The following is a 72,089-nucleotide window of genomic DNA, read 5'->3' as shown; positions in this document are numbered from 1 at the left end:
AGGCTACGTCCAAGAAGCTAGGAAGTCCAGAGATTCAGTCTGGAGCTAAGCAGACCTGCAGGACTGTTCGTGGGAAGAATGGCTGCCATAGGTGTGGAGAGAGGAGAAAGAAACCCTCACACAAAGCACCCCATGTATGGGGAACCCACTCAGGGGAAAAGAATCCCATAACATTGACTTTGAAAACCAGAGGAGTCTTATTTTGTGAGTTCTTATAATCAATTGGGATTAAGACCTGGAACTCTAAAAATGAATAGTCTCATCTCTAGGAGAGCCTGGGGGGCTATAGAAAACTCAGACAGCACAACAAATAACATGACTGAAATACACCATAGAAGCATCAGCTTAAAAAACACCTGGGGTATACAAGAAGCAGATCTATTACTAATTTCAGAGCATATGCAGGAGGGCAGGGATCTTCAAAGGAACAAAGGAGCTGGCCAGTAGCATTTCCCTCCCCTGCTCCCCGGCTTAGAGACAAGGACAGGTGCCCAAACCAGTGCTACAGCAATGCTCTCCACCTAACTTGCTAACACCATGCATCATCCCCGTGTTCCCTGTAGTCATGGCTCCTCCAACCAGGCCCCTATTTCAGGTCTTTTCCCACCTGAACAAAACTTGTTAACACTGTGTACTCTGCCCTATGTTCTCCTGGGAACCTGCTACAGAGTCCATCCAAAGCTGTGCTACAAGCCTGGCAGTATGCAAGAAGCCCCAACAGGGGCCAAGACCAGTCTAAAGGATTTCTGCCCTGGGGGAGAGGAGAAGATAACCACACACAGGAGTCCAGTTGTGGTCCCAGCAGAGGGTTGGGGGTCGATACGCAGTCTGACTGCAGGTCTTAACCACCAATGAAAGCTTCTATGGGAGAACACAGGGAGAATGCCTTGCTATTCTATGATATTCCGTCTCTGGAAATGTCTGGTCTGACTCAACTCAAGCCCAAGGAGGCCCCAAATGGGACCAAACCCTTCCCCAACAGACAATGCCCATTGCAGATGACTGGACTCAAGGTAAAAGTAGATCAGCCACAACAGCAAGGCTCATACAACACACACAGGAGGCACCCTTGAAATGCCTGGATCCACTGAACAAGGGACATTGTGTAGCAGGGCACTACAGGAACTCTTCTTCATAAAGCTGCTATTTTCAAGAGCAGGAGATGTAGCTGACTTTCCTAACACATAGAAACAGACACAGAGTTAGACAGGAAACAGTGGCTTTGAATGACACACTGGACTAGATGGATTTAATAGATATATTCAGAACATTCCACCCTATTAGAGCAGAATACACATTCAAGTGCACATGGAACATTATCCAGAATAGGCTACAAAACAAGTCTCAACAAATTGAAAAAAGATTGAAGTCATACCAGCCATCTTTTCTGATCACAATGCTCTGAAACTAGAAATCAACCACAAGAAAAATCTGAAAAGAACACAAACACATGAAAGTTTAATTTCGTGCTACTAAATAATGAATGGGTCAACTAAGAAATCAAAGAAGAAATTAAAAAAATACATAGAAACAAACGAAATTGAAAACCCAACACTGTAAAATCTTTGGGATGCAGCAAAACCTCTTTAAGATGGAAGTTTGTAACAATACAGGCTTACTTCAAGAAGCAAGAAAAATCTCAAATAAACAACCAAGCTTTACACCTAAAGGAGCTAGACAAAGGAGAACAGACTAAACACAAAACCAGCAGAAGGAAGGAAATAATAAAGATTAGAGCAGAAATAAATGATATAGGGACACCTTGGTGGCTTAGTTCGTTGGGCATCCAACTCTTCTTGGGTCATGATCTCAGGGTTGTAGGATCAAGCACCGCATTGGGCTCTAGGCACTCAGCACAGAGTCTGGGATTCACTCTCCCTCTCTCTCTGCCCCTCCCCTGCTCACACTCTCTCTGTCTCTAAATAAAATATATTTTTTAAAGAAATAAATGATATAGAAAACTAAAAGAAATGGATAAATTCCTAGAAACATATAAACTCACAAAATTGAATCAGGAAGAAATAGAAAACTTGAACAGATTGATTAAAAGTAATGAAATTGAACAGGTAAACAAAAAACTGCCAACAAACTAATGTCCAGGACCAGATGGCTTTATAGGTAATTCTACAAAGCATCTAAAGAGGAGTTGATACTTATTTTTTTTCTCAAACTGTTGCAAAAAATGGAAGCAGAAGGATGCTTCCTGATTCAACCTATGAAGTCTGCATTATACTGATATCAAAACCAGATAAAGACACTAGGAAAAAAGAGAACTATAGGCCATTATCTCTAATGAACATAGATGCAGAAATCCTCAGTAAAATATTAGCAAACTGGATCCAACAATATACTAAAATATATATATTCACACCAATCAAGTGGGAGTTATTCCTGGGATGCAAGGTTGTTTAATATTTGCAAATTAATCAATGTGATACATTACATAAGCAAGAGAAAGGTTAAAACCAATATGATCATTTCAATATGTGCAGAAAAACCATTTGACAAAGTACAAAATCCATTTTTGTTCAAAATCCTCAACAAAATAGGTTTAGAGGGAACATATCTCAACAAAATAAAGGCCGTACATGAAAAATCCACATCTGGAATCATCTTCAGTGGTGAAAAACTGAGAGCTTTTCCCCTGAGGTCAGGAAAAAGACAAGGATGCCCACTGTCACCATTTTTATTCAACATAGTACTGGAAATCCCAGTCACAGCAATCAGACAACAAAAAGAAATAAAAGGCATCTTATATGCTGGCTAATTGAACTTAATAATAAAAGTATATAAATTAATTAATTTAAAAAAAGGAAGAAAAAGCATCCAAATCGGTAAGGAAGAAGTAAAACTTTCACTGTTTGCAGATGACATGATACCCTATATAGAAAACCCTAAAGACTTCACAATTGAAACCAATAGAACTGTAATGAATTCAGCAATATTGCAGGACAAAATCAATGCAAAGAAATCTGGTGTCTTTCCAAATACACCAATAATTAAGTAGTATAAAATACCTAGGAATAAACTTAACCAAGGAGATGAAAGATGTGTACTCTGAAAACCATAAAACATTGATGAAAGAAATTAAAGAAGACACAAACAATGGAAAGACATTCCATGCTCAAGGACTGGAAGAACAAACATTGTTAAAATGCCTAAACTATCCAAAGCAATCCACAGATTTAATGTAATCCATATCAAAATAGCAACAAGATTTTTTTTACAGAACTTGAGCAAATAATCCTAAAATTTGTATGGAACCACAAAAGACATTCAATAGCCAAAACAATCCTGAAAAAGAAGAACAAAACTGGAGGTATCACAATCCCAGATTTCAAGATATGTTACAAAGCTGTAGTAATCAAAACAGTATGGTACTGGCACAATAATAGACACATAGCTCAATGGGACAGAATAAAAAAACCCAGAAATAAATTCTTGAGTTCATACTCAATTAATCTTTGACAAAGGAGGAAAGAAGATGCAATGGGAAAAAGTCTCTTAAACAAAGAATGCTGGTTAAACTGAACTTCTACATGCAAATGAATAAAACTGGACTGCTTTCTTACTCCATGCAGAAAAAGAAACTCAAAATGGATTAAGGTCATAATGTGAGACCTGAAACCATAAAAATCCTAGAAGAGAGAACAGGCAGGAATTCTCTGACGTTGCCCATAGCATCATTGTTCTAGATATGTCTTCCGAGGCAAGGTAAACAAAGGAAAGGTAAACTATTGGGATTATGTCACATTCCGCTCTCTACTGGCCTGTGATGAGAGGAAGGTTTAACGAGGTCATCCTTCTTGGAGATGCTTCTGGCATTCAGACACTCAAAGCCCTCAAAGCAGCATGGGAGCTATAGTCAGTCCTGGGAGGAAGTGCAAATGGAACAAACACAGTGTCATGTCCTGGGGCACAGTTTTACTTGTCACTGTGGCACGGATGTCTAGGGTGGAGGCATGTGTCGATATCCCAGAGACACTGTACTTGGGGTCACTGTGACTCTGGCTGGTGAAGGAAATGCATCAGTGACACAGATTCTGGGATTTGGGGTTTCAGTGTTGTTTGGGCCCAGAGGCAGGGTGTAGCAGTCTGGGGATATAGTTGTCAAAGCTTCAACTCTGGCCTAGGTGGCAGCCTGGGAATACTCAAAAATTTTTCATATAAATTAACAGCAATAACTTATTCAATTTATACCATTTTAGCCTACAAACGTTTTCATAACAATACTCCACATTCAGATAATGAGGGAAACCTAATTCTAAAAATGTGCTAAAGCCAGCTAGCGCTGGTTTCTGAACACCAATTATGCATAGCTTTTTCAACACTGTGTTCATGATTTCACATTGGTGACTTGAAATAAACCACTCATGGTGACTTTGCACCACAAAAATCAATAAATGCAAAAATAATAATAATAGTAATGATAATAATAATAATAATGTTTTCATCCCCCTCCAATGTGCCCAATTACCAGCACAAAGTTGTATCTCTATATAGTATAGACCAACCATACAATGGTATAATGATGGCTTTAAATAATCTTACCTTTTAAAGAAATAGAGAAACACACACACACACACACACTCTTAAATTTACTCACATATTTACCATTTCTATTGACCTTTATTCCTTCTTGTGGACCTATGTTACCATCTAGTGTTACGTACTTTTATGTTGAAAACCATTTTTGAAGAACAGTTCTGCTAAGAAGATATTCAGCTAGATTTTGTGTGTGTTGTTAGGTCCTTATGCACCTTTTTTTTTTTTTTGAAAGACTGTTCTGCTGAAGATATATATATAGACATATTTATATAGAATATATATATAAAGACATATTTATATAGAATAGTTTCACTGGCCTAAAAATCCTCTGTGCCTCACCTGTTAATTCTTCCCTTCCTGTGAAACCCTGGCAACTACTGATCTTTTTACTGTTTCCATAGTTTTATTTTTTCTGGGATGTTGTATAGTTGGAATCACACAACATCTCATGTCTTATCCATTACATTTAACAAATATTTTAACATTTTACAACATGCATCTTAATCGACTTGAATCATACTGTTTAGGAGTGTTAACTGTATTCATATTTTTGTCCAACGGATCTCGAGAACTTTTACTTTTTAAAACTGAAACTTCATACTTATTGAACATAATTCCCCTCCTCCACTTTCCCCTCAACCCTTATCAATCATTATTTTACTTTCTTTTAGTTTGACTACTTAGATACTTCATATAATGTAATAATACACTCTTTTATGTGTGACTGTTCTGTTTTCACTTAGCATAATCTCCTGGGGTTTCATCCACGTTATAGCATGTGACAAGATTCAAGGCTGAATGATACTACATTTTTATGTGTACACCATGTTTTCTGATCCATTCATCCATTAATGGACATTTGAGCTGCTTCTACCACTGGCTCCTGTGAATAATGCTGCAATGAGCATGGGTGCACAGATACGTCTTTAAGATCTTGCTTTCAGTTCTCTTAAATATTTTCCTATATGCGGGATTGTGGATTCATATAGTAATTTTATTTTTAATTTTTTGAAGAAGCTGTAAAATGTTTTTCATAATGGCTGACCAATTAACATTACCAACAAGAGTGTGCAACACTGTCTACTTCCTCATGGGCACTTTTTTTTTTGGACAATATCCATCCTAAGGAATATGAGGTGATATCTCATGATGGTTTTGATGATCATTTCTTTGATAATTAGTGATATTGAGCATCTTTTCATATACTTTGTGATCACTTGTATATTTTCCAATGTCTATTCAATTTCCTCGCCTATTTTTAATTGGATTATTTGGTTTATGTTGTGTTATTAGTGACATAGAATTCCTTATATATTTTGGACATGAATCTCTGTTTTGATATGTAATTTGCAAGCATTTTTTCCCCACTCTATCTTTTCATTCTGTTGATCTGTCCCTTCGACGCACAAAAATGTTTTAGTTTTATATAGCCCATTTGTCTACAATGGCGTTTTCCTTGTGGTCTGTGCTTCTAGGGTCATATGCAAGAATCATTGCCAAATACAGTTTTATTTACTTTCCCCCCACGTTTTCTTCAAGGAATTTTATACTCTTACACCTTATGTTTAAGTCTTTAGTCCATTTAGAGTTAACTTTAGTATATGATATAAATGTGGGCATTCAACTTCAATCTTTTGCATGTGGATAGTCAGTTTCCTACCACCTTTTGTGAAAGATGCTGCCCTTTCCCTATTGAATGGTCCTGGCACCCTCATCAAAAATGATTAGACCGAATATACACGGGTTTTTGTCTGGATGCCTTTTGAAGTTATTGTTCCATGGGGGATTTAGGGCCTGGGGCTTCCTATTCCTTCATCTTGTTGAAGTTACACCCCCTTGAGTCTGAAACAGTGTGCAGGGCAGATACGGATTCTGTGATAAATAAAGTGGTCTAAGGCTGCTGGATGTGGAAGATGTATCACCCATATCCTGATTTTCACATTGACTTAAGTCACCTCATAATCCACCCTTTTCCCTCTAGATTATTTCTTTGTCTGTGTTTACAAGTGTTTTTTAATCATTTCACTATGATGCTTTGAGATGTGGATTTCTATGTGCTCATTCTGTTAGTTTGTTGAGATTGGGGTCCATACATATTTTTTAACAATATTTAAGAAGTTGTTCATTCATTGTGATTTAAGATTGTTTTCTGTCCTTTTCTATCTCTCTTGTCTTCTCAGATTATATTTAGACCTATGCTGGTTTTCCTGATACTATTAAAGGTCTCTGAGCCCTGTTAATTTTTCTCTCTTTTTTCTCTCTCATTCTGTGGGATGAGTAAATTCTGTTGCTCCAACCTCCATTTCATCATTTTTTTTCTACTGCATCTCAGATTTTCTCTGGAGTCCACTTAGCGCATTTTTCATTTCAGGTATGTTTTCATAAACTAAGAATTTCTCTTTGGTCTATTCATATAGTTTTATTTCTCTATTGATATTCCCTAGTTGTTATTTGGTGCCATATTTTCATTTAATAATTTGATCATAGTTGTCTTTATAATTTACATTTATTCATAAATATTACTTTAGAATACTTTTTTTCTAATAAATGTAACATCTTTTCCCAGTAAAAGTTTCTATTAACCTTGTTTTCCCTTAGTATGTAGACAGTTTCCACTTTATATGAATGTTTTAAATTTTTGGGGTGGGCATTTTGAAAATATAGTTTAGAAAACATGCAGTGTATTTCATTTTTCTTAGATTTTCTCATTTTTGGAACTTGCATAATTTTTACAACAGAATCTTCTCTGAATTGCCTGCTGATATGTCTGCTCAGTTTTCCCAAATTCTTATTATTTATTTTTATTTTCTAGCCTATCTTTCTAAGGATTGCCCTTGTGATTTTGTAGCTTAGATGTCAACCATTAATTTTTTTTAAAGGCTATATTCAAATACTGCAAATCAGTAGGGCTTCCATCCACACTCTGCCGTGTAATTTGTGTATGTGTGGCCGTGTGTGTATGAGGGGAGTGCTCATAACTTTGGTATCAGTTCTCAACTCTCCTTCAGCTTTCACTTTTAACTGGATTTATTGGACTCTCCTCTACATGTGGGCACATTTTTTTTTCCATCAGTGAGGGGTGGCTAGATAGCTAATGTCATCTCTTCTGTTGTACTTTCACTTTCAATATCTTCCCCTTATATGTATGGGAGGCCTCCACCTCAAATTAGAGAAAGTATGAGTCTTCCTCATTCATTATCAAGCGTGTTCCCCACTTTGAGCCGAAAAACCAATGGGCTATTTACCTTTTCCCCGCTGTTAATCAGGGCTGCCCCTGTGGCAATAGCATCCGTGATTTTCACAGCCTTTCCCAAATTGTAAATACTACAATTCCTCTTGATCACTGAGCTAGGGCAGGCAAGTGGGGAGGCATGGAAGCGGCAAGAAGATTACAAATGTGCTTCTTACGTGAATTTCTAGGAGGTTTTTTTTTTCAAAAATAAATATTTCATAAATTATTAACCCTTTTCAATTAACCCTTGGTCAATTATCAGAAACTTAAAATTGTTAGCTTGGTCAGATGGTCCTCTGCACTTAGTTTTACTGAGATATTTTCCTAATGTGTCCAGGGTGTCGCATTATATTGTCATTTGAAAGATTGCATGGGGAAACTGTGTGGCTCGCTTAGCTAAGCATCGGACCCTTGATTTTGGCTCAGGTCATGATCTCAGATGGAGATCGAACCCCGCCAGGCTCTGTGCTGAGTGTGGAACCTGTTTGAGATTTTCTCTCCCTCTGCCTCTGCTCCCCTTCCTGCTCTCTCTCTCCTGTTCTCTCTATAATAATTACAATAATGATGATGATGATGATGTAAGAAGGAAGAAACTTCATTTGTTGCTAAAAAATTCAAATGAGCTTAAGAACTTTTATTTGACTTCTAATAAAATCTGTTTTCTCATAGTTTATGTTGAACTTCTTCATTCATTCTTCATGGATTAGAGTCTCCCAGAGAAGCAATAATTCATGGGTGTTGCCCAAAGGCCTAACTTTCTTTTCCAAACGGTAAGTTTCTCCAGAACTCTTATATTTTATGCCTCAAAAGAATTACTCACAGAAAGAAAAAAAGCATCATGTGAATAACTATATAAACACAGTGATTGAAGTGTTTCCATAGAAAAATGATATAAAAATATTCATATTTAGATATATAATCATTAGTAAATGAATTGCTTCTTCATTAAAATATTAAATTATATATTACCAAGATTGATTAGATATTATTTCCTATATTTCAGGTTGTCAGTAACTTCAGAGATGGACAACAATTGTACATTTTTACATGTTCGCACAAACAAATTTTCTCTTGCATCCTGCTTAGAAAGAAAAACACATATTTGTAAGCACCAGGCACTTCAGCTTACTTAAATTTGGTATAATGCTATCTCACCATCTATAAAGAGCGTATTTCTCTTTTCTTCAAGCCATACAATTATTTACTCAGTTATTTTTTTAAAGATATTTTTTTGAGAGCAATTTTAGATTCACAACAAAATTAAGAGGAAGTACTGCAATTTGCTTGATTGCCCCTGTCTGCACATGTGACGGCCTCTCCCGTTATCAGCATCATTCACTAGAATGGTCCATTTCTTACAAGGATGAACCTGCAGTGATGCATCATAATCACCCAAAGTCCAAAGCGTACCTGAGGTTTCACTCTTGGTGTACAGAACTATTTTTCAACCTTTATTTATATTAATGTAAAAATATATGTACTTAGGAACATATTATACATTTCTTAAGCTTTTGTGTGTACTAAAATAAATTATATATAAATCATAATATCGAGTGCTGTTATTGTCAAGTCCTCAATAAGGTGAACAAACCCACTCATATTTCCAAATTAATTGATTTGTCCCAGCCCTTAAAGGGGCTGCAAATGAGGGTTGAGCAACTCAGGGTGGCAAGGTTATCAGTCAGGGTTGAGGAAGGAGACAGAAACCAGGGGAAGTTTGATGAAAGTATTATTATTTGTAAGGGAAAGCCTTCTGAGAGGGGATGAAAGAAAAATACAAGAATACCTTAGGATGAAAGGAGAGTACCCGAAGGAGGGATCACTAGGAAGCCAGGTCTACCCTCTGAAGATGGGACTTAGGTGTCATTGAAGACAGTGTGGCTACACAGCTTCATGGCAGACATGCTCACGGAATTGGTGGGGACAGAGCAGCTCCACAGTCCACAGGCTGAACTTGGTGAGGATGGATCTCAGGCTGTGACTGGCAGCCAGGAAGAATTCCCTACCAGAGTGTAAGCAGGTAGAGGCTGGAGGATGGGAAACTTTGACTGGTACAGGCCACAGAAACTTCCTGGAGGCTGAATACACGGGACTTCCTGCGTGCATGAAGCTGGCAACCAAGCCATAGAGGCCAAACACCCTGAAAACACCATGAAACCAGGAAGAAGAGCCCTTTCCGCTACAGTGTCTCTCCATTGCGTTTTACCAACAAAACTCAACCTCATGTGAGCTGACAAGGGAGAAAAGTTGATAGGATCTGCTCTATTGTCTGAGAACCGGGGAGTGAACAATCGATTTGGAGCTGAGAGTACTGAATTGTTAACAGGCCCTCAGACTTACCATGCAACAACCACAGGGTTGCTCTGTAAGAGCCATTAGGATCTGCCTCAACTCCTCAGAGAATGGAACCAAAGTGTAGCTTCAGAATCTGTTTTAGCGCAGCCCTATCAAAGATTAGGTGCATTTTTTGGTAGAGCTTGTTTTTTCATTTAGGAATAACCAGTTTCTTCTGGTACTCTTTTTTTGTCTATTGATTTCCTCGTTTTCAGATATTTTGGGAGAGATCTTGTTTGTTAAATTCTCTCTGTCCTCACTTCTGTCATTCTTTATTACCAAGTTTAGAAATATATTTTGATGTGAAAAATAAAATGTTAAATAATAACGAAAATAAGAATTTAAAATGTACAGGTATTTGTGTGGGTCAAACAGTTAGTTATTACCAGAATTCAGGACAGACTTTAGTAATTTGATAATGATTGAGAGATTTTTTTTTCTACCCTAATTCAGTTACCAGAGGGAGAGAGATTAAACATGATTATTACTTACTTGCAAAATAAATTCATATTTCATATACATTTATCTCTTTGAACCTAGATATATTCTTTATATTTATTTCCCATGTTAACACATAGAAGATAGATGCATATTCAAAATTAATTTCATATAATATGTAAATGGTGGTTGTAACAAATTGCTAAGATTGTGTTACAAACAACTCAAGATTGCAATGGCATTTAAAAATACGGGTTTGTTTCTCACTCACCCATTTGCGGTTTGGCTGTGTTTCAGTTGATGGAGGTTTGGGTTGTATGAGCTTGGCTATAAACCACAGATGCAGTTCAAATCTTTTTTTATATATTTTATTCTTAGAACAGTGGGCTATCTGGTACATGACCTATTTAAGAGGAGATTTGTGGCTCTCCAAGGGGCCAGCAGATATGTGCTTCTTAATGCGTGCAGTCTGAACTCATAAGGTGTCACTTTTCCACTTACCATATATTGTGAAAACAAATGATAGAGCCAAACCTCTCAATAATTATCTGCAAAGCACACTGTTTTCAAATTGGTCAGTTGGAAGAAATATAGGGTCACTGAACAATGACCTACTCTACCATAATAGCTACAGGAATATTTTTCTCATTATATTTCCCGAGATAGATATCTTTATAAAAATAAACATTGTAAAGATTTTTTTAAAAAGTACTTTCCTAACTTCCCATCTAGATGTTTGTTTCCTCTGAGCCAAAAACTGTTATCAAATAGTTTTGTCTAGCGGTGAACATCATCATTCAGATGTTCAGCAGGGTCCTTGATGAATGTACACCAGGGAGCGCAGTGTGGTATAAACCGTAAGGACATCGACAGGGAAACCGGGTCACGTCCATGTAAATTCTGAATGCACACCGTTCGCCTGGTGACTCAGCTACATCACTGCCCTGGCTCAATTTCTTCTTTTATAAAATACAGAGCAAATCGTATCTTATTCATGGAGTTACTTGAAGATTATTTGAAAAGCACCTCTTGGCACATAAATATTCACTAAATCTCAGTCATTTTTACTTAAAAACTTCATGCTTCATTTCCATCATCTGTGACATGATAACCATATACGTAGCCCCTCATAGGGCTGATCTGAGTGATAAATAATATACGCCTAAAGATCCTTAAAATAAAGCCTAACCACGTTAAGTTCCTGCTGCGTGATCTCTTCGTATTTTGTGTTTCTAAATATCAAATAAAGGCTGATTTCCACAAAAACACAAGCTCTAAAACTGTCTTCTTCCTTTCACCCATCCAAATCTCTATTGTTACAATATATTTAGCTGGGCATCAGAAATAGAATCTGACTTAACCACTTGGCTCATATATATATCAAAGATATTTGCGTGTTAAAACAGGTCTTTGAGAAATTCAATACACATCATGTATGGAAATCAAACAAGAGTAATTTTTTTCTGGACAGGCATTTCCATTTTTTTAAAAGATTTTATTTATTCATTTGAGAAAGAGTGAGAGAGAGAGAGCATGAGCAGGGGGGAGAGGCAGAAGTAGCAGGAGAAGCAGGAAGCAGGTTTCCTGCTGAGCAGGGGAGCCCTATGAGGGGCAGGATCCAAGGACCCTGAGATCATGACTTGAGCAGAAGATGGGCAGATAGACGACTGAGCCACCCAGGTGCCTCTGCATTTCCAGTTTTGAAATTAAGTTGCAATTACTGTTCTTTCTCTTATTGGTCAAGAACCCCAGGCTCCTCACCCAGTGTGTTATTTTGGACATATGTAAATGCTGTATCTTTTGGAATTAAAGAAATTTGAAAGGAATTGTTTAGGTGTGACAAGATATCCTGTTCAGTTCCTAAATTTGGGGAACCTACAGGGTCCAAGGGAAGAAGACAGTGAAATGCCCTTTTCCTTCCAGTGTGGGAACATCCCATCTACACATGTGTCTCTCTTACCATTAAGAATGGAGAAAAGTTAGAGAGAAGGTGCTTAATACCTTCTGATGTGGAACACCTCCCAATTTTCTCCGAGTATTTTTTACATATCTAAACACGAGCATAAAAAAGTGCCTACTGAGAGGATCATATGGTTCTTGACTCTTTTCTTGTTGATATGATCTACCACACTGATCGATTTACGACTGTTGAACCACCCTTGCATCCCAGGGATGAATCCCACTTGGTCTTGATGGATAATCCTTTTAATGTACTGTTGGGTCCTATTAGCTAGGATCTTGTTGAGAATTTTGGTGTATTTATTCATCAGGGATATCGGTCTGTAATTCTCCTTTTTGATGGGGTCTTTGCCTGGTGTGAGGATCAAGGTAATACTGGCCTCATAGAATGAGTTTGGTAGTTTTCCTTCTGTTTCTATTTTTTGAAACAGCTTCAGGAGAATAGGTATTATTTCTTCTTTGAATGTTTGGCAGAAAACCCCAGGGAATCCGTCAGGTCCTGGACTCTTGTTTTTCGGGAGGTTTTTGATAACTGCTTCAATCTCTTCATAATTAATCGGTCTGTTTAAAAAATCAGTTTCTTCCTGTTTCAGTCTTGGTAGTTTATAGGTTTCCAGGAAGGCATCCATTTCTTCCAGGTTGTTTAATTTATTGGCATCAAGCTGTTGATAAAAGTTTCTAATGATCCTTCCTATTTCATTGGTGTTGGTTGTGACCTCTCCCTTTTCATTCATAATTTTATTAATTTGGGTCCTTTCTCTATTCTTGTGAATAAGTCTTGCCAGTGGCTTATAGATGCAGAAAAAGCATTTGGCAAAATACAGCATCCTTTCCTGATTAAAACCCTTCAGAGTGTAGGGATTGAGGGCCCATTCCTCAATTTCATAAAAACCATCTATGAAAAGCCTACAGCAAATATCATTCTCAATGGAGAAAAGCTGGAAGCCTTTCCCTTGAGATCAGGAACATGACAAGGATGCCCACTCTCGCCACTATTATTCAACATAGTCCTAGAAGTCCTTGCAACAGTAATCAGACAACAAAAAGGGATAAAATGTATCCAAACCGGCAAAGAAGTCAAACTGTCTCTCTTCATAGATGACATGATACTCGAAATAGAAAACCCAAAAGACTCCACCCCCAAACTACTAGAAGTTATAGAGCAATTCAGTAATGTGGCAGGATACAAAATCAATGCTCAGAAATCAGTTGCATTTCTATACATGAACAATGAAGATTGAAGAAAGAGAAATTAGGGAATCCATTCCGTTTACAATAGCACCAAAAATCATACATTATCTCGGAATTAACTTAACCAGAGTATTAAGGATCTATATTCTAGAAACTTCAAATCACTCTTGAAAGACATTGACGAAGACACAAAAAGATGAAAAAACATTCCATGCTCATGGATCAGAAGAATAAACATAGTTAAAATGTCTATGCTACCCAGAACAATCTACACTTTCAATGCCATCCCAATCAAAATACCAATGACACTTTTCAAAGAACTGGAACAAACAGCCCTTAAATCGCCAAGGAATTGTTGAAAAAGAAAAACAAAGCTGGGGGCATCACATTGTTGGATTTCAAGCTATACTACAAAGCTGTGATCACCAAGACAGCATTGTACTGGCACAAAAACAGACACATAGACCAATGGAACACAATAGAGACTCCAGAAATGGACCCTCGGCTTTTTGGGCAACGAATCTCTGACAAAGCAGGAAAAAACATCCAGTGGAAAAAAGACAGTCTCTTCAATAAATGGTGCTGGGAAAATTGGACAGCTACATGAAAAGAATAAGACTTGACCACTCTCTCACACCATACACAAAGATAAACTCCAAATGGATGAAAGACCTCAATGTGAGACAGGAATCCATCAAAATCCTAGAGGAGAACACAGGCTGCAACCTCTTTGACATCAGCCACAGCAAGTTTTTTCATGACACATCTCCAAAGGCAAGAGAAACAGAAGAAAAAATGAACTTGCAGGACTTCATCAAGATAAAAACCTTCTTCGCAGCCAAGGAAACAGTCAAAAAAACTAAGAGGCAGCCCATGGAATGGGAGAAGATATTTGCAAATGACACCACAGATAAAAGACTGGTATCCAAGATCTACAAAGAACTTCTCAAACTCAATACACAAGAAACAAATAAACAAATCATAAAATGGGCAGAAGATATGAACAGACAGTTTTCCAATGTAGACATACAAATGGCTAACAGACACATGAAAAAATGTTCAAAATCATTAGCCATCAGGGAAATTCAAATCAAAACCACACTGAGATACCACCTTACGCCAGTAAGAATGGCAAAAATTGACAAGGCAAGAAACAACAATTGTTGGAGAGGATGTGGAGAAAGGGGATCCCTCCTACATTGTTGGTGGGAATGCAAGTTGGTATAGCCACTCTGGAAAACAGTGTGGAGGTCCCTTAAAAAGTTAAAAATTGAGCTACCTTATGATCCAGCAATTGCACTACTGGGTATTTACCCCAAAGATATAGACGTAGTGAAGAGAAGGGCCATATGCACCCCAATGTTCATAGCAGCATTGTCCACAATAGCTAAATTGTGGCAGGAGCCGAGATGCCCTTCAACAGATGACTGGATCAACTAGATGTGGTCCATATATACAATGGAATATTACTCAGCCATCAAAAAGAACGATTTCTCAGCATTTGCTGCATCATGGACGGCACTGGAGGAGATAATGCTAAGCGAGATAAGTCAAGCAGCGAAAGACAATTATCATATGGTTTCACTCATTTATGGAACATAAGAACTAGGAAGATCGGTAGGAGAAGAAAGGGAAGAAGAAAGCGGGAGGTAAACAGAAGGGGGAATGAAACATGAGAGACTATGGACTCTGGGAAACAAACCGAGGGCTTCAGAGGAGAGGGGGTGGGGGAATGGGATAGGCTGGTGATGGGTATTAAGGAGGGCACGTATTGCATGGTGCACTGGCTGTTATATGCAAGTAATGAATCATGGAGCTTTACATCAAAAACTAGGGATGTACTGTATGGTGACTAACATAATATAATAAAAAAATTATTAAAAAAATAAATAAAAATTAAAAAGTGCCTAAACTTTTAAAGGTACCCATAAGAAGCCATGGGTTTATTTGGTAGAGTGAGCATGTGTTACGGGATACACTATATATACAATGGAATATTACTCAGCCATTAGAAAGGATGAATACCTGCCATTTGCATCGACATGGATGGAACTGGAGGGGATATGCTAAGTGAAATAAGTCAAGCACAGATAGACAATTATCATATGTTTTCACTCATATGTGGAACATAAGGAATAGAGCAGAGGACCACTGGGGAAAGGAGGGAAAACTGAATGGAAAGATATCAGAGAGGTTGACAAACCATGAAAGACTCTGGACTCTGGGAAACAAACTGAGGGTTAGAGAAGGGAGGTGGATGGGGAGATGGGTATTAAGGAGGGCAGGTGTGGTGATGAGCAGTGGGTATTATACCCAACTAATGAATCTTTGAACACTACATCAATAACTGATGATGTATTATATATTGGCTAATTGAACATAGTGAAAAAAAAAAAAGGATGCACCAAAATCAGTGGAAATACAATATATATTGTATGTATATTAGGGAGCTGCTACAAGAGTGAATTGAGAATAGAAAAGGTCACAGAGAAGTAAGGAATATAAAGATCAAAATGGTCATTTTCTCTGTGTCTAAATCTGACATATACATTAGATGTTGAACGTAAAGAGTTTGTTATTCCGGGGGTGCCTGGGTGGCGCAGTCGTTAAGCGTCTGCCTTCGGCTCAGGGCGTGATCCCGGCGTTATGGGATCGAGCCCCACATCGGGCTCCTCCGCTGGAAGCTTGCTTCTTCCTCTCCCACTCCCCCTGCTTGTGTTCTCTCTCGCTGTCTGTCTGTCTCTGTCAAATAAATAAATAAAAATCTTAAAAAAAAAAAAAAGAGTTTGTTATTCCAAAATTAAACAGTACTCATTTCAGTACTAAGTTCAGAGGAAAATTATGACCTTTTAAAACTGACTATTGTTAGAGCAGAGCAGAAAGTGTATTCTCTGCAGGCCGCCAGTTGAGGGAGAATGCAGGAAGGACTGATCTCTGTCTGCCTAATCTCCTGTCCCAAATTTATTAATCTGAAACTTTTGTTTTCTGGTAATTAATGAGATAAAGTTGGAGATAAAGCCATAAAAAGTGTGGCTCTGCCCTACATTTTATGCTGATTTTCCCTTAATTACAGCCATTGTTTCTTTGTGGCTCCTCCTAAGGCAACAGGTAAAACTTTAGCTTGCGTAGCCCTAAATGCTCTCGTTGGATAAAAGTAATCCAGTCTGAGAGGGGAATAAAAATAATTTTTTAAAGGGAAAACAATGTGATAACATCAAAGTTATGACGCATGTGTAATAAAGATCTTAGAAGGAGAGGGAAACATTTGGCAGAAAAATATTAAAGAAGTGATGGCTGAAACTATTTCAAATTCCTTGAAAAATGCCAGGTTAAACTCAGGGAACCCAGCAAAAACTAAGTAAGGTAAATATAATCTAAAACACTAGTAGGTATATTGTGGTCATACTTCTGAAAGAGATAAAAAGAAAATCTTGAGAGCAAGGACAGAATAACAACACTTCATATGTCCAGAAATTCATTATAAGTAATGAAATTTACAAGATAATAGAATATCAATCATAACAAAGAAATCTGCCAACCCAGAACTCGATATCATTAATAGTCTTCCAGAATGAAGGTAGATTAAGACATGTTCAAATAGCTGCTGGGGACATCTGTCATCAACAGGCCTGCAGAGCATGAGGTGCTGCAGGAAGGGAATTCTTCAGGCTTAAGAATAATAGTACCAGATGGAAAACTAGGTATTTGGGAAGGGGAGAAGGGCATGAAAAGTTATAAATATCTGGTAAATATGGGAAAATCTTCTGTTAATTTCTTTGCAGTATGCATGACTATTAAAAGCAAAGTTTGCAACAGTGTATTCTGATGTTTACAATGCATGCGGGATGTAATACACACGACAGCTACACTATAATGGGTAGGGGAGGTGATCGATAACCTGTTTGGTACAAGATTTCTTAAACTTTTCAAAATTAATTCCAATTAGACTATGAAAACTTAAGAGTATGTACTGTAATCTTTAGAACAACCACTAAAACTGTAATGTAAACAGAAATAGCCTAGAAGACAAATATTAATTGAAATAGAATTTAATAAATATTCAAATAGTCCCAAAGAAGGCAGGCACAGAGGGCACAAACACAAAACAAATTGACAGTTAAGTAATGTGAAAGACTAAAAATAATTAAGAGTTCTTCTACCCCAAATTCTTACTCTGTTTATTCTTCACCGTTAAGTATGTGTTATACAGACTAAGTTAGTATACCTTTGGCAGATTCCTTTCCTTGAAATGGATGCAGTATTTTCCAGACTAAAAAAAAAAAAAAAAAAAAATGGGTTTTAAAAAATCTTATGTTTCTTATTTTTATAACTCCAAATATGTATTAGCACATAAAAAATAAAAACTCTAGTTATCCATCCACATAATCATCACCATTAGCTTCTTCATAATAAGAAGAAATTCCCCACCTGTACAGTTTATCACAGGCAAAATTATTTCCCAGAGTTCAGGGATCATTTTTGCCAAAGATAAAACTGCAGATATTTTGAACCCAGGACACATAAGATTTGGTAGCCATGATATAAAATTGTTAAGTAGGCAAAAAAAAAAAAAAAAAAAGAAAGCGAGAGAGAGAAGAAGAAGAAGAGTGAGGAAGAAGAAGAAGAAGAAGAAGAAGAAGAAGAAGAAGAAGAAGAAAAGAAAAAAAGGGGGAAAAAGACAACAAATCAATATTCTTGAATATTGATTTTAAAGTATTAATAGAAGGAATGAAAGTACAAGGAATAAATATGGACACGCCAAAAAAAGAAGTTAGTATCTGAGGATAGGGTGATGGGAAAAACCCAGAGAAATTTGAAAAAGTCAAAAAGAAAACTTTTTTTTTGCAACAGTGTATTCTGTAAATGTTTTTTTTACAGGACTTTTTACATGGACTAATTGATGGAATGATTAAAGAACAGATTAGAAACAATTAGGGAGAAGTAAGTGAATTGAAAGAACAATTGAAGAAGAGAGAAAAGGAGGTAGAAACTGTAAAAGCTACTCCGGCATGAAGGGTAACATTTGCAGAGTGGATCAGAATGATAGGGAGAATGCAGATAAGCCACACTGGAAAAGAGCATATGTGATTGTAGTCAGGATTGGTAGCCCACTGGATCCTCCATTCAAGAAGCAGTAAAGATACCTTTAATGAACACCCCCAACCGCATCATAGTAAAACTATTTCTAATTCCTATTCCATTTTCCTTTAAATCTATCACAAATTGGAATTTTGCCTCAAAACTCACTGGAATCATTCCTTATTTTGTACCTTAAATAATAAAATCCCATTTTACCAGAATTAGGAGCAACATTAGACAGAGTGGATCATTCATTCCTCCTGGAAACACTTTTCATTTGGCATCCGGGGCAATCACTGTTCTTTCCGTCTTGTTTGCTGATTCCACCTCTTCCCCTTTACCACTTTACATCTGAGTGCCGTAAGGCCCCATCCATGGACTTCCTCTTGTTTATATCTACTTTAAGTTCCTGGGTGATATTATCACTTAGTTTTAAGTACCACATACAGGCAGAAAAGCCGGTTTTGTACTTTCTGGCCCAAATCTCACCATTCACCTTTGGAGTTTTGCATCTGAATCCCTATTCAACAACTCCACTTGTGTATTTAATGGATAATTCATACTTGACATTTCCAATCCCAAAACACACTACTGATCACTCTGACACCTACTTCATGAGTAATCTTTTACAACGCATTGAATGGTTACATTCAATCTGTTTTCAGATACTCAAGGCAAAACACATGTTTCATCCTTGACACCTCTCCTTTCTCAGACCACATTCTCACATTAAAGTCCTGTTTAACACTGACTTCAGAGCATGCCAGAATCCATTCTCTTCTCACCATCGCCACTATTTACTTTAGTCCAAACACCACATCTTTTGCTGACTTATTTTGAGTCTTCCTGTTTTTTATTATAATTTCTGCATTTCTTTCCAACTGCCAAATTGAGACTATTAAAATAGAGTCAGAGCACGTTACTCATTTGTTCATACTTCTTGATAAAGAAGGTATAGCCTTACTTACAAGAACCTGGGTGATTTGAGCACTCTTACATCATGTGTATTATGCTTTAATATTACATTCCTCAACATTTCCTTCATTATCTCCCCCAAACTCAACCCATCAAGGAGTCTTTACAACACATGATATTAACCATCCCCATGAAAATTCAAACCAAAAATACATTATATCTCTCTTTATGTACTGTATGTGCACCTGTGCTTTTTACATAAAAGGAGCAAGATTTTTTTTTCACTACCAACACCAGAGAAATACAAACAATTATAAGATAATATTATGAAAAATTATGCCAACAAATGGGACAAGCTGGAAGAGATGGATAAATTCTAGATCTAGCACTTTCGCACACCATACACAAAATGAAACCTAAGATGCTTTAAAGACCCAGATGTAAGGCCGGAAACCGTAAGACGCCCACAAGAATGCACTGGTATTAAGATCTTGGAAATAGGGCTTACCTTTATTCTTTTGGATCTGTCTCCTTAGGGAAGGTCAACAAAACAAACAAAAATAAACAATACATCAAACTAAAAACGGTTTGCACAGCTAACAAAACCATCAACAAAACAAAAAGGCGGCCTACTGAATGGAAGATGATATTTGCAAATGATATATCTGACAAGAGGTTAATATTCAAAATATATAAAGAATTCCAACCACTCAACACCAAAACAATTGATAGACAAATGATTAAAAATTGGGCCATGGACCTGAATAGGTATTCTTTCAAAGAAGACACCGAGATGGCCAAGCAACACATGAAAAAATCCTCAACATCACTAATCATCAGGAAAATGCAAATCAAAACCACAATGAGATTTCACCTCACACCTGTCAGAATTGAAAAGACAAGTAATACAAATATTGTTGTGGATGTGGAGAAAAGGGAACCTTGTGTACTGTTGGTGGGAATTTAAATTGGTGTGCTCACAATTCAAAACAGTATGGAGGGTCTCCAAAAATTAAAAATAGAAGCACCATAACATCCAGAAAATCCACGTCAGGGCATCTATTTGAAGAAAATGAAAACATTAACTGGAGGAGATGTATGCACCTTCTGTTTGTTGCAGTATTACTGACAATAGCCAGGATGTGGAAGCAACCATGTGTCCATCTATAGATGAATGAATAAATAGAAGCAACACATATATGCAATGGAATATTACCCAGAGATAAAAAAGAATATAAATTTGTCATTTTTGCCAATACTGATGGACCTCCAAGGTTTTATGTAAATGAAATTAGTGAGACAGACAAAGGCAAGTACTGTATGATTTAACTGATAATGTACAACCTAAAAACAAACAAACACAGAAAACCGAAACAGACTCGTATATAGAGAGACCATAGTCGTGACTGCCATAGGCAGAGGGAAGGAGGAAGGGGTGGAGTAGGTGAAAGGAAGTCAGTGGTGCACATTCTTAGTATAAAATAAATAAGTCACAGGGGTGTAAATTACGGCATAGGGAATATAGTCAACAACACTGTACTAATTTTGTATGGTGATAGATGGTAATGAGCTTTATCACGATGATCACATCATAATGTGTATAAATGTTGAATCACCAAGTCTACACCTGAAACTACTATAATATTGTATGTCAACTATACATCATTAAAAATAAATACATAAAAGTAAAAATAAAATTATCACCTAATTTTGCAAAAAAAAAAAAAAAAACAAACAGTACTGTAGACCAATAGAAATAAACATGCAAACATCCTCAAAATTATTCACAAATTAAATCCAACAATGTAAAAATGGAAAAGAATTCCATTGATTCGAACTAGGTAATTTAGATTTAATGTTTTATTTCTTTGGATGTTCATATATCATCTACTTGTTTTAAAAGTACTTACTTCCTCTGCCCTCTCTCAACTTCTTCAGTTAAGTGAAATTTTCAAAATTGCATTCATTTTCCCCCTACATAGTTAGACTTAGGTTTTTCTCATGCATAACAAATATTCCCATTAAGATAGAAACAACTTGTTATCATTGGAGGATGGCTTATTAGTAATTATTTAATATTCAAATCTCTGGCATGGTACTATTGTTCATTATTGTTCAACATTGTGTCCTTCCCACAGGCATTTAGGTTTTTTTTTTCAGCAGGAACCCAGATAACTTATTTACAAATAATAAGATGGATTACAGGTATATTAAAACTAAGGGAAAACATTGAGAAGATAAGTTTGAAAAGTGATGTTTTTTGTGGCAGTTACAATAAAGTTGAAAATGTAGTGATTTTTCAGAATTAGTGTCAAATATTATTAAATACCTGTTAAGGGGATGATGATTTTAGAATATTTTCAGTACAAGAGAAATGACATAGCAAGGGCATAAGAGAAATATGTAATGGTAGATTTAGCAACCTTGTCTAAAAGTAAAACTTAAATATCTAAGATATTTTTCACAAGGCCTAAGTTCCCAGTGTTTGGGAATCAGAGAGAAGCAAGTTAACAGCCTGGGTGGTCAAGTCTCTGACCCCAGTATCTTCTGGAACATAAAAATTTCTCAGAGGCATCTGCCAATGGACAAAATAAATGACACACTACAAACTGAAAGTGTGTACATTCTAGAAGTGTGTGATGAGATACACTGACTTCAAAATAGCCCATGTGTAAGAATTTCCTGTTCAAATTTTAAGTGACACATTGATGAGATATCTACTTTTTCCACTACTGCCTCACTCTGAGCTCTCACAGGGCGGGCAGTGTGTGAAGACCATAGATATTGTCTGTTTACAAGAATAACCTGGTCTCCCTCTGGAAGATGCACCAACAGAAGGTACGTGTCACTACTCTGCTGTCTCTCTCCAGCCACCTCATTCAGTGGGAGATTACAAATGCTGGATGGGGTGGAACTGAGTTACAACAAATATACAATTAAATCACGGAGAACATTGGTATCTTTATTCCAACAATTCAGGGTAACAAACAAAAATGGATATGAAATATGTTGGAGAATTTCTTAAAATATTCAAATTCTTGCCTGTGGAGAAGTAATTAGGTGCATATGCATGCACATAATTGTGTTTGCAAATCAATATAATTTCAAGTGAAATCCCATAAGCATCATGAGAAGGAAACAGTAAACTTTGGATTTGTCATCAATATAGATACAATTATGTATATTATTTGCTATTTAGCCCAGTCTTTAAAAATAGATCCTTTTTTTTTTCATATTTTATTTATTTATTTGACAAAGACAGCCAGCGAGAGAGGGAACACAAGCAGGGAGAGTGGGAGAGGAAGAAGCAGGCTCCCAGTGGAGAAGCCTGATGTGGGGCTTGATCCCAGAACGCTGGGATCACGCCCTGAGCCGAAGGCAGAGGCTTAAGGACTGCGCCACCCAGGCGCCCCTAAAAATAGATTCTTAAAACAGATGAACATAGGTGAAGGGGAAAAAAAGAGAAGAAAGTAAACCATAAGACATTCTTAATTATAGAGAACAAACTGAAGGTTGCTGGAGGGGAGGTGGGCAGGGAATGGGCTGAATGCATGATGGGTATTAAGGAGGACACTTGTAGTGATAAACATTGGGGGTTATATGTAAATGATGAATCACTAAATTCTACTCCTGATACCAATATCATACTATATGTCAACTAGAATTATATAAATATTTAAAAAAAATTATTTCTTAAGATGAATCTGTCAAATCATAAAAGTCTAATGTAATTCCTCATACACTTGCTTTGATAAATTAAAGCAGTTTGATTTTTCATGAAAAGCAACATGAGGTACCTTCTGGAAAATGCTAATTTAAACTTAAGTATGAAACAACCAAAAAACTTTTTAAAAAAAATTGAACAAAACTTGGCAAAAAAGATATTTAATACTGAAAGATACTCCTGCCTAATGGATTATGTTACATGCCCCGAAGGATATAAATCAGTAATGATACTGTGACTATTGTGTTAAAAATACTTAAAATAACTAATATACTATTGAGATCTTAGAAAAGCTGGATGGAATATTAAGTGATTTATGCGCATCATATTTTATGTATATTTAATTCCCATTTTAGGTTAATATAAACGGGTAACTAGACAGGAAGTAACTTCTTAAAGGTCATAGTTTGTAAGTTTGAGGGTCAGGAGTAATTCCAGATTTCACTGACTGTAGAGCTCAATGACTGAATTATGAAATTACATTTCATTTATTAAGAATTCCTTATACAACCAAAGCTTCCTTACTGCTTTTGACATTCATAGGTCTTTCTGTGGTTTGTATCAACAATGTTCTTCCATAAATGATCTACACTTTTATCGAACATTTTATGGTCTCATATATTTACCACTAAATCAGTGGTCAATTTCTGCTGTTAAATAAGTACTTTTTTTTTTTAAGATTTTATTTATTTATTTGACAGAGAGACAGCCAGCGAGAGAGGGAACACAAGCAGGGGGAGTGGGAGAGGAAGAAGCAGCCTCCCAGCAGAGCAGGGAGCCCGATGCAGGGCTCGATCCCAGCACCTGGGATCACGCCCTGGGACAAAGGCAGATGCTTAATGACTGACCCACCCAGGCACCCCTAAATAAGTACTTTTAAAAAATACTTTTTGTTTTGTTTTGTTTTCATTATTGTTCAGGTTTTGGGTAAGTTTATTGTGTCATGTAACATTTTTTCAATATATAAAATATTTCTTTTACAAAATACTTTTTTTAATTTAATGATTTCTTTTAAAATTTATAAAAAAAATATTTCTTTTAAAATTTAATGATTTCTTAGAACTCCACAATTATTCAAAATAAAAGACCACTTGATATCACTACATGACTTTTTAGTAAAGAAATCTAAGTCCCAAATAAAAGTAATTTTACAGGAAATTCCTGTATGTGCTAAAACTAGTATTCCCTAATCTAGGCGGCTCGGTTTCTTTTAACCAATAATATATTTAAAAATTGTCAAAAAATTGGTGCAGCATTTTCTTTCTAATATAGCATTTTAATATTACCCAGCTATTCTAATAATGTTGACATGTTTCTGTGGAATCTGACCTTACATTAATAAGAACAATATTATTCATGAATTCTTTTCTTCTTAACTAATTTTTTTGCTTTACATTTTTCTAATCAATAGTATTGTGTCAAACATAGAATATAATTGTAAAAACCACGTATTCTATCATGAAATGCTTCTTTAAAGCTCTAAGGGAATTAGTACCATATTTTACATTGTTCAACTGCAAATGAGTACTCTCCATCACCACACACTCCACCCAGTGTGACTGTCGTAGCAATCTTGTCATTACGTACACTATTCATCAAGTCCTTCAGTGCAGTCCCATTCAGCACTGTGCCTGACACTGTTCAGCTGCAGAGATGAATAACCAAGGAGTTACCTATGCAGAACTCAGTCAGGCTAAGGACTCAAAAAGACAGCAAAGGAAAGCTAAGGGCACTAAAAGTTCCACTTCGGTAACTGAGCGGGAAATAACCTATGCAGAATTAAATCTTCAAAATGCTTCTCAGGATCTTCGAGGGAATGGCAAGAACTACCAGTGGAAAGGTAAAACAAGACACATATAGTATAACTGTTCTAGGATTTGCACTAGAGATGCAGGGGTGTAAGGAATGAGTAGGAAATGATCTCTCATATTTTTCGTTTGTGTGTATCAGATCTTGGAGCTGGAATATGGTTTTGTAATTAAAATCTGAGGACCAACCTTGTTTAAGTGTTGTAATTCGTGGTCTTTACCCAATCTCATGGGGTAAGATATTTACTGCAACTTTAATGGCATATTCTGAGAGAAGATTACAATGGTAGATACAGGTTTGGGGTCCAAATTTTTATATGTGACTCCCTGTGCGTTGTTGGCTTTCTTGTATGTAAGTTTCCTAAATGATTATTTCCATCCATCCTTTCTCAGCATTTTCATTTCTCTTCCAACTATTTACCTTCATGTCCAGGAAAGCTCATTGCTGGGATCCTGGGAATCATCTGCCTTGTCCTGATGTTCACTGTGGTCACAATAGCTGTTATTACCTGTAAGTTAGTGTTTGAATGACTACAAGGGAATTTTTCACTTTAATGATCATCATTGCCTTGAAATGTTGCACAATATTATGGAATTGTATTATCTCATTTTAATGCCTGTTGCTCTAATGTGGAATGGTTATTTTGAACTTGTCCAAAGTAGAAATAACAATAATTATAGAGTATTATAAATATATTCAGATGTCATAACTCAAATGCAAGCTATAGGAGAGACCTTATCGAGATATACAAATTAAATCTTGAGATATACAAGCTAAAATACTGTAAAAGACTGTGAGTTGGTTCTTTAAACTTTTGAATTATCTTCCCTCACATGTTCATTATTTTATTCAATTTTTATGGATAAAATCAATTTTACTACAGAGTTTTCTCATTCTAAACCATACACCAAACTTCAAACTAAGAAACTCAAATCATAATGATTTATTTGGTTTAATATTGTTTTATGAGGATTGCTTTAATTTTTCTAGTTACTGAAGGACCAGTGCAGAACAAAGCATCCTTGGAAACAAAGACCCAGAAAGGTAGAACATCATTTTCAAAATTTTGATATGAGGATAATTTATATTTTATGTCTATCTTAAGCTAGACAAAGATGGTACTAGATACTGTTGGGGAAAATGAATTAGAAAATTGCAAAATAAATTTTCAGAAATAATGAGTATAGGAGAGTATTACTTCTTATGCAACAGTGTGAGGAATACTCATTTAAAATCACCATACCCACGGTGCTTGGATGGCTCAGCCAGTTAAGTGTCTGACTCTTGGGTTTGGCTCAAGTTGTGATCTTAGGGTCATGGGATTGAGCCCCATGTCGACTCCATTCTCAGCACGGAGTCTTCTTGAGATTCTCTCTCCTTTTCCCCCTACCCCTCCCATTTGTGCACTCTCTCTCTCTCAAATAAATAAATAAATAAATAAATCTTAAAATAGAATAAAATAAATAAAATAAAATAAAAAATAAAAAAGTCACCTACCCATTGTTACTGATAGCCTCAAATTTCCTCCTGCTATAACATGATAAGAGATAAATTGTTATACAATTCCAAAAAAGTGGTTTTGTTCAGTGACTCAAAGAACATGTAGAGATGGACATTTTTGTGTGTTTGCTTTACATGGGCACATAAGGTTAGGGGTTGAAAGCCTGACTCTTTTGGGAGTGTGTGTGCGTGTTTTGTTTTTGCCAGTTGTGAGGGTAAATTGATGTATTTCATACCCATTTTTGTATACATATGCAAGGTGTAAATTTGCAAGTTTTAATATTCAAAGCCTTTTGGATAATATCTCATAATCTTTCCCCAGCATGTCGTTGTCCAGAAGAGTGGATTACATATTCCAACACTTGCTATTACATTAGCACTGAAAGAAAATCATGGCTTGAGAGTTGGTCGTCCTGTGCTTCTAACAGCTCTAAACTGTTCTACATGGATGATGAAGAGGAAATGGTGAGATTTCAAATGTTTCCAGATTTTATTAAAAGCTTATCATTTAGTATTATATTTGTAGAGTTCATCTATATATTTGTACATATTTCTAGTTTATTTATTTTAAAGTCTGTTACTATCCCATAGTTTGACTCTATGATATTTATTTATATGTTTATACCTTTAAATGACATTTGATAATTTCCATTGCCCAAAATAACCTTACAATTTTTTTTATCACACACCAAGAAAACTAAATATATGATTGTACACATTCATCACAAAATAGTTAGAACCACATAATTACAAATCAGATCATGAACTCTCGAGAAGTTTAGAGCCTCTATTAGCCCTGGCAATTTTAATAATGTGAAATATCTTTGCTTATTTTTGGACTTTATATTGATGGAATCATGCAGCGTGCATTATTATGTATGTCTCCTTTCACTTTCATATGGTATTTGTAATCAGTCTATATTGTCGCAACTGTCTACAATTTGTGAATTTTCACTGCTGCTGTCTTATACGAATATGACATTTTAAAATCCATTCTCAGAAAATTGGTTCCTTTTTAGTATGTGGGTATTATGAATAATTATTTTATAAAAGGCCTTTTCTATATCTTTTTCCACATGTTGTATTTATAATAATTTATAATACGTGACTACGTAGTATATAGTATATTATGTTTATGGAAGGTAAATAATGCATTTGTCATAATAAAATACTAATGTATAAATGTGACATTATAATTGTATTTACATATGATTACATTACATTTTCTTCTAAACATGAGTATGAAAGTGCACGGTCATTGATATGTGTGTCTTTCAATATATTAAATTATCCCTACATTTCTCTAATGTATTGTGGAAATACACATTGTACAAAATAGTCAGTCCCTTGATCCAAAACTCGGTAGACTCAGAAAAATTATTACAATACGTTCTAGTGGTTATATAACAGTATCCTTTTTTTCGGCTGTGAGTTACTAGGATATTCTCTTCGGTGAGAATGAGAAGGGCTTGAGTGTGTCTCTTGCTCATTTCTCCTAGATGGTGGTTTTTTTCTCTCTTTCTTTTTTTTTTTTTTTTGTCTTCTAGAATTCCTTATCATGTTTTACATATGAGCACTTTTTGACTTTATGAGATGAAAGTAGCTGTGTCTTGCATTTTTACTCAAGTCTTTTAATGATCAGAATCTTAATGTTAACATGGTCCAATATATCATTTGGGTGTTAGTGATTATTTTGAAACTATTTCAGAAGTTACTCAAAGTTCTTGAATGTAATTTCATATATTACTCCTGGACTTTCTTTCTTTCTTTCTTTCTTTCTTTCTTTCTTTCTTTCTTTCTTTCTTTCTTTCTTCTTTCTTTCTTTCTTTCTTTCTTTCTTTCTTTCTCCTTCTTTCTTTTCCTTCCTTCCTTCCTTCCTTCCTTCCTTCCTTCCTTCCTTCCTTCCTCCCTCCCTCCCTCCCTCTTTTCTTTCTTTCTTTCTTTCTTTCTTTCTTTCTTTCTTTCTTTCTAAACTTAAATTAGGGTTTATTATCCCATTGGAATTTATTTTTGGTGATGTTGTAGTTGTGATGCTGTATTTGGGATGCTGTGAGATAAAAGTGAAGGTTACACTTTTCTACATCATGACCTAATTGATGGGGCATAATTTAAATCAAAGTAGATCTTTTCTTCATAAATAAGTTTAGACATATAAAGTTATATATGTCCATTATATGTTCTAATCTGCTTTATGTAAATAATATAGATATTAGATATCTTTATGTAGATAATTGTAAACACATATATCAGTCTACACAGTCTGTCACAGCCCGAGACGCTTTAAGTAAAATGTACAGTTTACCTTCCTCGATGTCCCTTTACTATGTCTCATTTCTACTATAATTGTCTTAAATATCTCTCTACTTATATTGAGAATCACATGGATGTTATAATTTTGCTTCAACTAATGATTTTGCTTCAGATATCAATATAGACAACACAGGTTAAGCAAAGTCCATTAGACCTAATGATAGTTTTATTCTTTCTTTTGTTGTCTCCTTCTTCCTGATGATCCAAGATTCCTTCTTATCATTTAATTTCTGTTTAGATAATTCCCTTTAGCAGTTCTTTCAGAGTGGGTCGGGCGGTGACACATTTTCTTAGTTTTCCTTTAATGCAGAATGTCTTGATTTCCCCTGCATTCCCGAGTGATATTTTTGCTGGATCGTCAATGGTTTTTGATTGGAATAATGTACTTAGAGTCTACATTTTTTTTTTTTTTTTTGGCCTTTCTAGCATGCCTTTTTTCCATTATTTTGACTGGAGGAAAAAAAAATAACATTTTGGGGGCTTTTGTCTGTACCCATTGGTGTCTGTGGATTGCACACCAGTCTGGGCTTTAGATTGAAAGATAAATTCTAAGGCACTCACAGCCATGTCATTCCTTGGGGCTGGAGTGCCCAGTTCTGTCAGGTTTCTCATCACCTGTTTGAATCTTATGTTGTCTTATATGTAAGGTCCAGAGGTTTTAGCTCTTATTTGGTGGAGGGAATAGGGAACAGTATATCCTGTCTATCTAGCTGGGACAGGAATTCTGATATGTAGGGTTTTAATTTGAATCTTCCAGGACTAATAGTATTAAGCAGCTTTCCCTGTACTCATTTGCCATCAATACGTGCTTTTTGATGAAGTATCTTGAAATATTTTGGGTGTATTTTTATGTTTTGTTATTGTATTTGGAAAATTCTTTCTGTATCCTTGCAAAAAGTATTTTAATATATGTATGATTTATAATTATTTCCTCTCAAGTTTATGACTCGTCTTTCTCTTCTCTTCAAAGAGCAGACGTTATCTTAATGAACTACACTCCATCAATTTGTTCTTTTATGGATCATGTTTTGCTGTTCTTTCTAAGAAATCTTTGCCCAACTTTAGGTCAGATGTTTTTTCTAATACATCATCTTGAAAGTTTATTATTTATACTTATGCCTGATCAATTTTTACCATTTTTGTACATAGTATAAGGTATATATTATTAATTTCATTTGACACTCCATTGTTTCCACAACATTTGTTGTAAGACTACACTTTCTCCACTGAATGACTTTGCATCTTTGTTGAAATCTGCATTCCATATATGTTTGGGCATAAACTTTGTGCTGTCTCCTCAGTTTCTTTAATCTTATGTGTATTTTTATGTCGATCTATACTTTAAAAATCGTCCTTTTGTAAACAGTAGGTTTACAAAGTGTCATATCTATTCTCCGTCATTGCATGGATGTTTCCTTTTTATTTCTATCAGTCTAAATGGTTTTTTTTAATTAAGAATGAAAATTAGTTTTATCAGTTGCCTTCTTCATCAGAGAAATCACATCATCCGACCTTCTTTACTCTGCTAATGTGACAGTTAAGTTTATGGAATTTCACATGTAAATCCAACGCGGTACTTCTTCAATGAAACTACTAATGTCATAATCCATTATTTTTACATATTGTCAGAATCAGTTTATGATTGCCACTGACATGTAATTTCCTTTTTTTTAGTATTCCAAGAAAATGTACACAACACATATTTTCTTAGACCCTTTTTTCTACCTTATAAGGGTTTCTTTTTGGTTTTTAATTGTCATTTCATTTTTCTTTACTCATAAGCTTATAAATATTTTGTCACTGAGTATGAAAAAGCTTTCTAAATTATAGATTAAGTTATATTAGAAGTTAAGACACTTCTGATTTTTTTCTTTTTGTTTTTGTTTCATAAGTTGTATTTGGTAGGATTGTTTTCAATTTTAGGTCTAATTTTAAACATATTTGCATATTTTCATAATGTTCTCTTATGGTAATTTTATTGTGGTATAATGTCCACACAGATGGATGCACATGGGATACATTCAAGTGTCACCATCCTGTGAACGAGAAAATGAATTTTACCAGCACTTCAAAAGGCCCCTTTCATGTTCTCACCTCCGTTTACAAACATTTACATAAATGGAATCATACAGTATGCATGTTTTATTTTTGGCATTTTCAGGAGAAGCTAAACTTGTGTGTTTCATCCATGCATTGCATGAAGTTGCAAACTGTCCATACTCCTTGCTGTTACGTTGTCTGATTCTACGGCAGTGTATTCATCCATGCTATTGCTAATGCTTTTGGATATCTGGGTATTGATCCATTTGGGGCTACTGTGAGTTATTCTCCTATACATACTTCACTGATGACTTTCAGCTAAGTATATGTTTATCATTTCTTTCTTCTCTAACTTTAATTGGGTCTTCTCTGCACAGCTTCTTGAGAGGGAAGCTACTCAGACCATGCATTTTATAACACTCTTCCTTTTGAGTAGAAGTGACAAAGCTACGAATTGTCTCCAAACACTCCTTTAGTTCCACCCTAAAAGTTTTGATATATTCTCAGGTTAGTATCATCCAGTACAAGGTATTTTCACAGATTTCCTCTTTGAACTATATATTTTTCAGAAGCATATCACTATTCCACGTTTGGAAATTTCCCGCATTTCTTTCCACTGTCGCTTCTAGTTTATTCCTTTGTCTTCAGAGAATATACTTTGAAGATTTCCATCCTTCAATTATTTGATCCCTATTTATGAGCTAGACCTCTTTCTATATATGTCAATTATGTCAAGCTGGTTCCTGGTGTTTTGACAGTCTTCCAAGGCCTCCTGCTTTTGTGACTAGCTGTTCTCTCACTTACTGACAGAAGAGCTTTTAAAATCTCCAACTATATGCATTGAATTGTGTATTTATCCTCCCGAATATGTCAGTTTCTATTTCGTGTGTTTGAGGGTTCTGTTGTCAGGTGAATAATATTTTTATAATTATTCTATTGTCTTCTCATAGTGACAGCCTTAACATGTTGAAATGTACTTTTAATTTCTAAGAATATTTCTTGTTGTAACAGCTACTTTGCCTGATGTTAGAATAGCCGTTCCTGCTCACTTATGGGGTTACTGTTTGTATGGTAGGTTTTTTGCTGTCATTTTACTTTCGCCTCTTTGTGCCTTCGAATCTAAAGTGTGTGTGTTACGGAAAGCATAATGACGGATCTTACTATTTTTTCTTCTTATTCAGGAAGACAATTTCTATCTTTTGATTGGAATATTTACTGAATTAACATGAACGCCATCATTGGGATAGTTGGATTTAGGGCTCCCATTTTGCTATTCATTCTATGTTTATGCTTGTGTTCTTCTTCCACCTCATATATATTCCTTATCTGCTGTATATGTAGCAGTGACATCACTGAATAATATGGTATTTTTACTTGTAATTGCTTGAAAAAACACTGTACTGTTTTCCATTGTGGCAGCACCAATTTACATTTCCTCCAAAGGATTTCCTTTTCTTCAGATCCTCATCACTATTCTCTTATGTTTTTGGAAAAGGCAATTCTAACAGGTGCAAGGTGACATTTTATTCTGTTTTTGATTTGCATTTCCCTGATGCTTAGTGATTTTCTTTCTTGTACCTACTGGCCATTTTTATGTCTTCAGAAAAGTGTTGCTCAGGCTCTGTGTCCATTTTTGGAATTGGATTATTTTCTTTGTTTTTATTGCTTTGTTTGAGCTATTTATATATTGTGGATATTGGTCCCTTATCTGATATATGGTTTACAATGTTTCTCCTGTTCTGTACATTGTTCTTTCAAATATTTTTTAACTTTTTTGTTCTTTCCTTTGCTGTGCAAGCTTTCTAGTTTAATGCAGTCCCACTTTTCTGTTTTAGTTTTTCTTGCCTTTCGGTGACTTATCCAAGAAATCATTGCCAAAAACTATGTGAGGGATCTTTTCCTTTTGGTCTCTACCAGTGATTTTATATTTTTATGTGTTTCTATGTTACTTATTTTTGTCTCTTTTTTTCGGCTTGAAGAATTCCCTTTAGCGTTTCCGTAGGACAGGTCTAATAGTTCGAATTTCCTCAGACATGTGGCGTTAACAGACCACCACTGGAGTCATGTTGCTCTCCTCTGACTGTCATTTGGGGCAAGGGTTGAAACTTCGACACATCATCTCCTGGGATGCTGGGAGAGTCTTTATCTCTTTCGTTTCTGAATGACAGTTTGATGAGCGAGGTGTTCTTGGTTGCAGTTGATTTCCCTTTGGTCACTTTAAAAATATCATCCCACTCTCTCCTGTCTCACCCATGGGAAGGTCATGCTGAGAGGATCCTTTTTGGTGTCTGGTCCGGCATGCTGACCTCAGAGCCCTCGGAGCAGTATCGGAGCTGTCATGCAGGATCAGGCCCAGATGGAGCCACCATAGCGACTGCGTGTTGGAGCATAGGTTCCCTTGCTGTGGCTGCGGCACTGGGCTCTGGGGTGGAGACATCTGCAGATATTCCACTGAATCTTACTGGGTCTCAGGTTCTCGCCACTGTGACTCTGTCTGGCAGGGGGGATGTAGCAGTGACACAGGTCCTGGGATGACACTGTTCGGTTGGGACTTGAGGCCACAGGGCAGGGTGAGGTAGCAGCATAGTTGGGTTTGGTGAGACAGTTTCAACTCTGTCCCAAGGGGCAGTCACAAGATAGCAGCAGCTTGATCCTGTGGTGGTTTGTTCAAGCCGTGTGTCAGGACCCAGGGAGCTGGGAATGGGGCTCTAGCAGCCTAGCCCACAATGATAGTTCCAGCTGTGACCTGGGAGCCGAAAGTGTGTCTTGGGAGACAGCAGTACAGCACCAGCCATGAGGACTCGGAGCCCTGCTGTGGGACCTAGGAGACTGAGCTCAAGGCAGATGGAGCTTGGCCCTAGCAGTGATGGGTCAGAGCCTTGAGCATCCATAGGTGGAGGAAAGGGCCCAGGCAGTAATAACCAGGTGTTAGCAATGTCAGTTCAGAGTCCAGGCCTGGAATGGGGTTGGGTTTCAGAGCAGCAGGAGCTCCCTTTACAGTGAAGACCCAGAGTCATGCCCGGAACCTGGTGGGTGGGGCCCAGGGCAGCAGCAGCATGTACCACTAATGGCAGCCAAACCATTTATTAGGACTTGGGGGCCAGACTCAGGACAGGGAGGCTGCCTGTGTTGTTGAGACAAAGCCCCACTCAGGGACCAGCCATGAGCAAAAACTAGAAGCAGCTCTAGTCTTACAAATGGTGAGGTGCTATGGTGCCCATCCCTAAGAGCAGCAACTGGGGCCCCTGAAAGAAGATCTCCCCCTAGCAACAGCTCCAGCCTCTGGGAGTAGAGGCAGAGGGGAGCTCTCCGGGCTCTCCATCACCTAACATCAGCACTGGTATGGCACCTCTGTTGCAAAAGCTGCACGTGTCCACAGGGGTGAAACTTGCTGGGTTCTCCTGCTCCCCTATCTCCATGTAGTGACTTCACCTGCTGGGATTACTATAGCTGCCAAGTGGCTCTCAACTGGAGGTTTTTCTGATGCAGGCAAATGCTTTTTTTTACTTTCTACAGAGCCATGCAGGACTTTTGAGCTCCACCACATTTTTGCTTCCTTTTTTTAAATGTATTTATTTATTTGTTAGTTTGTTTATTTATTTATTTATTTATTTATTTATTTATTTATTTATTTATATCTAGAATTTCCCTGTGCCATTTTAAGCTTGAAGTCCTTTTTTTGTTGTTTTTTTTTGCGGCGTTGATGACCATTGGGACCCCCTAGCCCTCCATCTTGCTGATGGCGCTCTCTATACATGTATAATTAACTGATCACCATCTACTTCAAATTATTCTGAATGATTCTGATAAAATATATTAAATTTGCTCTAACATAGATCCTTTTCTTCACTTAACTACTAAAGGTATTCCTCAGCTTTTCAGATGTTTGCATTATGTCCATTTGTTTCTATGAAAGACCTTAGTTAGTACCAATTCTTGCTGAATGACAGAATTCTGAAGGGGATTTTTGCTTTTAGGACAAAAGGAGAACAATGAAAATTGTGTTCAGTGCTAGTTTTGTTGTTATAGAGGCAGTGCACACCCCAAGCAGTGAGAGTGAGCCTGTCAAGTTCCTTCCTCAGAGACTATATTCAGCATCTCAGAACCAAGCATAGCTTTGAACTGCGTCTTTGAGTGCCTGTACTTCATCTCAATTTATTTTGTGCGTCTATTAGCAATATGTGCCTTAAAGTGTAAGAAACGTTATTTGAGAAGTTATTTTTGAGATCAGGGAATGCTAGGCAATTTTTCCGTATATAATAATGGCAATTGTTTCTTCTATTTACCCCCATTTCAGCTTTGGAAAAGTTTCATAGAACACTCTACTTGCAGATAGATTGGGAAAACTGTACTTCTAACAATGTCGTACTGAGGCCAGCTAGTACTGGTTTCTGAACACCATCGTGCATGTCTTTTCCTATACTGAATTCATGACTTCACACTGGTGAATTGAAATGAAGCATTCATGGTGACTTTGCACCACAAAAATTAAGGAATGCTAAAAAAAATAAAAATAAAAATAAATAAGGTATATGGTATATAGACCCAACCATGCAGTGATAAAATGATGTCTTTAAATGATCTTCTCGTTAAAGCAATTAAGATTTACAGACATAGTTATCATTTCTGCAGATCTTTATTCCTTCTTGTGGATTAATGTTATCATCTAGCATCATTTCCTTTTAATCTGAAGAATATTTTTGGAGGGCAGGTCTACTAAGTAGAAATTCTTTTAGGTTTTGTGTTTGTTGTGGGGTCTTTATGCACCCTCTGTTTTGCTGAATTTAAAATGGACTTTGGGAAACAAACTGAAGGCTTCAGAGGGGAGGAGGGTGGGATAGGCTGGTGAAGGGTATTAAGGAGGGCACGTATTGCATGGTGCACTGGGTGTTATATGCAACTAATGAATCATGGAACTTTACATCAAAAACTAGGGATGTACTGTATGGTGACGAACATAATATAATAAAAAATTATTATTAAAAAAAGCAATAAAATTCTTGTTCGACAAGTCTTTTTGTATTATTTTATTATGTTTTGAGTTTTTGTGTGGGGGCGGTTGGTTGGTTGTTTTGTCTTGTTTTGTTTTTGTTTTTCCCGTACTTTCAGCTCTGAATTAGACCAGCCTTCTTTTTCTTTTTTTTTAAAGTATTTTTTGTTGCGAACTCATCTATTAATCATACTGTTACTTTCCTAAATGTAATGAGTAGTTTTTCTCTTGCTACTCTGAAGATCACCTCTCTTTGTTTGATTACCTTTTAAGTTGTGGTAAAAATAACCCCACATAACATAAAATGTACCACATTACCCATGTTTAAAAAAAAAACAGACATTATTTCCTTTTTTTTTTTTTAAGATTTTGTTTATTTGTAAGAGAGAGAGAGAAATCAGAGTATAAGCAAGGGGAGCAGCACGTAGAGAGAGAAGCAGACTCCCCACTAAGCAGGGAGCCCGATGTGGGACTCAATCCCAGAACCCTGGAATCATGCCCTGATCCAAAGGCAGAAGCTTAACTAAGTCACTCGGGTGTCCTGATTTTATCTTCTTAGAGCAGTTTTAGGCTCACAGCAAAACTCAGACAAAGCATAGCGATTTCCTGTATTCCCCTACAATTGATAAACCCATGTTGATAAATCTTTATCACCCAAAGACTGGAATTTGCTTAAAGGTTTACTCTTGATATTGTGCATTTTATGTTTGGAGAAAAATGTAATGACCTGTATCAACTCTTACGGAGTTATACAAAATGGTTTCATTGTCTTAAAACTCCTCTGTGCCCCACCTATCCATCCTTCCTTCCCTGCCAAACCCTGTCAACCACTGATCTTTTCACTGTCTCAAGAACTTTCTTTTATTCCAGACTGTCATTTAGTGGGAATCATACACTATCTCATGTTACATTATATTTAACTATATCATGCTTCATTGTTTTCTTTTTTTCCCAAATTTTTATTTAAACTCCAGTTATTTAATAGATGGTGTCATTTTGGTTTCATGAGTAGAATTTAGTGGTATATCAATTACAGATAACGCCTAGTGCTCACCACAACCGGTGCCTTCCTTAATACCCATTATCCATATAGCCCATCTCCCCGCCTTACTCACCTCCACCAACCTTGTTGTTCTCTATAGTTAGGAGTCTTTTATGGTTTACTTCCTTCTCGGGTTTTTTTTTTTTTTTCTTCACTTTCCCCTACGTTTATCTCTTTTGCTCTTTAATTTCACACATGAGTGAAAACAGGTGGTGTTTGTCTTTCTCTGACTGACTTTTTCAATTAGCATAATATACTCTAGCTCCATCCAAGTTGTTGCAAATGGCAAGATTTCATTCTTTTTGATGGCTGAGCAATATTCCTTTGTATAGGTATGTATAATACACCACATCTTCTTTATCCATTCATCGTTCAATGGACATTTGGGCTCTTTCCATAATTTGGTTATTATTAACTATATCATGCATCTTAACCAACTTTAAGCATACAGTTGAGGAGTGCTAAGTATATTCACATTGTTGCTTAACAGACCTCTAGAACTTTCACCTTGTAAGAATCGAACCCCATACTCATTGAAGAATAATTCCCCTTCTCCATTATCCTCTCAAGCCTTAGCAGTCACCCTTCTACTTTCTGTTTTGTCAGTTTGACTCCTTTAGATACTTCACATAAGAGGGGCCATATGTTTTTCTTTCCATGTGAGTGTAACTGGCATATTTCAATTAATACAATGCACTGGAGTTTCAGTTATGTTGCAGTATGTGATAAGAGTTCCTTCCGTTTTAAAAAATATATATTTATTCCTTAAGACAGAGAGACAGAAAGCACAGGAAAGAGAGCAAGCAGGAGCGGGGCAGGGGTGGGGAGGGCAGAGGGAGAGGGAGAAGCAGTTTCTCCCCTCTAGAGCCTGACACAATGCAGAGCTCGACCCCAGGACTCCAGGACCATCACCTGAGGAAAGGCAAACACTTAACTGACTGAGCCACCCAGGTGCCCGGCAGTTTCTTCCATTTTAAAAATGAATAATATTACATCGTCATGTATATACTATGTTTTCTTGGTCTATTCATCTATCAGTGGACATGTGGGCTGCTTCTACCCCTTGATTCCTGTGAATAATGCTGCAGCAAGCAGGGACGTACGGATAATCTCTTTGGGATCCTGCTTGCAATTCTTTTAGATATTTTCCTACATGTGGGATTGTTGATTCATACGGCAATTCTATTTTTAATTTCTTGAAGCAACTCCATACTCTTCTTCATAATGGCTAACCAATTTATATTTCCAACAACAGTGCACAGGGGTCCTCTTTGTCCACCTCCTCACCAACATTCTTCTTCTTTTTTTTTTTTTAATAGTATCCGTCCTAATGAATATGAGGTGATGACTCATTAAAGTTTTGATTTGCAATTCTCTGGTAATTCATGATATGGGGCATCTTCTCATATGCTTTTTGACCATTTGTATATTTTCTTTGGAAAAATGGCTATTCAATTCATTTGCCCATTTTTTTAAAATTAGGTTATTTGTTTTTTGTTGTTGTTGTTATTGACTTAATAGGAATCTTCATATATTTTGGATATGAATCCCCTTTTTGATATATGATTTGCAATCATTTTTTCCCACTGTCTTTTCATTCTGTTGATCATGCCCTTTGATGCACAGAAATGTTTTTAGTTTGATGTAGCCCATTTGTCTACACTGGACTTTTCTTCTTGGTCTGTGTTTTTGGCGGCGTGCCCAAGAAATCATTACTAAATACAATGCTGTTTCCATTTCACCCGTGTTCTCTTCAAGGAGTTTTATAGTTTTATGACATCTCGTTTAGGTCTTTGGTCCGTTTTGAGTTAACTTGAGTATATGGTATAAATGCAAGCATCCAATTTTGTTCTCTTGCATGTAAACCAGTCAGTTTCTCACCCTTTGTGAAAGCCAGTTTCCCAACACCATTTGTGAGAGATACTTTCCCTTCCCTCCTGAATGGTCTTGGCACCCTCACCAAAAATGATTAGACTGAATCCACGTTGGTTTGTGTTTGTATATATTTTTAAGTTATTCTTTGCATGGGGTATTTAGGGCCTGGGGCTTCTTCTTCCTTTGTCTTACCGATGTTACCTCCTCCAATCTGAACTAGTATGCAGAGCATGTATGGATGCTGTGGTAGGTAATGTGGTCTGAGACGAAGAATATATCACCCATTCCATGATTTTCACACTGACTTGAGTCACTCCAGGATCCACCCTGTTCCCTCAGGAGTATTTCTCTGTCTGTGTTCGCAGGCGTTCTTCAGTCATTTCATTATGCATTGAGTTGTGGAATTCTATGTGCTAATTCTATTATTAGTTTGCTGAGCCTCTGGGGTCCATAAATACTGTTTAAATGAAATTTAAGAAGTCGTTTATTCATTGTGGTTTATAATTGTTTTTCTGGTTTTTTTTGTTTATTTCTTTGTTTTTGTCTTTTGGGTTTTTTTCCCCCTGCTTCTCTTGTCCTTCTCAGATTGTGTTTAGAACTGTGCTGGTTTTCCTGAGACTGCTTTGAAGATTTCTGAACTGTGTCAATTTTTCAGCTTTGTCTTTCTCATTCTATGAGATGAATAAATTCTATTATTCCTTCCTCAATTTCATCATTTTTTTCTACCTGGAGAGGCAATTGAGTGAATGTTCATTTAGGTATCTAATGATAAACAAAGAATTTCTCTGTGGCTTATTCATACCATTTTATTTCTCTATTGATATTCCCTACTTGCTATATTGCTGCCATTATATGTTCATTTAATTATCTGAACTGTTTTCTTTTTTTTATTATGAACTGTTTTCTTTATAATTTCCATATACTTATATTTTTTAAGATTTTACTTATTTATTTCATAGAGAGCACAAGCATGAGCAGCAAAGAGGGGCAGAGGGAGAAAACAGACTCCCCGCTGAGCAGAGAGCCCAATGCGGGGCTTGATCCCAGGACCCTGGGATCATGACCTGAGACAAAGGCAGATGCTTAACCAATGGAGCCACCCAGGAACCCCATAAAATTTCCATATATTATAAACAGTACTCTAAAATACTGTATGGTGACTAACATAATAAAAAATATTATTAAATAAAAAAATTTTTTCTAATAAATGTAACATCCCAGTAGAAGTCTATTTTGACCTATAATTTCCCTTAGTATAGAAGACATTTGCCAGTTTCTTTTCATTTTTTTAGTCTTGTAGGTAGATATTTTTGATGATATAGTTTGTCAACATGCATTTACATTTTTTTGTAAGTTGCATACACTTTACTGCCGGATTTCTCCCCTCGGATCCACCTGCTGATATTTTGTTCAGGGTTTCCAAATTTTTATTCTTTATTTTTATTTTTCAGCCTACATTCTTAGGGATTGCCCTTGTGATTTTTGTACCGTAGATGTCACCCACGAGTTTTTTAAAAGACTGAATTCAAAGACTGCAAGTCAGTAGGGTTTCCAACCTCTGTCCTGTGATGTGCGTGTGTGTGTGTGTGTGTGTGTGTGTGTGTGTGTGTGTGTGTGAGGGGAGTGCTCTGAACTTGAATACCGGTTCTCAAGCCTCCTTCTGCTTTTACTTTCTACTGGGTTCATCTTGGTATCTCCCTGTGCGCATATTTTTTTTTCCATCACTCAAAAGTGTGTAGAGAACTCAGGTCAACTCTTCTGTTGTACTCTCACTAACAATATCTTCCCATTATATTTATAGGGGTCACAGTGCTTGACACAAAGACCACAACCTCTGACTAGTAAACACATGGGTTTTCCTCATTCATTATCAAGCAAAATCATCACTTTGGGCAAAAAATCAATGGGCTACTTCACTCCCTTCCCCACTGCTGATCAAGTCTCCCCTGGGGCACCAGCACCATTGGTTTTTGTAGCTTCTCCAGATTGTGGAGCTGCAAGCTTCTGGAACACTGAGCTAAGGTGGACAGGTGGGGAGCAGTGCTGGGCAAGAAGACTACAGATGTGTTTCTTCTTACTTGAATCTCTAGGAATTTTTCAATGATAGATATTTCACAAATTAATATTAACCTTTGATCAATTTTTAGAACTCTGAAATGGTTACCTTTGTCAGTTTGTCTTCCTCACTTACTTCTACTAAGATGTTTTGATAGCATGTCCAAGGGTTAACATTACATTAAAATTTGAAAGATTCTATAGAGTAAGAAAGAATGAACTGTTTGTTACTACAAATTCAAATAAGAGCTTTTATTTGTCTTCTAAAAAAAAAAACCTGTTTTCTCACAGTGTTTGTTTGGCCTCTTCATTCGTTCTTCATGGATTAGTAGAGTCTCCCAGAACATCAGTATTAATTCTTCTCTGTGTCCAAAAAGCTCACCCTTCTTTTCTAAAGCGTAAGTTTCTTGACAACTTTTGTATTTTATGCCTTAAAAGGACTAATCTTTCAAAGAATAAGTGCAATATGTGAACAATTCTGTAACACAATATTAAAGTGTTTCCACAGAAAAATGATATGGGAAATATTCAGGTTTAGATGTACAACTATTAGTCTATATAAACTGTTTATTCTTCAAAATGTTGTGATTTATATTTTTAAGAGTAATGAGGTATAATTCTCTATATTTCAGGCCGCCAGTTTCTTCAGAGAGTGGCAAGAATTGTTCGTATTTCAACTTTGACTCAAACAGAAGTTCTTTTGAAAATTGCTCAGAATTAAAAATATATGTTTGTAAGCACCGGGCATTTTAGTTACCTAATTTTGGTATAATGGTATCTCACCATCTATAATGAATATAGCTCTCATTTCTTCAAAAGCCATACGATTATTTTCCAGGTATTTTTCAGATACTATTTGTAGAACAATTCTAGGTTCATAACAAAAATTATCAATAAATTACACATTATAACATCTACTGTTGCTACTGTAAAGTCTTCATTAAGGTGATCAATCCACTTATATTTCCAAACGAATTGATTTCTCCTTGCCCTTAAAGTGTCTGCAAGTAAGGGTTGAACAACCCAGGGAGGCAAGGTTATCCATCAGAATTGACTCAGGAGACAGAAACCAGGGGAATTTTGGTGTAAACAATTATTATCTATTTGTAACAGAAAGCCTACTAAGAGGAAAGGTTACTAAAATAAAAACCATGAAGAATTTCTTAGGGTTGAAGGAGAGTACCCAAAGGAGAGTCACTGGGAAGCCACGTCTTCTCTCTGAAGATAGGATTTAGATGTCATTGAAGACAACGTGGCTACACCCGGCTTCATGGCAGACATGCTCATTGCTCCACAGTCCACAGGCTGAACTTGGTGAGTGGGAATCTCAGGCTGTGACTGGCAGCCAGGAAGAACCCCTGTTAGGAGGCACAGAGCAGAGGGCTGGAAGTTGTGACCGGGACTGGCCACAAAAACTTGCTGGAGGCTGAATACACGGGACTTCCTGCATGCATGAAGCTGGCAACCAAGCCATAGTGGCCAAACACCTTGAAAACACCATGAAACCAGGAAGAAGAGCGCTTTCTGCTGCAGTGTCTCTCCATTGCCTTTTACCAACAAAACTCAACCTCATGTGAGCTGACAAGGAAAAGAAGTTTATAGGATCTAGCTCCACTATCTGAGAACAGAGCACAGAGGAATGGGTAGATTTAGAGCTAAGAGTACTACATTGTTAACAGGCACTTCGGGTTATCATGCAGCAACCACGGGGTCGCTGTATAAGAGCCTTTAACATCTATTCCACCTCCTCAGAGAAAGGAACGAACAGGTATTTCTGAGTGACTGGTTACAGCACTATCAAAATTAGGTTCATTTAATGATTGGTTTCTTCTCAATCATTAATAAACAGTGTCCTTCAATACTGTTTCCAGTGTGTTCTTTTCCTTACGTGGATTTCAGATATTTAACAGACATCTTGTTTTATTAAATTTCCGAAGTCCCCACTTCTGTAACCCTTACCCAGGCTAGAAAATACTTTGATGTAAAAAATAAAATGTTAAATATTGAAAAAAACAAGAAGAAAAATTCAAGATTTTATGTGGGTCAAACAGCTTGTTACTGCCGGAATTCAGGACAAACTCTGGTAATTTGATAATGACTCAGATATTTCTACCCTAGTTCAATTACAAGAGGGATATTGATTGAACACAATTATTACTTGCCAAATAAATTCATATTTCATATACATTTATCTCTTTAATATAGACATATTATTTTTTACACATATTATTTTTTAAGGTTATTTATTTATTTATTTATTTGGCAGAGAGAGAGAGCACAAGCAGGGGGAGCATTAGTCAGAGGGAAAGGGAGAAGCAGGCTCTCCACTGAGCAGAGAGCCAGACTTGGGGGGCGCGGGGGTGCTCGATCCCAGGACCCTGGGATCATGACCTCAGTCTAAGGCAGTTACTTAACAGACTGAGCCACCCAAGCACCCCTACATATATTCTTTATACTCTGTACTGATTCCTTATACTCCCATAGAAAAATTATATGACTATTCTAAATCAAATTCTTATAATATGTAAATGGTAGCTGTAACTAATTGCTGAAGTTATGGTACAAACAACCCAAGATTGCACTACATTGAAAAATAAGCTTTTACTTCTCATTCACCAGTTTGTGCTTTAGCTGGCTGGGTTTTACTTGAGCGAGGTTGACATGCATGGGCTTGTTTCCAGATTACAGATTCAGCTCAGATCTTTACGATATATTTTATTCTTAGAAGACCAGGCTACCTGGTATATGATGTTTTATAGCAAAGATTAGCAGCTAGGTGAAATGTGCTTCTTAATGCCTGGACTCTGAACTCATAAGCTGTCACATTCCCACTCACATTATATTGTGAAAACAAGTCTCATGGCTGAACTCATCATTGATTTTCTGCAAGGTGTACTCCTTTCAAAGTGGTCAGGCAGTAGAAAGGTAGTTTGATTGAACAACAACCTAATCTACCATAATAGCTATAGGAATATTTTTCTCATTATATTTCATGAGATACAAAAGTTTGTAAAAGAAAAATATTAGGAAATAGGTGGAAAATTTAGTGTTTTCTTAACTTCCGACCTAGTTTTTGTTTCCTCTATTTCAAAATTTTTGTAGTTTTGGATAATGTTAAACATCGTCATACAGATGCTTGCACCGGTGTCCTTGATCAATTTATAAATGGGAATGAGCAGGGGTAAAGTTTAAGGACATTGGCAATGAAACCAGGCCTCTTCAGTGTAATTTCTAAATGCACACGCTAGGCTTGTGAGTCAGTTACACGACTGCTCTAGGTCACTGTCCTGTCCTGGAAAATATGATAGATCTAGTACCTTATTCACAGAGTTACTTGAAGATTATTTGAACAGTACCTTTGGCACTCAAGTATTTACTAGATCTCATCTGTTTTGACTTCAGCACTTGATGCTTCATTTCCATCACCTGTGTCATGATAACCATAACTGTAGCCACCTCATAGGGCTGATCTAAGGAATCAATAATATAATGCCTGAAGATTCTTAAAATACAGCCTGAACACATGATGTTCTTGCTATACGTGACATCGTCATATTTTGTTTTTTCCGAATATTCGATAAAGACTGATTTCCAAGAAAACTGAAGCTCTGAAACTGTCTTCTTCCTTCCATCCACGCAATCTCTATTGTTAACAATACAGTAGTTTAACTGCTCCTCAGAAGTAGAAACTGACTTAACCACTCCCATCATACACATCAAAGATATCAGCATTTTATTTCTTTCTATTTTTTTCTATCTTTAGCAGCTTTTATTACTTTCTTTTCGGTTCCTCTGCCATTCTTTGTTTATGTAATTATTTTTCATTTTCTTCTTTTATTTCATTAAATTCAATTAACCTATAGTGTGTTATTAGTTTCAGAGGTGGAGTTCAGTGATTCATCAGTCTTATATAACACCTACTGCTCTTTACCTCACATGCCTTCCTTAATGCCCATTACCCAGTTACTCCATCTCCCCAAACCCCTCCCTTCCATCAACACTCAGATTGTTTCCTATGGTTAAGAGTCTCCTATAGATTGTCTCCCTCTCTGATTTCATCTTGTTTTAGTTTTCCCTCCCTTCCCCTACAAACCTCTGTTTTGTTTCTTAAATTCCACATGAGTTAGATCATATGGTAATTGCCTTCTCTGACTGACTTATTTCACTTAGCATAATACCTTCTAGTTCCACCCATGTTGTTGCAAAAGGCAAGATTTCATTTTTTGATGGCTGAGTAGTATTCCATTGTATAATATACACCACATATTCTTTATCCACTCGTCTGTCAATGGACATCTGGGCTCTTTCCATAGTTTGGCTATTCTGGACATTGCTGCTATAAACATTGGGGTGCAGGTGCCCCTTCGGATCACTACATTTGTAACTTTGGGGTAAATACCCAGTAGTGCAATTTCTAGGTCATACAGTAGCTCTATTTTCAACTTTTTGAGGAACCTCCATACTGTATTCCAGAGTGGTTGCAAAAGCTTGCAATTCTGCCAGCACTTTAAGAGGGTTTCCCTTTCTTTGCATGCTTACCAACTTCTGGCGTTTCCGGACTTGTCAATTTTAGCCATTCTGACTGGGGTGAGATGGGATCTCATTGTGGTTTTGATTTGTATTTCCCTGATGCCAGCTGATGTTGAGCATTTTTTCATCTGTCTGATGGCTATTTGTATGTCCACTTTGGAATAATGTCTGTTCATGTCTTCTGTCCATTTCTTGACTGGTTATTTGTTCTTTGAGTTTGATAAGTTCTTTATAGATTTTGGATACTGGCCCTTTATCTGATAAGACATTGGCAAATATCTTCTATTCTGTCGGTTTTTTGGTTTTTCTCCACTCTTTCTTTTGCTGTGCAAAATAATTATTGCATTTTAAAACAGCGTTTTGAAAATTCAATACACGTCATGTACGGGCACTAAACAAGAGTAATTTATTTCTGGACATGCATTTCCACTCTTGAAATCAAGTTGCAATTACCGTTCTTTCTCTTATTGGTCAAGAACTGCTGTCTCCTCACCCAGTGTCTTACTTTGGACATATATAATGGTTTTCTCCTTTGGAACTGAAGGCATTTTTAAAGGAATTGTCAAGGTTTGCCAAGATAGCCTGTTTGGTTTCTAGATTTGGGGAACCTATCGGGGCCTAGGGGAAGAAGACACTGAAATGTCCTTTTCCTTCCAGTGTTTTGTATCCCATCCACACATATGTACTGCATACCATGAAGAATGGAGAAAAGTAAGAGAGAAGCTGCTTAATATTAACATTCTGATGTGTAACACCTCCAGGTGTTCTCCCAAAGTATTTTTATATATCTACATACTCCTTAGAAAGGTGCCTAATGTCTTACATGTACCCATAAGAAGCCATGGGAAAACTTCAGTAGAGTGAGCGTAAGTCGAGGATCCTCCAAAAGCACTGAAGATATAGAAATATGGAACAGTATTTTCAGGGAGTTGATCAAGTGTGAGGTCAGAGTAGAAAGAGTCATGGAGGGGTGCCTGCGTGGCATAGTCATGTAAGTGTCTGACTCTTGAGTTCAGTTCAGGTCATGATCTCAGGGTGATGAGATGGAGCCTGTGTCCGCTCCATGCCTAGTGAGGAGTCTGCTTATGACTCTCTCTCCTTCTCCCTCTACCCCCCCACCATTCAAATAAGTAAATAAATCTTTAAAAAAAGAGATACATACAGAGAGACCATACTGTCTTGGTGATTATAGCTTTGTAATAAAGCTTGAAGTCCAGAATTGTGATGCCTCCAGTTTTGGTTTTCTTTTTCAACATTCCTTTGGCTATTTCTGGTTCCATACAAATGTCAAGATTGTTTGTTCTAGCTCTGTGAAAAATGCTGGTGGTATTTTGATAGGGATTGCATTGAATGTGTAGATTGCCTTGGGTAGCATAGACATTTTAACAGTATTTTTTCTTCCAATCCATGAGCATGGAATGTTTTTCCATTTCCTTATGTCTTCCTCAATTTCTTTCGAATTGTTCTATAGTTTTCAGATCCTTTACCTCTTTGGTTAGGTTCATTCCTATGTATCTTATGATTTTTGGTGCAATTGTAAATGGGATTGATTCCTTGATTTTTATTTATTCTGCCTAATTATTAGTATATTGAAATGTAACTGACTTCCGTGCATTGCTTTTATATCCTGCACCTTTTCTGAATTCCTGTATGAGTTCTAGCAAATTTTTGGTGGAGTCTTCTGGGTTTTCTACATAGACTATCATGTCATCTATGAAAAGTGAAAGTTTGACTTCTTCTCCCCACTGTTGGTGGGAATGCAAAGTGATGCAGTCACTCTGGAAAACAGTATGGAGGCTCCTGAAAAAGTTAAAAATAGAGCTACCTGTTTATAGCAGAAATGTCCACAATTGCCCAAATATGGGAAAAGTCTTGATGTCCATCAACAGATGAATGGCTAAAGATGTAGTATATATACAATGGAATATTACTTAGTCGACAAAAAGAATGAAATCTTGCCATTTGCAATGATGTGGATAGAACTAAAGGGTGTTAGGCTAAGGAAAATAAGTCAGTCAGAGAAAGTCAAATACCATATGATATCACTAGTATACAGAATTTAGGAAACAAAACAGATGAACATAGGGGAAGGAAAGGAAAAATAACATAAGATGAAAATTGAGATGGAGGCAAAGCATAAGAGACTCTTAAGTACAGGGAACAAACTGGGGGTTGCTGAAGGGGAGGTGGGTGGGAGGAAGGGACAATTGGGTGGTTGGCATTAAGGACGACACTTGATATAAAGAGCACCGTGTGTTATATCCAGCTGATGAATCACTAAGTTGTACCACTGAAACTTAAAAAAAAAAAAGTTTCAGAGAAGTCAGGGATATAAAGATCAATATGGTAGTTTTCTCTGTGTCTAAATTTTGAGAATATCCATTAGTTGTTGAACATAATGGGCTCGTTTTTTTAGTTCCCAGAGTTAAAAAGTATTCATTTCAGTAGCAAATTCAGGAGAGATGGTGCCTTTTATAATTTACTGTGGGTGCAGCAGAGCAGAAAGTATATTCTTTGCAGGTGCTCCATTCCAAGGAAAATGCAAAAAGGACAATGTTGTCTTTGTCCAATCTCGTGCACCCAGTTTATTCATCTGAAAATTTTATTTTCTGATAATTAATGAGGGTAAAGTTATGGATAAAATAAGACTTTATCATTTAAAAATTATAGCTCTGTCCTTAATTACAACCCTGGGTTCTTTGTGGCCCCTCCCAAGGCAATGTGTAAATATCTAGCTTTCGTCCCCCTCAAATGCTCTGGATTGGGTAAGAATAATAATGCATTCTGAGAGGGGATCAAAAATAATTTTTATAAGACAGACCAATGTGATAATATCAAATGTTATGACATGTATAATTATGATCTTACAAGGAGAGGGAAACAATTACCAGAGGATTATTTGCAGAAATAATGACTGAAGCTGTTTCTAATTTGTTGAAAAACAAGTTAAATTCAGGAAGCCCAGCAAAACCCAAACAACAGAAATAAAAACTAAATCACATATGGGCACATCGTAGCCACACTTCTGAAACAGATAAAAAATATTGAAAGCAATGAGAGAATAACAACACTTTATATCCCTAGAAATTAATTTGAAATAATGAAATGTAGGAGATACTAGAATATTCATCTCAAGTAAAAAACCCTGCTAGCCCAGAATTCAATATTATGAATAGTCATAGAGATGAAGGTAAATTAAGACATTTTCAAAAACTACTTGGAACATCCATCACTAACAAGCCTGCAGTGCAAAAAGTGCTCAAAGAAGGAAATTTGTCAGGTTTATCTGTAATAGTTTCATTAGAAAACTGGGTGTTCCATGCAACTAATGAATCTTTGAACACTACCTCAAAAACTGATGATGTAGTATATGTTGGCTAATTGAACATAATAATAAAATAAATAAATTATTTGATTAATTAATTAAAATTAAAAAATAAAAATCTTTTAAAAACCTGGGTATTTGGGATGGCATAAGTATATATAAAGTTATAAATATCTGGGGAAATATGAAAGACAATCTTCTGTTAATTTTTTGCAGTATACATGGCCATTCAAACCAAAGTTTGTACGTTTCTCCCAGTTTTTACAATGTATGTCATATGTAATACATAGGACAACTATATACCATAATGGATAGGGGAGGTGAACATTAAACCTGCTCCATACAGGATTTCTTAAGTTCTATAACTAATGCTACCTAGACTGTGGAAAGCTAAGAGTGTGTACTGTAATCATAGAACAACCACTAAAAATGAAATGTAAAGAGGGATAGCCTAGAAGCCAATATACTAATTGAAATGGAGTTCTAAAAAATATTCAAATAATCCCAGAGAAGGCAGGCACAGAGTGCACAAAGACAAAATAAATTATCAACCCAGAAGTATGTTGTTTTGGAATTAACACATATAATATGAATAGTATATATATGATGACATGATTAAGAAAAGAATTCTTCTATCCCAGATTCTTACTCTGTTTATTCTTCACCATAAATATGTGTTATTCAGATTAAATTAGTATTTTTTGGCATATTCAATTTAGGCTGCCTTCCCTTGAAATGGATATAGTATTTCCCAGACTATAAAAAAAATAGGTTTACAATAATCTTATGTCTCTTATTTAAATCTCCAAATATATATTAGCACCTAAAAATAAAGTTCTACCCTTTCATTCACATAATCATTGCCATTATCTTCCTCATAGTAAAAAAAAAAAAAAATCCCTATATGTAAAGTTTATCAAAGGCAAAATTATTTGCCAGACTTTGGCGATCATTGTTGCTAAAGAAAAATTTCTGTGGTTATTCTCAACCCAGGCCATATAGGATTTGGAACCTATCTTGAAAACTGAAAATCATGCAAGAAGAAAAGGGGTTGGGAAGAAGAAAAGAAAAAGAGAAAGAAAAACACCAAATGATGGAATTCTTGAATATTGATTATAAAGTACAAATATTTAGAGTGAATAAAAGTACAAGAGATAAAAAGGGACCTCCAAAAAGAAGTTAGTGTCTGAGGGTTGGGTGACAGGAAAAAACCAAAGAAATTCGAAAAAGTCAAAAAGAGGAAATCCAAAAAACGAAAACAAGAACTTTTAAATGAATAATTGATGGCGTGATTAAAGAACAGATTAGAAACAATTAGGGAGAAAGTAAGTGAATTGAAAGACACTTGAAGACAAGAGAAAAGGAGGGAGAAACTATAAAAGCTACTCAGGCATGAGGGATAATATTTACAGGGTGGATCAGAATGACAGGGAGAATGCAGATAAGTCATACCGGAAGAGAGCATATGTGATTGTAGTCAGGATTGGTAGCCCACTGGATCCTCCCATTCAGGAAACACAGTTCATTGCTATCAGAAAAGATACCTGTAATGAACACCTAGCTACATCATGATAAAACTATTTCTAGTTCCCATCCTTCCATTTTCTTTTAAAGCTATGACAAATTGGATTGTTGTCCCAACAGCTCACTGAAACCATTCTGTTTTGTACACCCAACGATAAACTCTCATCTTACTGGCTTAGCAGCAGCACTCCACAGAGTGGATCATCCATTCTTCCTGGAAACACTTTTTTCACTTGGTACCCATGGCAATACATTTTCATGGGCTTGATTCCTATCTCATCATCATGCTTTCAATCTTGCTTGCTGATTTCACCTCTTCTCTTCTACCTCTTTACATTAGAAAGTCACAGAGCCCATCGTAGAACTTCCTCTTGTTTATATCCACTTTAAGTTCCTGGGTGATAGTCTCAGTTACTTGTTTTAAGCACCACCTGTAAGCTGAAAAGCCCAATTTTATACTTTCTGGCCCAAATCTCACCATTCACCTCAGGACATTGATATCCGACTCCTTGTTCAACTGCTGCACTGGTGTGTTTCATGAAAAATTCACTCTTCGCGCATCCAGTCCAAACACAGACTCCTGATCACACCTAATCTTTTCCAGCTCATGGAATGGAAACAGATTCAGTCTGTTTTCAGATACTCAAGGTAAAGCACATGCCTCACTCGTGACTCCTCTCTGTCTTTCTCAGGCCACGTTTTCACATTAGAGTCCTCTTAACACTGACTTCAAAGTATTCCAGAGTCCAGTCTCTCACTGCCATTGCCACTCTTTACCTTAGTCCAAGCCACCACATCTCTTGCCTGAATTATTCTGAGTCTCCCTGATTTTGCTCTCAATTTTTATATTTCATTTTAACTGCCAAGTTGAGACTAACATAGTCAGAGCATGTTGTTCATCTGTTCATGCTTCTTGATAAGGTACAGCTTTACTTAACAAAAGCCTGGGTGATCTGAGCCCTCTTCCATCATGCATATTTCTTTATAATATAGCATTGGTCAATCTTTTCTTCATTAGCTCTCCCAAACAACCCACCAAGGAGTCTTTACAGACACATTATCACCATGAAAATTCAAAACCAAAAATATGTCATATATCTCTTTACGTACTATCTGTACAGTACTATCTGTACTTTTTACATAAAATCAGCAAGATTTTTTCACTGCCATCACCACAGAAATACAATTATATGAGAATATTATTAAAAACAACAGACCAACAAATGGGACAACCTGGAAGAAATGGATAAATTCCTAGAAACATGAACCTCCAAAACCAAGACAGGAAGAAATGGAAAACTTGAACACATGGTTAACCAACAAAGAAATTGAATCAGTCATCAAAATCTCCCAACAAACAAAAGTCCAGGGCCAGATGGCTCCCAAGGGGATTTCTGCCAAACATTGAAGGAAGAGTTAATTCTTAGTCTTCTCAAAAAATTTAAAAAAAAAAAAGAAGAAAGAAGAAAAAGAAAGAAAGAAAGAAAGAAAGAAAGAAAGAAAGAAAGAAAGAAAGAAGAGAAATGTGAGTAAAACTTCCAAATTCACTCTATTAGGCTAGCATTACCCTAATAACAGAACCAGACAAAGACTCCACTATGAAAGAGGACTATTGGCCAATATTCCTGGTGAACGTGGATGCAGATTTTCTCAACAAAATACTAGCAAATCAAATCCAACAATAATTTAAAGTATTAAGTGGGATTTAATTTTTGGCTGCAAGCGTGGTTCAATATTCACAAAACAATGTCATACTCTTAGAAAAAAAGGATAATTTTCCCAGCACCATTTATTGAAGAGACTGTCTTTTTTTCCACTGGATGTTTTTTCCTGCTTTGTCAAAGATTAGTTGCCCAAAGAGCCGAGGGTCCATTTCTGGGTTCTCTATTCTGTTCCATTGGTCTATGTGTCTGTTTTTGTGCCAGTACCATGCTGTCTTTGTGATCACAGGTTTGTAGTACAACTTGAAATCCGGCATTGTGATGCCCCCAGCTTTGTTTTTCCTTTTCAGCACTTCCTTGGTGATTCATGGCCTTTTCTGGTTCCACACAAATTTAAGGGCTGTTTGTTCCAGTTCTTTGAAAAACGTCATTGGTATTTTGATCGGGATGGCATTGAAAGTGTAGATTGCTCTGGGTAGCATGGACATTTTAACTATGTTAATTCTTCTGATCCATGAGCATGGAATATTTTTCCATCTTTTTGTGTCTTCTTCAATGACTTCAGAGGGGAAGGGGGTGGGGGAATGGGATAGGCTGGTGATGGGTAGTAAGGAGGGCACGTATTGCATGGTGCACTGGGTGTTACACGCAACTAGTGAATCATCGAACTTTACATCAAAAACCAGGGATGTACTGTATGGTGACTAACATAATTAAAAAATATTATTATAAAAAAAGAAAAAAGGATAAGAACTATTTGATCATTTCTATAGATGCAGAAAAAAGCATTTGACAATGCACAACATCCACTCCTGATTAAAAAAAAAAAAAAGCCTCAATAATGCAGGGATAGAGGGAATATACTTCAAAGTAATAAAGACCACATATGAACCCTGCAAAGCTAATATCACCCTCAATGGGGAAAAACTGAGAACTTTCCCTCTACAGTCCGGAACAAGATCGAGATGTTCACTCTCACCATTGCTATTTAGCACAGTACTGTTGGTCCTAGCCTCAGCAGTCAGACAACATAAAGACATAAAAGGCATCAAAATCAGCAGGGAAGAAGTCAAACTTTCACAATTTGCAGATGACATGATACTCTATAGAGAAAACCCGAAAGACTGCACCAAAAAATTGCTAGAATTGATGCAGGAATTCAATAAAGTCACAGAGTGTAAAATCAAACGTACAGAAATTTGTTGCATTTCTAACTCCAGTAATGAAGCAGCAGAAAGAGAAATCAGGTAATCAATACCAGTTACAACTGCACCAAAATCGTGAGTTACGAGGAATAAACGTAACCAAGAAAGTGAAAGACCTGTACTCTGAAAACTATAAAACACTAATGAAAGAAATTGAGGAAGACAAGAAGAAATGGAAAAATATTCTTTGCTCGTGGATTGGAAGAGCAAACATCTCCAAGTGCAATAAGCAAAAGGCAATAAAAGGCAATACGCCATCCCCAAAGTGGGATTGCTGGATCATGATACTTCTGTTACTAATGTCTTTAGGAATGATGGGTAAACATTACCCATTTCTTGTTACAAGAGGAGGAATGATGCTATGAAAAGCCCACAGCGAATATCATTCTCAATGGGGAAAAACTGAGAGCTTTTCCCTTAAGATCAGGAACATGACGGGGATGCCCACTCTCACCACTTTTGTTCAGCGTAGTACTAGAAGTTCTAGCCTCAGCAATCAGACAACAAAAAGAGATAAAAGGTATTCAAATTGGCAAAGAAGAAGTCAAATTCTCTCTCTTTGCAGATGACAAAGAACTTTATGTGGAAAACCCAAAAGACTCCACCCCCAAATTACTAGAATTCATATAGCAATTCAGCAACGTGGCAGGATAGAAAATCAATGCTCAGAAGTCATTTGCATCTCTATACACTAACAGTATGACTGAAGAAAGAGAGTTTAAGGAGTCAATCCCATTTACAATAGCACCAAAGACCATCAGATACCTAGGAATAAACCTAACCAAAGAAGTAAAAGATCTATAGTCTAGAAACTACAGAAAACTTATGAAAGAAATTGAGGAAGACACAAAAAGATGGAAAAATTCCGTCCTTATGGATTGGAAGAACAAATATTATGAAAATATCTGTGCTGCCTAGAGCAATCAACATTTTCAATGCAAATCCTATCAAAATACCATCAACACTTATTACAGAGCTGGAACAAACAATCCTTAAATTTGTATGGAACCAGAAAAGACCCTGAATTGTCAGGGGGTTGCTGAAAAAGAAAACCAAAACTGGAGACATCACAATGTCTGAATTCAAGCTATATTACAAAGCTTTGATCATCAAGGCAGCATGATATTGTCACAAAAACCGACACGTAGATCAGTGGAACAGAACAGAAACCCCAGAAATGAACCCTCAACTCTATGGATGACTAATCTTTGATAGATCAGGAAAGAATATCCAAAGGAAAAAAGACAGTCTCTTCAATAAATGGTGCTCGGAAATTGGACAGCCACATGCAGAAGAATGAAGCTGGACCATTCTCTTACACCATACACAAAGATAAACTCTAAATGAATGAAAGAAAGAAATGTGAGACAGGAAACCATCAAAATCCTAGAGGAGAACATAGACATTGGCTACAGTGACCTCTTTAAAGACATGTCTCTAAGGCAAGTGAAACAAAAACAAAAATGAACCTTTGGGATTTCATCAAGATGTAAAGCTTTTGCACAGCAAAGGAAATAGTCAACAAAACTAAGAGGCAGCCCACGGAATGGGAGAAGATATTTGCAAATGACATTACAGATAAGGGACTGGTATCCAAGATCTATAAAGAACTTCTCAAGCTCAATCCCCAAAAAACAAATAATCCAGTCAAAAAAAATGGGCAGAAGACATGAACAGACACTTCTCCAAAGAAGACAAACAGATGGCCAACAGACACATGAAAAAACGTTCAACATCACTAGCCATCAGGGAAATACAAATCAAAACCACAGTGAGATGCCACCTTACACCAGTTAGAATGGCAAAAATTAACAAGACAGGAATCAACAAATGTTAGCAAGGATGTGGAGAAAGAGGAACCCTCTTCCACTGTTGGTGGGAATGCAAGCTGGTACAGCCACTATGAAAAACAGTGTGGAGGTTCCTCAAGATGTTAAAAACAGAGGTACCCTACTACCCAGCAATTGCACAACTGGGTATTTACCTCAAAGATAAAGATGTAGTGAAAAGAAGGGGTACATGCTCTCCAATGTTCACAGCAGCAATGTCTGCAATAGCCAAACTGTGGAAGGAGCCGAGACGTCCTTCAACAGATGAATGGATAAAGATGTGGTTCATATATACAATGGAATATTACTCAGCCATCGGAAAGGATGAATACACACTATTTTCATCATTAAGAATGGAAATGGAGGGAATTATGCTAAGTAAAATAAGTCAAGCAGAGAAACACAATTATCATATGGCTTCACTCATAGGTGGAACATAAGGAATAGCATGGATGACCACAGGGAATGGGAGGGAAAACTGAATGGGAAGAAATCAGAGAGGGATGCAAACCATGAAAGACTCTGGAGCCCGGGAACAAAACTGAGGGGGAATGGGATAAGTGGATGATGGATATTAAGCAGGGCTGGTGTGGTGATGAGCACTGGGTGTTATATGCAACTAATGGATCGCTGAACACTATATCAAAAACTAATGATGTACTGTATACTGGCTAATTGAACATAATAATAAAAACATAATTTAAAAATAATAGCAATACAGAAGATTAATATAAATAAATAATAAATAAATAAATAAATATTAAAAAATAAGGAATGATGAAAAGAATTTCATTTGATGCAAACTAGATAATTGGATTTAAATTTTTTATTTAAATTCATCAAAATTCTTTTGATATTTGTATGTAATTAATTTGGGTCAAAAGTCTACCTTTCTGGACCTTCTATTTTTGTGTTTAAGGGCAATGCTTAAAAATTACCTTTGTTTTCTCCCTATATAGCTAAAATTGGGTTTTTGTCATTTATGACAAATATCCCTATTAAATAAGAGACATCTGGTTATGATTGGAGGATGAATCAATGGATAATGTCATTAGTAGTTACTTAATATTGTAACCTCTACCATGGTTGTATAGTTCAATATTGTCTAATGTTTTAACCTTCCCAGAGACATTTATTTTTATCATGTGAAATTTAAATAACTTATTTACGAATAATAAAATTGAATGTAGGAATCTTAAGAACTAGGGCAGAGAAATTGAGAACGGTTTAGGAGTTGGCGATAGGAGCAACAGTTACCATAAAGTTGAAAATGTAATAATTCTTCAAAGTCTTGGAGATAAATATCATTAAATTCCTGTTGTTAATGGGCTGATGGTTTCAGATTTTTCCCATTCTAACACTAATGACATAAGAAGAGTATAAGGGAAAGAAGTGCGTTATGCCAAGATTTACCAACCTGTGTAAAAATAGAACTGACACATTTAAGATACTCTTAAAAGACTTGAATTTTCAGGTCTCAGCATTTGTGACTGAGAAAAAAGCAAGTTAACAGATGGGTGGTCAAATCTCTGACCCCAGTATCTTTCAGAACATAAAAATTTCTGAAAGTCACATACCAATTAGATGCCAGACTATAAGCTGAAAGTCTCGGACATTCTGGAGGTGTGTGATAAAGTGTCTTCAGAATAGCCCAAGTGTAAGGATTTCCTGTTCAAATTTTAAGTGACACATTGATGAGAAATCTACTTTTTCTACTATTGCTTCACTCTGTGCTCTCTCACAGGGCGGGGAGTCTGTGAAGACCACAGATACTACCTGTTTACAAGAATAACTTGGTCTGCGCCTGGAAGATGCGCAACTCTCTGGCCAACAGAAGGTATGTGTCACTGCCGCCCTGTCTCTCCAGCCACCTCATCTGGTGGGAGACACAAATGCTGGATGGGATGCACCTTAGGCACAGCTAATGCACGACGAAATCACGGAGAACACTGGTTATCTCTATTCTAACAATGCAGGGTAACAAACAGGAATAAGTATGAACTATGTTCAAAAATTTCTTAAATATTCAAATTCTTGCCTGTGGAGGAGTAATCAAGTGTAGACACACACGTATGATAAGAGTTTATAAATCAATATAATTTCAAGTGAAATCTCGTAAACATGATGCATGACAAGGAACGGTTAATTTTGATTTGTCACCAACATAGATATAATTTCATATATTACTTGATCTTTAGCCCAGCCTTTAAAAATAGATTTTTAAAATAACCCCTTGCAAGTATGAAGGTCAAAGGTAATTCTTCATATACTTTCTTAAATAAAACCAGTCTAATTTTTCATAATATCAGGATGAGGTAATTTCTATAATATGCTAATTTCAGCTTACCTATGAACAATGATAAGATTTCTAAAAAAATTGAACAAAACTTTGCAAAAGTTTTTAACCACACTGATAAAGACATCCCTGCGAATCATGTTACATTTATGATATGAATCAGAAACGATGATATGGCAACTGTGTTAAAAATAGAAATAAATAACATATTATTGAGAGTTTATAAATGCCAGCTTAAATCTTAAGTGTTTTACATGCATTATAGTTTACATATCTTTATCCCAATTATAGATTAGTAACTAGGTAGCTAGACATGAAGTAACTTTTAAAACGTCACACCTTGTAAGTTTGAAAGCCAGAAGTGATTCTAGAGCTCACCGACTGCAGAGCTAATTATGTGAACTACTTAATTACATTTATCTGACTTGCTACAATTGTTTACACAATAAAGCTACCTTCACTGCCTTTGACAGCCATCGGTGGCTTCTGAGTTCACACCAACACTCTTCTTCCATAAATGATCTCTACTTTTATTTATCATTTTACAGTTGCATATATTGGCCATTATCAATTACCCTTTTGAGGTGTCCTATAAGGATCTTTTCTGTTATTTATTTATTTATTTATTTTGGTTTTCAGTATTGTTCAGGTTTTGGATAAGTTTAGTGTGTCATGTGGCATATTTTACCATATACAGTATTTCATTAAAACTTAACGATTTCCAGAATTCTACAGTCATCCAAAATAAAAGGTCATTTAATAAGATCTCATACCCTTTATTAAGTAAATATGTCACCAAATTAAAGTGATTGACTGCAGGAAATTCCTGTATATGCTAACACTACTATTCCCCCAACTTTAGAATACTCGATCGTTAACCATTCATGGATTTTAAAAATTGTCATAATTTTAATCCAGCTATTCTAACAACGTGTCTACGGAATCTGACTTTAAGTTAATAAGGTTATCATTCTTTATGAGTTTCTTTATTCCTCACTAATTTATTGCTGTTCATGGCTACAACCGAAAATATTGCATCAAACATGGAATATCACTTTAAAAATAATTTATTCTATGATGAAACACTTATTTAAAGCTCTGAGAAAATTAGAAACAGACTTTTATATCATTCAACTGCAAAAGAGTGTTACCACTTACCTCACACTCCACCCAGTGTGATTCTAGCAGCACTCTTGTCATTACCTACACCATTTATCAACGACGTAAGTTCAGTTTTCATAGAGCACAGTCCCTGAGACGACTCAGCTGCTGAGATGAATGACCAAAGAGAAAACCTCTCAGAGCCAAATCTGGTTAAGAACTCAAGAAGACAGCAATTGAAAGGTAAGGGCACTAAAAGCTCTAATTCAGTAACTGGGCAGGAAATGTTCTATGCAGAATTAAATCTTCAAATGCTTCTGAGGATCTTCAAGGGAATGACAAGAACTACCATTGCAAAAATAAAGCACACAGTACAGCACACAGTACAGCTGTTCCAGGCTGTGAACCTGAAGGGCAGAGGTTTGGGGAAAGAGTAGGGAATGATCTCACATATTTTTCATTTGTGAGGCCAGAGCTTAAAACTGGAATATGATATTGTTATTGAAATCTGAGGACTAACTTTACTCAGGCATTGTTGTAATTCATAGTCTTTGCCCAACAACTCGTGGAGCATTATGTTTACTGAAAATTAAATGGCATATGACCAGAAAGATTACAATGGTAGATATGCATTTATGGTCTATGTTTATACCTATGATTCCCTGCACATTTTGGTTGTCTTGTACGTAAATTGTCTAAACTTTGGTCTCCATCCATACACCCTTTCTCAGTGCTTCATTTCTCTCCCCGCAGATTTGCCATTATCTCTAGAGAAGTTCATTGCTGGGATTTTGGGAATCACCTGCCTTGTCTTGACATACGTTGTAGCAAGAATGATAAGTTCTCTTCCCTGTAAGTAAATCTTTGAATGATTATGAGAGATCTTTACATTTCAATGATCATCAGTGCCTCTAAGTATTTCAAGTGTCATGGAATGGAACTTTCCTTTTCATGTATGCATTTAGACTAAATGTGGAATGCTTATTCTGAATTTCTCAAAACCATAAATAACAATGATTGTGGAAAATATGCATATATTCATAATTGAGAAACACAGGTTAATTCTTGAGACTGGTTAAACGAAATACTGTAAGAGATGCCAAAGTTTGGCTGTTTAAGCTTTTGAATTGATTTCTCCTCAAATCTTCATGGTATTATTAATTGATCTTGGTAAATCAGTTTTATGCCAGAATATTCTAATCTTAAAAAATACACCACATTTCAAACAGAAAAACTAAAATGATTACAAGGATTTTTTTTCCTTATAATTTCCTTAATCTTTCCTTGTACATCACTTGTAATTTCCTTAATTAATATTTTTAGGTAGTGGACCACCACACCAGAACAATTCACGCCCAGTTACAAGAATCCAAGAAGGTATGTAATGATTTTTATAGTTCTGATATTAGTACAGTTGATATTTTGTCTCCATCTAGACTGTACAAAATCAAAGTAGAGTTTCAGGGGAGACTTAAATTATAAAATATAGATAATAGATAATAGATGTTAATAAGTAATGATTAGAAGAGAGTATTCCTTCTTAGGCAACAATATGAAGAAATCCTATTTTAAAATCACCATACCCATTGTTACCAATTGCCTCAAATTTCCTCCTGCTATAACAGAAAAGAGAAATCATTTTACAATGCCTAAAAAGTGGTTTGTTCAGTGACTCAAAGGACATGTAGAGATTGGCATTTTGTGTGTTTCCTTTATATGGGTTCATGGATATGTTATATAAACGTGTGTGTGTGTGTGTGTGTGTGTGTGTGTGTGTCTGCAAGTTGTAAATTTGTGTGTTTTAATATTCAAAGCTGTTTGGATAATATCTCATAATCTTTCTTTAGCTTATCCCTGTGGTCATTGCCCAAAAGAGTGGCTTACATTTTCCAACAATTGCTATTACATTAGCACTGAAAAAAAAACATGGAATGAGAGTTTGACATCCTGTGTTTCTAAGAACTCTAATCTGCTCTACGTAGACGAAGAGGACATGGTAAGATTTTAAACGTTTCCAGCATCTTATTAAAAGCTTATCAGTTGAGGGGTGCCTGGGTAGCCCAGTCCGTTAAGATTCTGCCTTCAGCTCAGGTCTTGATCCCAGGGTTCTGGGATCCAGTCCCACATCAGACTCCTTGCTCAGCAGGGAGGCTGCTTCTCCCTCTGCCTGCTTCTCCCCCACCTTGTGCCCTCTCATTTTCTCTCTCTCTGACAAATAAATAAATAAAATCTTTTTTAAAAAAGCTTATCAGTTAATATTATATCGGTAGAATTCATCCATATTTTTGTACATTTTAAGTCCGTTACTATTCCATAGTTTGACTCTACGATATTTTATTTATATTTTTATACCTTTAATGTACATTTGATATTTTCCACGTCTTGCTTTTCCCTGAAAACCGTGCTTCTATAAAGGTGCTTCTTACCTGAAATAACGTTACTATTTAATTTTACCACACATCAAGGAAACTAAACCTAAGATTGTGCAACTTGATCACAAAGTAGTGAGAACCACGTGATAACAAATCAGAGCAGGAAATAGTTTAGAGCCTCTATCAGCCTTGCCCATTTTAAAATTATGAAATATCTCTGCTTATTTTCAGACCTTACATCAATGGAATCATGCAGTGTGCATTTTTATGTGTGTCTCCTTTCAGTCTCATGTGATATTTGTAATCCACCTATACCATCGCATTTGGCTATAACTTGTGAATTTTCACTGCTGTCTTATATGAATATGGCCTTTTAAAAGCTGGTCTCAGAAATTTAGTTCCTTTTTAGTATGAAGTATTATGAATAATTATTTTATGAAAAGCCTTTTCTATGTCTTTTTTTAAACTATCAATTAATTAATTAATTAATTTACTTATTTATTCATTTGAGAGAGAGAGTGTGGAAAGGGGCAAAAGGAGAGGGAGAGACAGAGAATCTCAAGCAGAGTCTGTGCTGAGCATGGAGCCCAACACAGGGCTGATCTCACCACCCTGAGCTCGTGACCTGAGCCGAAAACAAGAGTCAGATGCTTAACCAACTGAGCCACCCAGGTGCTCCGCCCTTATATGTCTTTTATTGTAACTACAAATGGTAGTTATAATAACTTATTATACATAACTGCATAGAATATAATATACTATATTTATGGAATATAAATATATTTGTCATAATAAAATACTAATGTATAAATATAACATTATAATTGTATTTAAATAAAATTATAGCACATTTTCTTCTAAGCATTAATATGAAATTGCATGGTCATAGATATGTTAAATTATCCCTACACTTCTCTAGTGTATTGTATAAATATACATTGTACAAAGTAGTCCCTTGATCCAAAACTCAATAGTCTCCGAAAAATTAATACAACAATTTCTGATCATTATATAGTATCATTTTTCTGGCCTGTGAATCATTAAGCTATTCTCTTCAGTAAGAATGAGAAGTACTTGAGTATGTCTCCTGCCCATTTCTCCTAGATGGTGTCCTCTTTCCCCTCTCTAGTCCTTGCCATATTTTTCTTAAAGATTTTATTTATTTATTTGAGAGAGAGATAGCAAGAGAGAGCACAAACGGGGAGGAGAGGGAGAAGCAGGCTCACCGTGGAGCAGGGAGCCTGATGCAGGGCTCCACCCCAGGGCCCCATGACGTGATCCAAAGGCTGAGGGCTTCAGAGGGGCGGGGGGTAGGGGACTGGGACAGGCAGGTGATGGGTAGTAAGGAGGGCACGTATTGCATGGTGCACTGGGTGTTATACACAAGTAATGAATCATGGAACCTCACATCAGAAACTAGGGATGTACTGTATGGTGACTAACATAATATAATAAAAAATTATTATAAAGAAAAAAAAAAGGCAGATGCTTAACCCACTGAGCCATGCACCCGCCCAATCCTTGTCATATCTTAGACATGAGCGCTTTTTTGAGTTTATGAGATGGAAATAGTTGTGACTTGCATTTTTACTCCCCTACTGGAGTCCTTTAATGATCAGAATTTAATGTTATCATGGTCCAATTTATCATTTTGGGTGTTAGTGATTGATTATTTTGGACCTATTTCAGGGGTTAGTCAAAGTTCATGAATATAATTTTTATAGTACTTCCTGTATTTACCTTTTTGTTTATTTTTAACTTTATTTACTTATTTATTTATTTTTAAAGATTTTATTTATTTTTTTATTTTTAAAGATTTTATTTACTTATTTGACAGAGAGAGAGAACGCAAGCAGGGGGAGCAGCAGAGGGAGAGGGAGAAGCAGGCTCCCTGCTGAGCAAGGAGCCTGAAGCTGCACTTGATCCCAGCATCCCTATTTTTTAACTTTTAACTAGGGTCTTGATCCAGTTGGAATTTATTTTTTGTGATGCTGTATTTGGGATGCTGTGAGATAAAAGTGAAGGTTATACTTTTCTACATCATGACCTAATTGATGGAGCACAATTTATAGCAAAGTAGATCTTTTCTTCATAAATAACTTTATACAGATAACGTTATATATATGGCCATATATGTTCTAATCTGCTTTATGTAAATAGCATAGATATTACACATCTTATATAGATAATTATATACAGTCTATCATAACCCACAGCACTTTCAGTAAAATATAGAGCCTTACCTTCCTTTACGTCCCTTTACAATGTCCCATTTCTACTATAATTGTCTTAAATATTTTTCTCCCTACACTGAGAATCACATGGTTGTTATAATTTGGCTTCAACTGATGATTTTGCTTCAAATATCAAACAGTTTAGACAACACAAGAGGTGAAGGAAAGTCCATTAGACCTATGATAGTTTTATTCTTTCTTTTGTTGCTTCTTCCTGATGATCCGTGATTCCTTCTTTAACCGTTTAATTTCTGTTTAGATAATTCCCTTTAGCAGCTCTTTCAGAGTGGGTCTGGTGGTGACACATTTTCAGTTTTCCTTTATCGAAGCATGTCGATTTCCCCTACATTCCTGTGTGATAATTTTGCTGGGTAGTCAATGGTTTTTGATTGGGATAATGCGCTTAGTATCTAAAACATTTCTGTTTTCCTAACATGCCTTTTTCTCGTTATATTGACTGGAGAGAAAAAAAACAGTTTTGGGACTTTTGTCTGTCCCCGTTGGTGTGGGACAGTCTGGGACATGTGAGGGAAAGAGAAATTCCAGGGAACCCACCCTCATCTCATTCCTCGGGTCTGGAGTGCCCAGTTCTGTCTGCTTTCTTGTCACCTGTTTGAATCTTCTTATGTTGTCTTGTACATACTAATACCCAGGGGGTTTTGCTGTATTTGCTGGGAGGAATAGGGAAAAGTTTATCTTCTCTATCTTTCCAGGACTGGAAGTCTGATTTGTAGTGGTTTCAGTTTGAATGTTTCTAAGACTGACAGTGTCGAGTATCCTTTCTTGTACTCATTTGCCATCCATATTTTTGATGAAGTTAATGTTTGCTTATATTTATATATTTGTTATTGTATTTTGAGAATTCTTTATGTGTCCTGGCAGCAAGTCTTTTATTACATGTATGTTTTATAAGTCTTTCTTCTGAAGTCTATGATTTATCTTTCCTTTCTCTTCAAAGAGTAGAAATCATCCCAATGAGCTACACTTCATCATTTTGTTCATTATGGATCATATTTTTGGTGTTCTACATAAGAACTCTCTGCCCCACTTTAAGTGATTTTTTTGTCTAATATACCTCCTTGAAATGTTATAGTTCACATTTATGTATGGCAATGTTGAGCATTTTATATAGTATAAAGTATATAAATATTAATATTATTTGATACTGAATTGTTTCTATCACATTTGGCTTTTTTTCTTTTCTTTTTCACGTTTTCTTTTATATTCTAGTTAGTTAACACTCAGTACAATATCAGTTTCAGGTGTGGAATTTAGTGATTCATCCCTTACATTCAACGCCCAGTGCTCATCCTCAACATTTGTTGAGAAGATTTAACTTCCTCCAGTGACTGACTTTCCATCCTTGTTGAAACTCTCCATTCCATAGATATGTGGGTATAAATTTTGGACTCTCTAATCTGTTTCTTTAATATCCTTATGTATTTTATGTCAATTTCATACTTTTAAAACAATCTTTTTTGTAAACAGTACATCCATCGTAGTTCTTTTTCAGAGTTACCATACTTATTCTAGATCTTTGCCTGGCTGTTTCCTATTTATTTTTATCTTTCTAAAGATTTTTTTTTAAATTAAGAATGGATATTTGTCTTATCTGCATCAGAGAAATCAGAGAAATTCTCTGCATCAGAGAAATCACATCATTTGATCTTCTTTACTCTGGTAAGGTGATGGATGAAGATTCTGGAATTTCAAATGTAAATGCAATGTGGTATTGCTTCAGTGAGTCATGGTCCTTTATTTTTAAATATTGTCCAAATCTCGGCACTGGAGGAGATAATGCTAAGTGAAATAAGTCAAGCAGAGAAAGACAATTATCATATGATTTCTCTCATCTATGGAACATAAGAACTAGGATGATCGGTAGGGGAAGAAAGGGATAAAGAAAGGGGGGGTAATCAGAAGGGGGAATGAAGCATGAGAGACTATGGACTCTGGGAAACAAACTGAGGGCTTCAGAGGGCAGGGGGTGGGGGAATGGGATAGACCGGTGATGGGTAGTAAGGAGGGCACATATTGCATGGTGCACTGGGTGTTATACGCAACTAATGAATCATCGAACTTTACATCGGAAACCAGAGATGTATTGTATGGTGACTAACATAATATAATAAAAAATCATTAAAAGCAAACAAACAAAAATAAATAAATAAATATTGTCCAAATCTATTTATGATTGCCACTGACATGTAATTTCCTTTATTTTAAATATTCCCATCAAAATGCATAGAACACATTTTATTAGACTCTTTTTTCTACCCTCAAGTGTTTCTTTTGTTTTTAAAGATTTATTTATTTGAGAGAGAGCGAAGGGGGTAGTGGAGGAAGAGAGGGAGAGGGAGACAAGCAGACTCCCCACTTAGCAGCGAGCCCAATGTGAGTCTAGATCCCAGGACCTTGAGTCATGACCAAGCCAAAAACAAGAGCTGGACACAACCAACTGAACTACTCAGGTGCCCCTTTTTTGTTTTTAATTGGCATTACATTTTTCTTTAATAATAAACATCTAGATATTTTCTAATAGAATATGAAAAGTTTTCCAAATTGTACATCAAATTGTAAGTTGTAAGACATTTCTGATATTTTTATTTCTCTTTGTTTTTGTTTTCACAAGTTGTATTTGGTAGGATTTTTTCAAATTTGTGTCTAGCTTTAAATATGTTTGCATATTTTTATAATATTCTCTTATGATAATTTTGTGGTATAATGTACATACAGATGAATGCACATGGGATACATGCCAACTGATGGCTAAATTTTCAAGTGTCGCCATCGCATGGAATGAGAAAAAGAATTTTACCAGCACTGCAAAATGCCCCTTTCATGTTCTTATCTGCATTTAATAAAACATTTATATAAATGGAATCATACAATATGCTTACTTTAGTTTTGGAATTTTCATGGGAACTTAAACTTGTGCAATTCATCCATATAGTTGCATGAAGTTTTCAATTGTCCAAACTCACTTCTGTTCTAGTGTCTGACTCTACTGTAATGTATTCATCCATCCTACTGCTGATGAGTTATTCTCCTATACGTAGTTCCGAATCAGCTTTCAGCTAAATATATGTTTAACATTTCTTCGTTCTCTAACTTTAATAGGCTTTTCTCTGTACAACGTCTTGAAAAAGAAGCTACTCAGATCATGCATTTTATAACACTCCTCCTTTTGAGTAGAAGTGACAAAGCTGCAGGGGCGCCTGGGTGGCACAGTGGTTAAGCGTCTGCCTTCGGCTCAGGGCGTGATCCTGGCGTTATGGGATCGAGCCCCACATCAGGCTCCTCCGCTATGAGCCTGCTTCTTCCTCTCCCACTCCCCCTGCTTGTGTTCCCTCTCTCGCTGGCTGTCTCTATCTCTGTCAAATAAATAAATAAAATCTTTAAAAAAAAAAAAAAAAGAAGTGACAAAGCTGCAAACTGTGTCTAAACACTGTTTTAGTAACCCCTGAAAGTTTTGATACATTTTCAGTTGATTATTATCCAGTACAAGATAATTTCAACTGTAAATTTTTCAGAAGTGTATGACCTTCCACATGTTTGGAAATTTCCAAAATTTCTTTCTGTTGTTGCTTCTAATTTATTCTTTTCTCTTCAGAGAATGTGCTTTGAATAGCTCCATCCTTTAAATGTTCGATCCCTTTTTATGGCCTAGAAGAATACTTTCTTTTTTTTTTTTTTTTAAGATTTTTATTTATTTATTCGACAGAGATAGAGACAGCCAGCGAGAGAGGGAACACAAGCAGGGGGAGTGGGAGAGGAAGAAGCAGGCTCATAGCGGAGGAGCCTGATGTGGAGCTCGATCCCAGAATGCCGGGATCACGCCCTGAGCCGAAGGCAGACGCTTAACCGCTAGGTGAATAATATATGTTTATAACTGCTTTATCTTCCTCTTATATTGACAGCCTTAACAGGTTTAAATGTTTCTTTTAGTTTCTAACAACATTCTTGTTTTAACAGCTACTTTTCTGATATTACATTAGCCATTTCTGCTCACTTATGGGGTTACCGGTTGTAGGGTACATCTTTTGCTATCCTTTTACTTTCACTTATTTCTGCATTGAATCTAAGGTGTGTCTGTAACAGAGAGCATATGGTTGGCTCTCACTTTTTTATTCAGGATGGCGATTTCTATCTTCTATCTTTTTGATTCGCATGAATGTCATTATTGAGATAGTTGGATTTAGGTCTGTCATTTTCCTATTTACTCTATTTTTATTTCTTATTTTTCCTTCCACCTTACCTGACATCATTTCTATTAAACATATGTTATTGTAATGTGTCATTTTAATACCTCTATTTATTTCTTGGCTATATTCTCAAGTTATTTTCTTATTAGCAGCTGTAGGTATTACAAATATATCCTTTTTTACTGAGGTGTAATTGACATATAACTTTGTATAAATTTAAGGCATACAATGTGTTCATTTGATACATTCATGTCTCTTTTTTTGAGCTTAAAGAATTCTATTTAGCACTTCTGTGGGGCAGGTCTAAGTTAAAATTTCTTCTGACACGTGGCATTAACACACCAGCAGTGGGGCCATGCCGCTGCTCTCCTCTGACTGCTGTTTGGGGCAAGTTGAAACTTAGACACACCTTCTCCTGGGATGCTGGGAGAGTCTTTATCTCTTCCTCATTTCTGAATGACAGCTTTGATGAGCGAGGTGTTCTTGGGTTGACAGTTGATTTCCCTTTGATCACTTTAAAAATATCATCCCACTCTTTCCTGTCTCATCCAGGAGGATGAGGGGATCCTTTTTGGTGTCTGGTCTGGCATGCTGACCTCAAAGCCCTCGGAGCAGTATCGGAGCTGTCATGCAGGATCAGGCACAGATGGAGCCACCATAGCGACTGTGCATTGGAGCACAGGTTCCCTTGCTGTGGCTGCGGCACTGGGGTCTGGGGTGGAGACACGTGCACATATTCTCTGGAAACTATACTTGGGTCTCAGGGGACTCACCATGGGACTCTGGCAGGCTGGAGGCATGTACCAGTGACATGGGCTTGAGAGGACAAGGTTCAGTGGGGGCTTAGGCCAGGGGGACAGGGTATGGTATCAGCATAGTCTGAGGACAGTAAGTCAACGTTTCAACTCTGTCCTAAGTAGCAGTCACAAGATAGCAGCAGCATGATCCAGTGGAGGTTTGTTCAAGCCATGTGTCAGGACCCGGGGAGCTGAGCGTAGAGCTCCAGCAGACCAGCCCCCGTAACAGTTCAAGCTGTGATAGAAGCTGAAAGTGTGTTTTGGGGCTGCTGCATTACAGTACCAGCCATGAGGACTCAGAGCCCTGCTATGGGACCTAGGAGATGGGGCTCAAGGCAGTTGTAGCTTGGCCCTAGCAATGATGGGTCAGAGCCTTGAGCTGCCATAGATGGAGGAAAAGGTTGAGGCAGCAGCAACCTGGTGTTAGCAATGGCAGTTCAGAGTCCAGGCCTGAGATGGGTTCGTGTTCAGAGGAGCAGGAGCACCCTTTACAATGGAGACCCAGAGTCATGATATGGATCCCAGTGGGAGGGGCGCAAGGAAGCAGCAGCATGCACTACTAGTGGCAACCAAATATGTGTTATGACCTGGGTGCAAGGCTCAGGACAGAAGCTACCCAGGTAATGCTCACACAGAGCCCCAACCTGGGACCAGGGGTGGGCAAAAATAAAGGCAGCTCTAATCTTGTATATGGTGAGGTGCAATGGTGCCCAATCCCTAAGAGCAGCAACTGAGGCCCCTGAAGGCCAGTCTCCCCACAGCAACAGCTCCAGCCTCTGGGAGTAGATGCCGGGGGTGGGGGCACTCCGTGCTGCTCCATCACCTGGGGTCAGCACTGATGGGTCAACTCTGTGGCAAAAGCTACAGATGTCCACAAAGGTAAAGCTTGCTGGGTTCTCCTGTTCCTCTTCTCTCCATGTGGTGACTCCCTCTGAGTGGAATCCTCCAGGAGCAAAGCAGCTCTCACCTGGAGGTTTGGGTCATGCAGGTAAAATGCTTTCTTTACTTTCTATGCCACAGTCCTGGATTTTTGAGCTCAACTTTTTTTGTTTTTGATATTTCTTTGTTATCCAGAGCATTCTCTGAGCCATGTTTGTTTTGAGGTTGTTTAGTTATTGTTCTTATTGTTTTTTGTGGGGCTGATGACGATTGGAACCCCCTAGCCCTCTGTCTTGCTGATGGCACTCTTCACACATATATAATTAACTGGCCACTATCTACTTCCAATTAATTCGGACCAAATTCTGATAAAATATACTAAGCGCTAACATAGCTCTTTTCCTCCCCCTATTACAGGTATTCCTCAACTTTTCAAAAATTTGCTTTATGTCACTTTGCTTTTATGAAATGCCTACATTATTCCCAGTTTTTGATGAACCACAGAAACCTGATGGGGATTCTTGCTTTTATGAGAAAAAGGTTGAAAAGCCAATATCGAGTTCAGAAAAGCCTAAGAGGGATTACTTTTTGGGTAGGAGAATGCTCAACAACTTTTCCATATGAAATAATGGTAATTGCTTCTTCAATTTACATCATTTCAGCTTAGGAAAAGTTTCATAGGAGCACTCTGCTTTCAGAGAGAGCAGGGAACCTGTCCTTCTAACCACGTCGTACTGAGGCCAGCTGACTCTGGTTTCCGAACACAAGTTATGCATGTCTTTTCCTACACCGTGGTCATGATTTCACATTGGTAATGCAAAATGAAGCATTCCTGGCTAATCGGCACCACAGAAATTAATTTTTTTTAAAAAAAAAGTGTTTTCTTCCCCTCCACGTGCTTGTATACCAGCACAAGTTTGCATCCATATGTGGTGTAGGTCCAACCGTATGGCATTATAATGGTGGCTTTAAATAATCTTTTCTCCAAAAGCAATTCTGAGAGGAAAATACACACACAGATTTAAAATTTGCTGACATATTTACCATTTCTGCTATTCTTTATTCATTCCAGTAGATTTTGTTAGAATCTAGCATCATCTACTTTTAGCTTGAAGAATATTTTTGGAGGGCAGGTCTACGAAGAAGAAATTCTCTTAGGTTTTGTGTGTGTGTCATGGGGTCCTCATGCACCTTCTTTTTTGACAGACTGTTTTGCTGAATTTATAATTTTTGCCTGATAAGACTTTTTGTTTTATTTTGCTTTGTTTTAGATTTCTTTTGTGTGGGGAGTAGGCATGGCTTTCTGGGGGGGGGGGTTGTTGTTTTTTGGATCTTTTTGTTTGTTTTTTTTTTCCAGTACTTTCAGTTCTGATTTTGACCCTCCCTATCTTTCACTTTTCATTGTTTCTGGTGAGAATTCATCTATTAACCATATTGTTATTTTCCTAACTGTAATGACTAGTTTTTCTCTCACTGCTGTCAAGATCACCTCCTTTTGTTTCTTTGCCTTTTGTTTCGTTTTTTTAAGTTCTGGCAACCAAACCACATAACATAAAATTTATCCCATTACCTACGTTAAAAACATAGACTATTTTCTTTTTTTTTTTTTTTAAGATTTTATTTATTTATTCGACAGAGATAGAGACAGCCAGCGAGAGAGGGAACACAAGCAGGGGGAGTGGGAGAGGAAGAAGCAGGCTCATAGCGGAGGAGCCTGATGTGGGGTTCGATCCCATAACTCCGGGATCACGTCCTGAGCCGAAGGCAGACGCTTAACCGCTGTGCCACCCAGGCGCCCCCAAAACATAGACTATTTTCTTAAAGCAGTTTTAGGTTTACAACAAAACTCAGACAAGGCACAGAGATTTCCTGTATTTCCCTACTGTCTATATCTATGCGTGTGTAACACATAGACTCTCTCACTCCCAATATCCCTCAGCGGAGTGATTCATTTGCTACAATTGATGTTTATCTATATAGGTTTCTATATTGACATATCTTTATCACCCAAAGACAATAGTGTACTTTAAGGTTTACTCTTAATATTGTGCATTTTATGAGTTTGGAGAAACCCGTAATGACATGTATCAACCATTATGGAGTTATACAGAATAGTTTCACTGCCTTAAAAATCCTCTGTACCCGACCTATCCATCCTTCCTTCCCTGCTAAACCATTCAACCTCTGATCTTTTCACTGTCTCTATATTTTTGTTTTTTCCAGACTGTCATAAAGTGGGAATCATCCACTATCTCACATCTTACATCACATTTAACTAAATCATGTATCTTCACCAACTTTAAACGTAACAGTTTAGACTGCTCAGTATATTCACATTGTTGCCCAGCTGATCTCTAGAAATTTTTCACCTTGTAAAACTGGGACTCTCTCCTCATTGAACAATAATTCCCCTCCTCCACGTTCCCCTTAACCCTTAGTAATCACCATTCTACTTCTGTATCTATCAGTTTCACTATTTTAGATACTTCATATAAATGGGATCATACACTTGTGCGCGCACACGTGTGTGTGTGTGTGTGTGTGTATTTGTATGTGTGTGTGTGACTGGCTTATTTCTATTCGCATAATGTCCTGGAGTTTCATCCATGTTGTAGCATGTCATAGGCTTTCCTTCCTTTTCAAGGCTAAATAATATTGTTAATGCATACTGTTTTCTTGATCCATTCATCCATCAGTGGACATGCGGGCTGCTTCTACCACTTGACTCCTGTAAATAATGCTGCCGTGCGCATGGGTGGACAGTTATCTCTTTGAAATCTTGCTTTCAATTTTTTAATGTATTTTCCTACATGTGGAATTGCTAATTCATATGGTAATTCTATTCTTAATTTCTTGAAGAATTTCATGCTGTTTTTCATAATGGCTGACCAATTAACATTCCCAATGGCAGTGTACAAGGGTCCTCTTTTTCCATGTCCTCACTGACATATTTTTTTAATAATATTTTTTATTATGTTATGTTAGTCACCATACAGTACATCCCTAGTTTTTGATGTAAAGTTCCATGATTCATTACTTGAGTATAACACCCAGTGCACCATGCAATACATGACCTCCTTACTACTCATC

The 72,089-nt window shown here is 36.7% G+C and overlaps 1 protein-coding gene across 1 annotated transcript; it reads left to right on the top strand.

Annotated features, from left to right (window-relative positions):
• Nucleotides 1–25,073: 25,073 nt before the first annotated feature.
• Nucleotides 25,074–60,520, top strand: LOC113257891 (NKG2-A/NKG2-B type II integral membrane protein-like). Its single transcript, XM_044385407.2, has 4 exons — nt 25,074–25,260; nt 25,644–25,739; nt 26,220–26,273; nt 60,360–60,520. Exons 1-4 carry the CDS (start codon nt 25,074–25,076, stop codon nt 60,518–60,520), a joined length of 498 nt encoding a protein of 165 aa, XP_044241342.2.
• The last annotated feature ends 11,569 nt before the right edge of the window (nt 60,521–72,089 follow it).

This window comes from Ursus arctos, unplaced genomic scaffold (assembly GCF_023065955.2).
Source record: "Ursus arctos isolate Adak ecotype North America unplaced genomic scaffold, UrsArc2.0 scaffold_26, whole genome shotgun sequence".
Lineage (NCBI taxonomy): Eukaryota > Metazoa > Chordata > Mammalia > Carnivora > Ursidae > Ursus > Ursus arctos.
The sequence above is the reverse complement of the archived record's forward strand: the minus strand, read 5'-3'. Positions and strand labels throughout refer to the sequence as shown.

What these genes read in the sequence shown, in the direction of transcription:
- LOC113257891 (XM_044385407.2), top strand. Translation starts at nt 25,074, where the DNA reads ATGAATAACCAAGGAGTTACCTATGCAGAACTCAGTCAGGCTAAGGAC. An exon ending in CAAGAACTACCAGTGGAAAG is followed by an intron (nt 25,261 to 25,643) that starts GTAAAACAAGAC and finishes TCTCTTCCAACT; the next exon opens with ATTTACCTTCATGTCCAGGA. An exon ending in CACAATAGCTGTTATTACCT is followed by an intron (nt 25,740 to 26,219) that starts GTAAGTTAGTGT and finishes TAATTTTTCTAG; the next exon opens with TTACTGAAGGACCAGTGCAG.